This window comes from Benincasa hispida, chromosome 5, assembly GCF_009727055.1.
Source record: "Benincasa hispida cultivar B227 chromosome 5, ASM972705v1, whole genome shotgun sequence".
Classification (NCBI taxonomy): domain Eukaryota; kingdom Viridiplantae; phylum Streptophyta; class Magnoliopsida; order Cucurbitales; family Cucurbitaceae; genus Benincasa; species Benincasa hispida.
In genome coordinates this window covers 61,303,680-61,375,768 of record NC_052353.1, presented here as the reverse complement: position 1 = coordinate 61,375,768, position 72,089 = coordinate 61,303,680, and the positions used below count along the sequence as shown (strand labels likewise).

Here is a 72,089-nt window from a genome sequence, read left to right as displayed (position 1 = left end):
TAATATCACTACTTCTAAAAGCACTCCAATACATGTCCTTAATCTAGCAATAATTGACTTACATTTCTCCTTAAAGTGGAAGGTTTAATTTCTTATTCCACAAATATACTAATGCACATATACATGTATAATATATATGCATCTTACAGACTTGTTTTTAAAGAAAAATTAATATAGCAAATTGTGTTAGAAATTCAATGATTCAATTTGTTTTTCGAAAAATTAAAATGGGTCAAACATCATATAATATAAAGTTCAACAGAATTCAAACCGTAATTAACATAACTTTCTTCTTTAAAAATTGAAGGTTCGATCTTCACCCTAACAATTGTACCAAAAAAAATTGTCTAGCCTAATATTTAACTAGTAACTACAAATAACATTGTGATACAGAAATATATTCAAACACATTGAAAATAATTTTAAATTAGGATTAAGATCTCTACCAAAAACATTAAAATGGCAACCCATGATCCGAGGCACTGTGTAAATATTGGCATCTCATGACCTGAAACAAAGTGGCGACCAATACTTTGGTTGTTTGTAACGTTGGACAAGCATGGAATAATAGTGTCTTGAGTTGAGATCCATCCCAGTATATGGACGCATATTGAATAAAAATTCTTCCAGTAAATTTTCCATGCAGCAAGGTATAGGTATACCGTGGATGCGTAGAAATAAAACACAAGGGAAGAGAGTTTGTTCACTTCACAGTATTATTACTATAAAATTCCACTTTCCCACTCAATAATATAGATGATATACCAAATCCAACAACAAATAAAATGTCTTCACTCGGATGTCAGTCGCTCACCCTTCTTCCCCCTTATATCTTACTTCCCCCCAATGAATTCATTCAACCAGAGGGTATTCAAATCACACCAAGATAAATATTGAATGATCCAAAACCAGTTGCAGTAGCATATCACCTTATCTGACTCAAATCATTCGCCTGATTACTCTGGATTATGCCATTCTCGTTCAGGTATTCAACAAATTCATCGATGAGGTATGGCCAAGCACCTTCGGCATCGTAATTTGATAGTGTAGGCTCCACAGTCTACCAATCGAGACAAGGAAGAGGGAATTAGCAGCATCAACAACAAGCATCACAGTGACAAATTGTCAGTGCCCACTGGTGCTTCACACCTATTTGATAATATGAGATTTCATCTCAAAACCAATTAGCAATAAGAGGAGTAACCCATCTATATTTTATAAGGGGTGAGATCCCTTGGTTTTTTTAAGGTTGGATTCTCAACATACCGCCTCAAGATGATGCCTCTTTTAGATTCATCATTCTTAATCGGATCACAATTTCTTTTTATTGGACTGAAAACACGTTTACGTTTGGGCTATAAAGCCCATCCCCAGGAAAAAAATAATAATAATAGAGATTTGAATTTTTTTTAATAACAATATTTTAAGGCATTTAAACCTTCTGTTTAAATTATCATTCTTACCCTTGCAAACTCCAGAAGTTGAGACCATGTGTCCCTAGAAATAGCTTTATTATGCCGTGCCTGAATCAAGAAAGATCAAAATATAAATAGATCAAATAAATTATTAAGAATGTATCATCATTCATTAGAAAACAGAACAAGCAACTCGAACTTGGAACTTGCAACAGACAATTCAAGTTCTAAAGCCTTTTTCTTGGTTGAGTGGAGAAGTATAGACCTTCCATCTCTACAGCAACAATGTGTAATTTCCCCACATTCCTCAGCAGAAACCAAACAAGAAAACTACTGGCTAACTTTTGTGCAGGAAAGATCCTTCCTGTAACACATTCTACAAAACTGTTCAAGATGGATCGCTACGGGATAAAATATCTAGAGTGTTTTGTCCTTTGCATCCACAAGATAAATAAGCTCCTCGAGTCAAATGCTAGTGTCTAATAAAAAAAATCTTTGTTACAGACATCATACCCCAACAAAGGAAGCTTTGCCCCACACATTACAGAAGTTTGGTCATTTTCAGACAGCAGATTAGGAACATTACCTGCAAGAACTGACACCAGTGGTCGACCAGGAGCCACTGCTTTTCAGCAAATAGTAATTGCCACATTCCAATTGCAGTGTCCAATGCTAAAGATTTTTGCCCCTAAAACACATATACCCACTTTAGAAGTCCATGCCTTAGGCTGACATTATGCTGCTATCCAACACACATGCCATTGAGATGGAAAACAGCTGTAAATAGATCCTCCAGGGAATATTCAAGCCAAGAACAAGTACCTTTTCTTTTGCCCAACCAAATGCGAAGTTGTAAATCTCACGGAACTTTTCTGGAGAGACATAAAATCAACATAACAAATCGAGACAATGTCACACAGCATTCTTGTTGCCAATATAAGCAGGATAACATAAGTTACAACATGATATAGACAACATAAGAATACATACGATCATCTTTCAACTCAGAGCGCATATATGGTATCCTTTCTCGAAACCTCTCCAGAGAATCTATCCTGCCATCATAATTGAACATTAAAATTATGACAAGAATTATTTTGATCCCATGCATGTTATTCTTGTCTGAAAGAATATATGACTGCAAACAATTAGTTACCCTAGTGCTTGTAATCCACCTATAAACTCCTGTTTGGAAAACTCACACATTGTGTTTGCCTTCATATGCCAAGAAACAACCAACTGCAGGTAATTGCGACAATATATTAAAAAAAACACACAAAAGCAAAAACCTCTTAATCAGAAGACACAAAATCAGTATTTAAACTGAGATTCTTGAATTAGGTGAAAATATCAACTACTTCCAAACCTCTCAAATAAATAATCCTATGATTGTTCTACCAAATATACAGTCAGAGTTAATGATAACGTGAAATTGAAATAATCAGCTTCTTTTAACAAGGGTGAAGGAAGCACTTAAAGGGACCCTGAACTTGAGGTTATTTATGTCAATGTCTCTACCTAGCTACTAAATTATAAGATGGAGAATATGAATATTGCTATCCCATCTCAAATATCTTCTCCAAGATGAAGCATGACGAGTAATCTTTTCAGGATGACTCTCTATAGTTTAGCCCCCAATAAAAGGAATGCATGCATGGAATCTAGATAACTCTAGAATGAGAAAGATAGCATAAAGTATTCATTTATTTTATATATGAATGCCCTGCGTAGAAAAATTATTTTTGAAAGGCATACCATAACAATATCTTGAGGATCCACCTGCAACAAAATGTAATTCACGTCAATTCAATAGGTAGACGTAGAAAAATAGAACTGCGTGGTTAAAACTAAGTAGTAAAATTTATAGCCATCAACCATCAAGCACATCAAAAATAGTTGGACACGTAAATCAACTACCTGAAGATCATCGCAAAGGAGTGAGATACCATCAGCCAATATCATATCAACATATGGATCTGCCCATTTTAGATAAGAAACTTTGTTACTTTCATGCTCATAGAAAATCACAAACTTTGTCACCATGGTTTCACTAATCTTTACAAGTTTACAGAAAGAAAAGTACTGATATAATGAATATAAAGCTTGCCTTTATATCTGTTATAAAGCTCTTCCAAATGTCTAGAGTCGGTGAATGCTTTAATTTGGGGTTGACTGTAAAATACATCAAAAGCTCCTTCAAGATGCCAATCACTAGCCTTCAAGGCCTGATGAGCAACCTTTTCACTGCATGATCAATAAAATATCTAAATCCATGAAAATATGAGACAACCAGAATTCATTATTCATGCTTCTTAGCCTTAATATGAAGAAGGCTACAACACGAGATCAATTTATCAGTTCTACTCCCTACTTTTCATCATTGATGCAAAATAAATAAAATAAAAGAAACAAAAAAAACACACATACACACACACAACAACAACAACAAACAACAAACAACCACCACAGCAAAAAAGGAAAAAACCCTAAATCTTTTGAATAAGAAGTAAAGGGGCACCACTAAAATGATGAGCCATGAAAACTCAAAAGAAAACTGAAATAATGAACTCTAATCCAAAGCATACAAGTCAACCATCCTCGTCCTTTTCTCTAGACGTATGAAGAAAAATTTCATCAAGAAAAAACTAAACATTTCCCAAGGTTGTCGATTGTTAAGCGATTGGATATTCGCTCATGAGGCTTTACATGTCATAGATCTTTCTGTACACTCTCCCTCTAACCTATTTCTTCTTCACTCTGGTATTCTTAATTCTTTTCTTAAAATGCTCGAATAGGCTCTTGCCTTTAATAGTTGCAACTTTTTATTTCAAATCAATTTGAGATCATCTTTTGTAGGCAAATGGGAGACGGTTTGGAATAACAAAAAAAAAATTATTTTATATGAGATATACAAGGAGGCAGTTCAAAAAACAAACAGAAAAATAACAACACATAGTATAGGTATACAACGTCGTGTATACTCTATAATGTCTTAATGAGTATCAACTAAGCCCTACAGTGTTTGGTGGTCAAAACATGAAATTGAGATATAATTCAAATCCCAAGAAACTAAAAAGATCAAATTCTCATTCAACGTGAATTTTAATTCTTCTGGAGAGGATGAAAACAAATACTTTATACAAGATTCCGCGTCTACCTCTGCAGCCTCTACATCTTACTTAAGTGCATGTCAGTCGATGTTATTTGATATGACTGATTTATTAGATTATTCTCTTTTCACACATAAGGTTAGTCTTCCTTAGACAAACTGACAAAGTGAAGCAAATGCACACGACCAGTATCTCGATGCCATAAATTTTAGTAATTAGCTTAAAATAAAGTTTAAAAAAATAGTCCAACAACGTACCTTGTACCAGTTATAGCCATAAATTGATGGAGTTTATCTCGGTGTCCTCTGCTTAATTTATGCTGCCGACAAAAAATACAATAAAATTATATTATAGAGTGGTGTTTACATGTCTCGGGTGCATTACGGTATGCACAAAAATCCACACAGATGACTGAGCATGTCAACAAAAAAGTTAATCATACAGCAGTTACTTAAAAACAGTATAGAAGATAGTTACTCCGTACATCAACCCGCAATCGCAACCAGTAAAACAAGCAATCACAAGATAAAATCTTAATCTGAAATTTCATGCAACCAAGGAAATAATAATTCATCAGAATTCCCTGGTTTTACACAAAGATAAAGTGCAGAGTGTTTCGTTTCACAAATAGGATAGCGAAAACAATGCAGTTAACATAAATCCTGCCTCAGAAACAAAAGCGGGAAAAGAATTCAACGACAAAAACCTTGCGCGATGAGAAAAACCAAGGGATGAGGGAAGGGGCATAGTAATTGAATCAACAATAACTGAGAAGAAGAAAACACTGACCATTTTTACAAGCTTAGCGCAGAGAAACGGTAATCGGAGGGTAGACTGAAGGCCGAGGATGGTTTCTCCGAGTCCGGAGAACGTCGAGAGAGAATTCTAGGGTTGTTCCTGGAAGCTCTATTTCTCTCTCTGTGAGAAGATAGTGCAGTGAGTTCGATTCTGTTTTTGTATTACTTTTTAAATTAAAATCCAAAAATTAAAATGCATTTATTTCCAACTGCATAGTTGGGTTGTAAATTAATGTACACCTAGGCAAAATGGTAGATGCCGAATAAGGATTACATTAATCGTGTTTACTAAATATTGGATTGGAATAAAAAAATAAATAAATAACATAAGTGGAGGGGAGAAACGAACCTCTAATTTCATTGTATATAATCCAAATACTATGTCAATTGTATTCAATTGCTAAAGGAACCTATTGCGAATCTATATATTTTTACGAAAAATCTTCTTAGTAGGGAGGCATATTCCATCTCTTAACTAGATTTAAATAACCGTTTAAAGAAATTATTAGCTTTTTAAATAGGTAATTATTGAATGATTAAGTGATGTAATAAATATCCTGACAACTGTTTAGAAATTTATAAATATTAGTTTGATACTACGTACGTTTCATGTGTTGTTTAGAGTTTTAAAAGATAACTTATTAACAAAACTTAATAATATAAGTTTATCTTATGGATAAGAAGTTTTGTTTTTAAATAAGCCATGAAAAAAATTATAAAATATTAGAAGATATGTCATGTGAGAAGAAATAATAATTTGTTTATATTAACTATTATAACAAAACAATATATTAATTATATATAAAAAAAAATAATATATAAACTAAAATATTTTGTGCTATTCTTTTTTGAAAAATTTGTACTAATCACCGATTAGTAAAAAAAAAAATCTATTTTGATTGCGATAATTTGATTATTTTCTTAATTTTAAAGTTTAATCTAAAAAATATTATTTTCTTTAAAAAAAAAAAAAAAAAATTAGTGCATGCTTAGTCAAGAACTTAGTCAAAAGAATGTATTTGTTATTTTGATTTGAAGATTTAGTTAACTTCTTAATTTCAAACTTTAATTTTAACCAAAATATTTCAATCTAAAAATTTTTTTTATTTATTTAGATTGTTTGATTATAAATATATTTGTTTAGATCCATGATAATTCATGATTTATTCTCTTAAATTCAAATTTTAATTTAAATAATAACTATAATAATAATAAATATTGTAACTAAGTTAGAATTTTAATTATTTTGATTTGGATGATTTGGTCCTCCTTTAAATTTCAAACTTTAATTTAAATAAAATAGTGAAAAATTATTATTTTGCAAATTTGCAAAGGTTCTCCCTAATTTCAAACTTTATTTGAAACCAACATATCTTAGAGTTAAAGTCAATAAGCCTACCATTTTGGGAGTTGACTAAATAGGAAGTTGGGAACAGTGGTACTTGAGAAAATAGGTAATTACAAAGGTAAAACGTGAAGGAATTGAGTTTCCAATGCAGAAGCGAGTGATCACTTGTGTCAATGAAATAATGAATTTAATTTTGGAAAACATAAAAGCAGAGAAGTACAAAACAGAGTGATAAACATTATACAACCTTAGCATGCTTTCTAGTAAAATTATAAAGAGGAAATGGAAGGAGAAACACTTACCTTTGAGAACTTTTCTTTGCGTTTTTCCTCTCACATTGATCATGAACACTTCTCCTCCTTTCGAACACGTCAACCACGAATACAACAGGAAAGTTGCAACACTTGGACACCACCACAAAAGTTTTCTCACTATTCTGAAGGTGAGAATCAAAAGTAGAGGAGTGGTGTGAAATAGGTGTCGTTAATTCTATCCTACCCAAAATAAATAAAATTTATAATACTCTAACCACAACTAGAATTAACACATAGTAATAGTAGAGTAAGAGGTCGATCCCAAAAGTGAAGGGAATCGGAATCTGATTTCCATGAGCAGCGGAACAAGACTATTCCAAATTACAATCATGAATGAACATATATTTATAGTCGAATACAAAAACAAGCGGTTATGCAAATCATACAGAGAAATTACAGCATGAATACACTCAAATGAATAGAGATCAAACTCTACACACATATGAAAATGTGTTTCCATGCTCCGTTGCGCACGAACACTCGAACAACAACGACCTCGAATGCCTTGATTCTAATTGACCGCACCATAGCACCGAACACCGCACGAACACTTCGTGTTCGTCCTCAACGATCTTCTCAGTCACGATCTCCCTTGCAAACACGAACGATCTCCACAGCACCACGAACGGCCTCCAGAAAACCTCGACGGTGCCGCAGTTGAGTCTGACACCCACCAACAACGGCGACCTTGGTATTCTCTATAGAGAATCCATGAGGTGGGCTCTGTTCGGACTTGGTATGAGGCAGACGAACGAGGAAACAACGATAAGCATACACGATTGGCAAGTGGAGAGAAGGCGGAGACCTATCGTATAGGTCGATGCCCATCGTTTAGATAAAGCTATGTGATCGTCTAGTAAAAGCTATGCGATCGTTTAGCTCGGTCTGTCGCCTGCGATCGTCTAGCAAAAAAGCTATGCGATCGTTTTAGCTCGATCTGTCGCCTACAAACACTACACGATCTTTTACCTTGGGCCAGCGATCGTCTAGCAAAACTATGCGATCGTTTTTAGCTCGCACCGCACGATCGTTTAGCTCGCCAGCCGTTGTTTAGTAAATTCGTATTTACTTGACGACTTTCGTGAGTTTCTTTGCACAGAGAGAAAAACTCAAAAAAACTTTTTCAAACTTTTGTAAAAAAAACTCTTTTTCAAAATAGAAAACCACTTTTTCTTTTAAACTCACGGTTACCATGATTCAATAACCACCCACTACTTTGGTTATTTAAAAGAAAAAAATTAAGAATTTATCTAATAATTAATATATATAAACATAAATGATAACCAACTTATCATACTATATTTATAACCTATAGTTTTAATATTTCATTTTTATGAAACATATAAACCATAGTTTCTTTTTCTATTCCATGGTACTTAATGTAAATCTCATTAGATCAATCCTCCACTAGATGTTATCTTATACATCATACCGATTATATCATATATAATCAAAATACCTATTGTCAATTTGAATATTTCAAATCAAACACCAAGAACTGGTCCTCAAAAGAATCCAAGCTACCAAAGGGGACCTCATAGACCGGTAGCTCCGAAGCTCCAACGGTTATGTAAATAACTACTAAACTCTTTAGTCACGGGATCACCATCCGTTAACTGCCACTCCACTAAAGACCAACAGCTGAACTCTCCCTACTACAGATGTATTATGTGCCCATCATAACCAATTAGCAGTACGACAACCCTTCACAGATCGCTCGTAAGTGTAGTTGGGCCAATAACTATTATGCCCCTGTAATTACATCTATCTCCTTAAGTACCACTGATCTTCTAATGAACATAAGTCATAGTCCTACTATGATTGAGTCTTCTCTCCAAAAGAGAAGTTGTGGCCACTATGTTCAAGCTTTGGAATCAGCCCTTAAGGGAGTAATCTCTCTACTTATCCCTGCTTCGAGAAAGAAGTGAATTTCATCTTGTGGATTGAGTTCCCAGCTCCCGGATCAAACAAGTCCCCAAAAAGGTAGGAATGTTGAGTTGGCAATTTGGCCACTCTCACCCATACTAATCAAAGGACCGCTCTCAAAGGCAGGAGTTCCCAAAACACTCAAGATTGAGGTCGTGTCACCTATGGTCATTTAGGTGAGATGCAAGTCTCTAGTATCAACAACGTTATATACAGAGTCTAATCATCTCGTGGTCTAGGTCTTATACAAACTCTTTGTATAGGACACCCCCACTCCACGTCTCCACATAAATGGTCAGGATCTACCATCTGTAGTAGTTTACAACACTTGCAAACCTCTATAAAGTGGGTCGTATCCGTAATGTCACCAGGATCAGGTATCCCACCTTAATCCTTATACTACGGACCGATTTAGGTTATCACTTAAGGCATGATCTACTTGTATATCATATGTACATGCTTAAGTTCACATAAGATAACCAAGGAGCTTTGTTTATTGGATATGAGTAAATGCCAAAATTAAATAACATTTATTTTATTCATTGAACAATGTGTATCTTTACAAAACAACGAGACTCTGGGAGAATTAGGACACCAATCCTAACAATCTCCCACTTGTTCTAATTACTTGTGAGACTAATGTACAATATAATATAAAAATGTACAATATACAATAAACTAGGGCATACCCTAGTATCATCTCTCATTTGCCCTAGACAAGATGTCGCATGTCCCGCAGATCCAGACTCTCCAAGTGACCCTCGAACACTTTAGCCGTGAGTGCCTTTGTAAAGGGATTAGCAACGTTGTGCTCCGATACGATATGTTTGACTATCACATCACTGCGACGCACAATCTCCCTGATCAGGTGATATTCTGTTCTATGTGCTTACCTCGACGATGACTCCGAGGCTCCTTCGAATTTGCCACAGCCCCGTTGTTATCACAATAAAGAGTGATAGACAAATCTATATTTTGAACAACTTCCAAATCTATAAGGAACTTCCTCAGCCAAACAACCTCTTTAGTTGCTTCACAAGCCGCTACGTATTCGACATCCATAGGGGAGTCTGCGATGCATCCTTGCTTGATGCTTCGCCAAACTACAGCCCCTTCATTCAGAGTAAACACTGACCCCAATGTCGATTTGCGAGAATCTCAATCAGTTTGAAAGTCAGAGTCTGTGTATCCTGTAAGGATCAGGTCCTTATCTCCATACACAAGCATGTAGTCCCTCGTTCTTCGAAGATACTTGAGAATCGTCTTAATCACCGTTCAGTGATCAAATCCTAGATTGGACTGATACAGACTAACAATCCCTACTGCATAGCAAATGTCGGGTCTAGTACACAACATTGCATACATCAGCTTCCTACAACAGAAGCATAGGGAATCCATCTCATCTCCTCAACCTCTTGAGGTGTCTTAGGACATTGATCCTTAGACAGAACTATTCCATGCCTAAAAGGTAACAAACCCCTCTTAGAATCCTGCATCCTATACCTGATCAACATTTGATCAATGTACAATGCCTGAGATAGGGCCAATCGTTTGTTCTTACGATCCTGAATGATTTGGATCTCGAGAACATACTGTGCGTCACCCAAATATTTCATTTGGAACTGGGCAGCTAGCCAACTCTTAATGTTAGTCAGATATTCTATATCATTCTCAATGAGTAGGATATCATCCACATACAATACCAGGAAAGCTACTGAGTTGTTGATGATCTTCTTGTAAACACAAGGCTCATCAACGTTCTGGTCAAAGCCAAACGACTTGACAACAGTGTCAAATCTGATGTTCCAAGATCGAGATGCTTGTTTCAGCCCATAAATAGACCTATTAAACTTGTAAACTCTTTGCTCTTGATCTAGAACTATGATGGTTGAATCATATAGATGGTCTCCTCAAGATTACCATACAGAAAGGCAGTTTTGACGTCCATTTGCCATATTTCATAATCATAAAATGTGGCTATGAACAGGAGAATCCTGATAGACTTTAGCATGACAATAGGTGAGAAAGTTTCCTCATAATCAACTCCTTTAACCTAGGTATAACCCTTTGTCACGAGTCTAGCCTTAAAGGTACCTTTCTATCTACACCTCTCTTTCGATTATAGATCCACTTACACCCAATAGGTCTCACCCCATCAGGTGGATCAACAAGCTCCCAGACATTATTGAAGTATATAGACTCCATTTCCTGGTTTATGGCCTTAACCCATTGATCTTTGTCAACATCCTCCATGGCTTTCTTAAAAGACAATGGATCCTCGACCTCATCATTCGTAATGACGTGTTGGGCTTCAGTCAAACCCATGTAGCGATCCAGTGGGTTTATAACCCTCCCACTACGACGAGGCAGTCTCAATTCTTGAGCTGGTTGACTAGACGTCCCGACCTCAACAACTCTTGTTGATCTATCGGTCTGTTCAACAACTCTTGTTGAACCCTCAGCAGTCTCAGTCTCACTTGAGATCTCACGTAAAACGAGCTTACTTCGTGGCTTATGATCCCTCATGTGATCTTCTTCTAAGAAGATAGTATTAGTGGAAACAAACACGTTGTTCTCACTTAGATTATAGAAGTATCCTCCTCTCGTTTCCTTGGAATAGCCCACAAAGAGGCAAACCTTCGAACGCGGTTCCAACTTCTTTGGGTTAGTCATTAGCACATGTGCCGGACAGCCCCAAATCCTGACGTGGCGTAAACTACCTTTACGGCCTCTCCATAACTCAAAACATGTTTCAGAAACACTTTTCGAAGGAATGTTGTTTAGGATACAACATGCAGTCTGCACTGCATAACCCCAAAACAAGTCTGGAAGATGAGCATAACTCATCATAGACCGAACCATGTCTAACAAGGTCCTGTTTCTCTTTTCTAATACACCATTCAGCTGGGTTGTACCAGGGGCCGAGAGTTGGGACGCAGTCCCATGTTCTATCATATAGTTCTGGAATTGGAGGTCCATATACTCTCTACCATGATTAGATCATAGTGTTTTTATCTTTTTACCTAACAAGTTTTCAACTTCAGCTTTATACTCCTTGAGTTTGTCAAGGGCTTCAGACTTACGTTGCATTAGGAAGAGATACCCAGACCTTGAATAATCATCTATGAAAGAGATGAAGTATTCATACCCACCTCGATCTCTAACATTCATCGGACCATAGAGGTCTGAATGTACAAGCTCCAAGGCTTCCCTGGCTCTGTAACCTTTTCCAGTAAAAGGTCGTTTGGTCATCTTGCCTTCGAGACATGATTCACATATCGGCAAGGAGTTTTCTTCTAAACTCTTTAGAAGTCCACTTTTCACCAACTTCTCAATCCTATTGAGGTTGATGTGACCTAACCTTAGATGCCAAAGATGGGCGTTTTCCTTTAGAGAAACCTTTGGTCTTTTAGTTGTTGTTGTCATACTGAACATTTCAGTGTTAAACAAGGCTTTTATGACTAACGACCTTAGTACATATAAGTTATTTTCCATTGAACCATAACCAATCTCCATTCCATTCTTGAAAATAAACACTTTATTCTCAGAAAAGGAGACGACATAGACTTGTTCAATGAGACAAGAAACTGATATTAAGTGCCTCTTAATATGAGGAACTACAAAAACATTATCCAGTAATAGATAACGTTTCTTGTCAATAAATAACTTCAGCCTGCCTACAGCAATAGCTGAAACAACCTCACCAGTACCGACTCGAAGAGTCATCTCTCCCTGTGGTAACGTTTGCTAGGAATTGAATCCTTGGTAAGAGAAACTGACATGGTTGGTAGCACCTGAATCAAGGATCTAGGCAGAATTATCATTCTCTACCAGACATGTCTCCAAGACCAATAAATCGTATTTACTGTCTTGTCTCCTCTTTTGGAGAATAGTGGGATGAAGGTCGTTTGCCATGAAATTCGTTTCACCTGATTCTTTCCACTTTAAGTAATTGGTCATTTTTAAAAACTTTAAACGGAAATACTAACGAGTTGCTAAAAAGAAAAACACATTGACCTACGTTAGGTTTTAAGCAAATACCCGTTGTAAAACAAAACAACATCCAATAAGGTTTTAGCAAAACTAACATGAACCCTGTGTGACATCTAGTTTCGCAATGACGCTTCAAAGGTTTAGGACAAAAGTCGCCGAAGAAGGTAAGTTATCCCTCCTTTGAATTGAGAAGATCTCAACCAGTCATTAATACCAGAACAACTCTTGTTCCTATAACGACAAGCCATCATTGATTTGGCCAAAAGATCATTAACTTACTTAACAATCTCCCGTAACTGTGATATGCCATTTTAAGCCCTAGAGGTCCGTCCCAAAAGGCCAATCTGAAGGGAAAAAATACAATTAGGGCAAAACCTATAGTCCCAAAACCTAAACCTAAAGTTACTCTTGGGAAAACCTAAAGTCACCTTGATATTGATCAACTGCACAAAACCCATCCGAAGGGGGCCGCTTCCAGGGCGACACTAGGGCGTATAGAATGATCTCACGGTGTGAACCAATGACAGAGACCTTAGGACGTGTTGACACACACCCTTCACCCACTTACTATAAATACTCTCTTCGTCCACCTTGATATTGACTCATGCAAACACCATCTTAAAGGGGATGCATCCTGGCATCTCGGGGCCAAGCATGAATCTCACGGTGTGAACATACAGGGAGAAACATGAGTGGAATCATAGACATATCTGATATGCCTCTTCCTTCCACTGAGTATTTTATAACCTAGGGTTTAGCTTACTTAGAGAAAACATAGCTAAGGATTTTAACTAAGTGACTTTTAGGTTTTCCCAAGAGTAACTTTTACCTTGGATAGTTGAACCGTTAGCTTTAGGGCTTCAATCAAACAAAGTATTTTGATAATAACAAACTCAATTTTTTTTTTGTACTAACATTTTCAGTGTTTCAGAGTCACTATCTTGTAGAGCTCGGAAAGACGATTCCAACACAATTTGAATTGTTCAAATCGGAGTTCAAACGAGAAAGTTATAAGCAAAAGAAGATTGGAGAGGAAATCCAACATGGCAGTGACACGTGGCACCTTGCTGATGTGGCATCCGACGTGGTGGCTGACGTGGCACACAAACGGGCAATATTGATGACGTGGCAAATGATGTGACGCTCCAACCAGTCATTTTTTGCTGACGTGGCGATGACATGGCACATGATGTGGCAGTGACGTGGCGACCGTGGACGAATGAGATAATGACAAATGGCGGTCACCCAGCTTCACGCGCGCGTGCGCCACACGTGCCTACGATTTCTTCATAGAATGCAGTGCGTGACGCTCAATCTCTTCCCTTGTGCGCGTGGTGCTCATATCATCCGACTATTTTTATTTTCATTTTTATTTTCTTATTTTCCTTTAATTTCCTAATCAAATTTTCTCCAAATTCTCACCAAATTTCAGCCTTTTCAAATTTGATTTCCTTCATAAATTTTCATCCTTCAAATCCTTTTTATTCTCCAAATCTCAATAATTCCAATCTTTCAAAATTCCTTTTCAAATCCTTTTTATTCTCCAAATCTCAATAATTCCAATCTTTCAAAATTCCTTTTCAAATCCCCTTTTTCTATTTTTATTCAATCTCCACCCTTCATTTGTAATCATATCCAATGGCCAAAATTTATTTCCCTCGCCTATAAATTCGACTTGATTTTACTCTTCATTGACACACAAAAAAGCTCTCAAGTCTTAAGCTCTCAATTCTCCCTACTCTCAAATTCTTGTCCTGCTTGCTCCTAAATTGGCCTAAAGTTATTTTTGTGAGTTTTTTTTAGTGCTCAACTTATGTATTTAGCCTTCAAGAGGCAATATTGTGAGGTTTTCTTTTAATTTTTGGGAATTGTATTAAGGTGTGGGTACACCTTGGGTTGTGAGAAAAATAAATTGTTTTGATATTGAACTAGTAAAAAGGATCTTGGATTTCTCTTTAGCCTAGGAAAAAGAGGGTCGTGTGTCGGTTTGGTCCTCACCTGTAAGAGGATCACTTAGTGAAATACCCAAGAAGGAGTCGTGGAGAGTGGAGTAGGCAATTTGTCGAACCACTATAATTCTCGGTGTTTTCTCTTCCTCTCTCTCTCTTTTATTCCTTGTTTTCAAATTTTTTGCTTCTTGTCTTAGTTATTTTTTTAATCTTTCCAAATTGCATGATTTACTTTTTAGTGTGTCATTTAAATTTATCCTTGATTAAATTGTCTTTAAATTTGAAGTTATCATAGCTTGCATGATTTAAGTTTTGTCTTGCATAAATTTTCTTAATCAAATTAGTAGGTTAACTTTATTGAGCATTGTTTGAAGATAAAATTATTTAAAAAAAAAATTGGTAGTCAACCCTATTCACCCCCCTCTAGTGTTGCCTTTAGATCCTACAATTGGTATCAGAGCAGGTAGCTCGGTTTTCTTATTTCAAAAAGGTTTTGTATTTTTTTTTTATTTTACATTATGTTTTTTTTAATCTTATTAAATCTGGAATTTTTCTAATTTTTGCAAAAAGTTTGAAAAATTGAGTTTTAAAAGCTGTTTTCATTTTTTTTTTTTTTGAAAATTGGTTATTAAAACTTTTTTTTTCTCTACTTCTTAATCTTTGAAAAATTGGTTATTAAAACTTTTTTTTTCTCTACTTCTTAATCTTTGAAATCTTTTTTATTAAAATCTAAATTTTGGAAAAGTATTTCTCTTTACAAAATTTTTTTAAAAAAAAAAATTATATTCTCTTCCTCTTTCGAAGAACTTAATTGTTTGAGCGTATGGCAACTAACGGGTATGGTGAAGGTCAATCTACCACTAGGCCACACCTTTGTTTGATGGAAATAATTATGCATAGTGGAGAACTAGGATGAGAATTTATTTGATTTCTATTGACTATAATATATGGGAAATTGTTTTTAATGGTCCTTTAATTCCTACTAAGATAGTTGATAATAAAGATATTCCTAAGGAAGAAAAAGAGTTTAATGATGAAGATAAAAAGAAGTTGTCTATTAATGCGAAAGCCATGAACTGTCTGTTTTGTGCTTTATGTCCTGATGAGTTTAATCGAGTCTCTGCATGTAATTTTGCTAAAGAAATTTGGGATATGCTTGAAGTAACTCATGAAGGAACTAATCAAGTTAAAGAGTCAAAGAGTAGCATGTTAGTTCATAATTATGAATTGTTTAAAATAGATGCAAATGAAACTATATCTGAAATGTTTACTAGGTTCACGAATATTGTTAATGCTTTGAAGGAATTAGGAAAATCTTATACCACCTCTGAAAATGTGAGAAATTTTTTTAAATCATTGCCTAAGAGTTGGGAAGCTAAGGTGACGGCGATCCAAGAAGCAAAAGACCTCTCAAAACTTCCACTGGAGAAGCTTGTTGGATCTCTCATGACACATGAGATAATCATGAAGGCCAATGTGGAAGAAGATGTCAAAAAGAAGAAAAGTCTAGCATTAAAGTCCACTCAAGTTCAAGAGGACTCTGAAACTGAAGCTGTACTAAATGATGAGTTCGCTTACTTGACCAAGAAGTTCAAAAAGCATTTTAGGAAAAGGAACTTCTCAAAGAAAGTCAACAATTAAGAAGGCAAAGGAGAAAAGAGCAACAAAGATACAATCATCTGTTATGAATGCAAAAAGTCCAGACACGTGAAGTGGGACTATCCTCAAAGAAAATCCATTTCAAAGAAGAGCAGGAAGGCCATGAAAGCTACTTGGGACGAAAGCGATGAAAGTGAATCTGAAAGAGAGGAAGAAGTAGCAAATTTGTGCGTTATGGCTTTTGGAGATGACTATGACGATGATGAGGTAAATCCTGAAAACCTTACTTTTGATGAGCTCATTGATGCATATGATGAAGTTAAAATTGAATTTGAAAAACTAGGTTGCAAATATATGTCTCTTAGGAAGAAAAATGTTAAATTAGCTCTTGAAAATAATAATTTATTAATTGAGCTAGATAATCTAAACGAGAAAAATGAGACATTAGGAAAAGATCTAGATTTATCTAAATCAAATTTGCATGCTTTAAAAGAAGAGTATAAATTATTAGAAAAAAAATTAAGATATTTCAGCTACACTTTTAAGGTTTACAAATGGGAAAAAGAATTTAGATATCAAGATGGGTAAGCAACAATGTATATTTGATAAAAGTGGCTTAGGTTATAAACCTCACCAAAAACAAAAGAAATTCACAAACTACTTTGTCAAAGAAGGTTCTATTATTTGTCATGCATGTGGAAAACATAGTCATAAAGCTTATGCATGCAATTTAAGAAAAATCAACATTATGAATGAAAAGAGATGGATTCCTAAATTTTTGTTAGCTAACCCCCAAAGACCCAAACAAATTTGGGTACCTAAGGTTACATCTTGAGAATTAATTCTCTCGGGTATGTTTGAGATCCATAAAGAATAAGTGGTACTTGGATAGTGGATGTTCAAAACATATGACTGGGGACCACACAAAATTCACATACCTAGAATAGAAAGATGGAGGATACGTTACCTTCGGTGACAATAAAAAGGGTTAAGATTGTTGGCAAGGTAATATTAGTAACGATTCGAATTCTTATTGAAAAATGTTTTGGTGATTGATGGTTTAAAGCATGATTTATTAAGTATTAGTCAATTATGTGATTAAAGGATATAGAGTAATTTTTTTAGTGATAAAAAATTGTACAATAAAAAATGCATGTGATGGAAAAGTTCTGTTTTGGTAGGAAATAGAGATAAAAATGCTTATACTATTGATCTATTAGATTGTTCCTATAGTAGAAAATAAATGTTTTATCTATATGCATGAAGATCATATGTTATGGCATAGAAGTTAGGTCATGCTAGCATGCATTTAATTTCAAATATTTTCTTAAGAAATCTCTTGTTAGAGGTCTTCCAAAATTAAACTTTGAAAAAGATAAAGTTTTGTGAATGCTTGTCAAATGGGTGTAAACACAACTAAGTCCTTCTTTACAAACCAAAGTTTCTACGTTCATTAGACCTCATTGCAACATTACATATGGGAACCATTTTGGACCTACTAGAGTCTGCAAGTCTAAGTGGAAAATTTATGCGTTTGTTATTAGTTGATGCATTTTTTTCGAGATTTACTTGGGTTTTATTTTTATCTCATAAGGATGAAGCTTTAAAATCTTTTATTAGCTTTTCAAAAAGAATTCAAAATGAAAAAGGTTTTATGATTTCGAAAATTAGAAGTGATCATGGAGGAGAATTTGAAAATGCTTCTTTTGAAATTTTTTGTGAAGAAAATGGAACTTCTCATGATTTTTCCTCTTCAAAAACACCTCAACAAAATGGTGTTGTAGAAAGAAAAAATCGATCTTTACAAAAATTAGCTACCTTCATGCTTAATGAATATGATTTACTAAAATCTTTTTAGGTTGAAGCTATTAATACTGCATCTTATGTAATGAATCATGTTTTAATAAAACCTGTTTTAGATAAAACTCCTTATGAGCTTTTTAATAATAAAACTCCAAATATCAGCTATTTCAAAGTCTTTGGTTGCAAATGTTTTATTTTGAAAGACAAAGGAAAACTTGGAAAGTTTGAGTAAAAAACAGACATTGGCATATTCTTAGGATATTCTACGTGTAGTAAAGCATATAGAGTTTTTAATAAAAGAACTCATGTACTTGAAGAGTCAATAAATATTGTTTTTGATGAAATACATGTTGCCACTGATAAAGTTTCTGCTAGTGATGAATTAGAAATACTTGAAGATCTTAGTATTAAAGATAGGGAAGCAGTATCAAATGAATCTTAGAAAGAGCCAGAAAAATCCCTCCCTTAAGATTGGATATTCTCCACTAACCATCCTCAAGAGTTAATAATAAGTGATGTATCTCAAGGGGTAAGAACTCGTTCTTCTTTAAATGCTTTAAATAATGTTGCTTTCGTATCTCAAATTGAACCAAAGTCTTTTAAAGATGCTAAATCTGATGAGTTCTAGTTAATTGTTATGCAAGAAGAATTAAATCAATTTGAAAGAAATAATGTGTGGGAACTAGTCCCGCGTCCTAGTGATCATCCTGTTAAATTGCGGTCGCATGAGTTCATCGCATAGGAACAGTTGATTTTTGTATTTTTATGCAGAATATGCGTTGACGCAAGGCGAAAACTACGATCATAGGAAATCATTGGTCGAGCGCAACATTACCGCAAGGCTTTGGGTGATTGTGTTCACAAACATTTGCTCAAGAAGGATTGCCGCAACTTGGTGGGCGCATCTAGGTGAAAGGCATAATTAATCGTGATGGGATAGAAAGTTGATGACGGTCGAATCCAAATTAAGTTGATAGCCGCTAAACGATAACAAGTACATTCAGCTTTTTCGTGGACCAAATATTTGGTGCATCAGTCAAGGAATTAAAGCCATCCCATCTGAGCAATCAATAAAAGAGAAAGCCACCTTCACCCCGAAGTTCTATCTTTAAATACTAAGATCTTCAAAGTATTTCTAATTCCATCACTAGCAGAAACTTTATTAATGGCAACATGTGTTTCACCAAAAACAACATTCATTGACTCTTTAAGTACATGAGTTCTTTTATTAAAAATTCTCTATGCTTTACTCATGTAGAATATTCTAGAAATATGCCAATGTCCGTTTTTTACTCAAACTTTCCAAGTTTTCCTTTGTCTTTCAAAATAAAACATTTGCAACAACAGACTTTTGAAATAGTTAATATTTGGAGTTTTTTTATTAAAAGCTCATAAGGAGTTTTATTATTAAAAAGCTCATAAGGAGTTTTATCTTTGTGGATGGCATTGATGAATGTTTACAAGTTAAATTGTCTCTGTTTAAAGCTTTCTTTTTAATTACAAAGTGTTGATTTATAAGGGCCCCTATGTTTTTAGCATAATTAACATGCTATCGAGTCTGTAATTCAAAGTGTTTGAGTTAGTCGAGTTGTTCATGATGAAGTTTTGAAAGCATCGAGATGCGGTTCTTAGCAAAGAAGAAGTCAAGAGTTGGTCATGTCGTGTAGCCTCAGGTAAACGATCATTGGGATTTATCTAAATGATCGTGTAGATTTTTCTTATACAATCGTGGTAGTATTTACTAAACCATCGTTTAGCTAGGGTAAATCGTTTACTCTATCCCGGGGCGTTGGTTGTCTCGATCGCAAGACGCTGAAGGGTAGCCGATCGTAGTGGGACCATATTGATGCTCATTGTTTTAGTAAAAGGCCGTCGCTCAGCAATCGTTTAGACGATCGTATAAGGCTTGCGTTATGCGGAGCGCACCTGGCACGAATTATCATGCTTCATCGCATAGTAAAAGGTACATGATCGTTGCTAAACGATAATTTAGCTCTGGGACCGTTGGTAAATGATTGAGCAAAGCATTTGTTCTTTTGTGTAGACGAACGCGGGGAAGTTTGGTACACGATCAATGGAAATGTGTTGCTTCACCTGGATGGTTCAAGACCGGTTCGCCTGTTTGAACCGGAGACTCCTTGTTTTTGTAATAGTTAGCTTTTGTTTAGAGGATTTTGAGACAATTTTATCCTGTTCATCAACATTTGTTTATTATACATGAGATGTATGTGGTTTATATGGCAAAGTGTTTGACATATAGATTTAAAACCCACCTTAGGTTGTGCAATTACTCATGCATCATGTATTATAAATGTTATAATATTGAATGAAGAAATTACTTGAAAGCATGTGCATGCATCAAGAAATATAAGAGTTATATTTGTGCATGCAGTGAGCATATTCATGCACCATCCTTTTATTATAAACGTTATAGTATAAGGGTGAATGGAAGCATGTTTTGCTTTATTCGTTGCTTGTTTGTATAAATGTTATATAAAAAGGTAACAATGAATGAACAATGCATGGAGCATGACACTTAGGTTGTTTATAAGCATTATGAATACCTTGTATGTGTTTAGCTTTGTGTTGTGTGGTTTTGGTTGTTTCCGTTATAAGTGTTAAAAAGGAAATTAGAACTAAAGTCGATAAGAAAGAGATATATGCGGACTTAGGGTGAACTAATGTTTTTAAAAGGGTTTTAAAATTAGATTGAGATAGACCTAAGTTCAAAGGTTCTAATGGGATTAGTAATCTAGTTTAATCTTTTTAAATCAATTTAATAGGATTAAATTGATTGGCATAAAAGATTAAAATTGTATTAAATCTATCTATAAGGGACCTTTTGTCTAAGGCGGGTTCTATCTAGGCTGGGGTACTTAAGCTGACGGAAACGGAACACCCCTACCTGGGAACCTACCTGGAAAGGTGAATTAGATAGATTTTCTACAAGCATGCGAAAATTGGTCGAAGACTCTGTTAAAGAGTTTAATGGATGATGATCAAAAGTTGTTTCAACTATCCAAGATAAAAGTTACTATTGGGAAAACCTAAAAAGTCACTTAGTTAAAATTCTTAGCCGTGTTTTTTTTCTAAGTAAACTAAACCCTAGGTTATAAAATACTTAGTGGGAGGAAGAGATGTATATGATATGTCAATGATTCCACTCATGTTTCTCCCTGAATGTTCACGTCGTGAGATTCATGCTTGGCCTTGTGGTGCCTGGGAGTATCCCTCTACAGATGGTGTTTACATGAGTCAATATCAAGGTGGATGGAGAGAGTGTTTATAGTAAGTGGGTGAAGGGTATGTGTCAACATGTCCTACCGTCTCTGTCATTGGTTCACACCGTGAGATAATTTTTTACTCCCTCGTGGCACCTTAGGTGTGTCCCCCTTCGGATGGGTTTTGTGTAGTTGGTCAAGATCAAGGTGAACTCCAGAAATGGATAGGGCCGCTTTAGGTTTTGCCCCAATCGAATTTTTTTCCTTGGGATAGGCTTCTTCAGGCGGATCTCTAGGGCCTAAAATGACGGGTCACACTTACGGGAGGTTGTTAAGTAAGTTAATGATCTCTTGATCAAATCAATTATGGCTAGTCATTATAGAAGCAAAAGTTGTTCTGGTATTAATGACTGGTTGAGAATTTCTCAATTCAGAGGAGGGATAATTAACCTCCCTTCGGCGGATTTTGTCCTAAACCTTTGAAGCATCATTGTGAAACTAGATGTCACACGGGGCTCATGTTAGTTTTGCTAAACCTTATTGGATGTTGTTTGTTTTTTCAACAGGTATTTGCTTAAAACCTAACGTAGGTCAATGTGTTTTTGTTTTTAGTATTGTGTTAGTATTTTCGTTGAATGCCTTTAATTTGACCAATTACATACAATGCAAAGAGTCATGCAAAACGTATTTCGTAGTAAACGACCTCGAATTTGTCATGGTTGAGGAATGTCCTCAAGTCTCGACCCTTGATGCACCACGAAGTGTTCGCAATGTATATGATTTGGGGATGAAGGCTAATTCATTAGCCCGACTTCACATTTTGGCTAACATACCTAATGCTTTGGCCAAAAGGGTTGAAAACTTGGCCATTACACGTGAAATCATAGACTCATTGAAAGATTATTTTGAACATCAGTTCTTACTTTTCGAGCACAAAGGGATGGATGACAAAACCAGTAGTGTTAGATCTAAAGTTAAACTTCAGGAAGAGGAAGCAATTGTTGTGCGTTGCACATGCAAGTTTTTCTAATAAGACCCAAGTATAAGCCTTACTAGGTTTTCTGGTAAGTCCAAGGTCGAACATAGGGACTACTGAGTAAATATGCGATAGTTAATTTGATTCTCTTGCAGTGGTGAAAACAAATAAGTTGAATGGTGTTTTGATAAAGAATGTTTCCTATGCGACGGAGTTCAAACAAAGAGTTGATGGAATCGAGAGTTACAATGAGTATGCGGTGAACGGGTTGAGAAGGGGTTTAGCTAACACTTCCTAAGATTACGTACAAGTTATGCGATCATGCTACCAACAAACAACAGCATGTCATCTCTCAATGCAAATGCTATAATTTCTATTGCTAGGACGCATGCGATGTATACGAAAAAGTTGATAGGACTTATGTCTAAGCCTCTTTTCTTGTTTATGCGATGATGCATGATGCACACATAAAACAAGGTGACCGCATCCTATCATATCCAATTTCTAGGGTGCATGCGATGTGTAAATAACGATAGAACTTATGTCTAAGTCTCTATTTCTTGCTTATGCAATTCTAATCTGACTCTCTCAAGCCTAGATTCTAATCTCTCAAGTCTAGATTCTATCTTTAGACTACTCTCTCAAGTATCTCTAAAAGGTGAATGACGCATACATAAGACAAGATGTTCGCATAAAATGTAAATCCTAGGTCATGCCAGCTAAGTACTTCTCAACCCATTCGGAAATTTAGCTACTCATGCGAAATGTGGAGAGTTTAAACATAGATTGAAATGAGATTTCCATTTTCTATAAATGACGTGTTGAATACAAAAAGACAATGGAATTTAGAGATAAGAAGCCCGGTAAGCAATGTCTTGCTTCCTGTGGCCTTTTACATTGTCTTTTTCACTTCAACTCTGTCCAGATGAATTTTCTTGCTCTCGTAAGTGTTGGCCCTCTCTTCTTATAGCGCTTTCCGACAGTCTCTCGATCTGTCCGCGAATGATCTCTCGGCTTCTTCGTCTCCTAGCTCTTCTCCGTCCTCTAAATCTAAGTATGTACATGAACATACTAACGACTCTCTAACTTGTATATGATATCACTTGTTCACCCCTACAATGGTGGCCTCCGGTATTTATAGAGCTCAAGATGAAGCGGCCTTTCTCTCTAATGATTGCAATGATGGGCGATCATTAAATCTCCTGCTCTGATGCGCCGATTAATGGTCACTAAAAGTTAAGTGTACTTCCTACAGTGTAGCTTTAATGGCTTGTTAACAAAATTCGGATTCGACCATCATAAGCTTTCCATCCCATCATGATATATTATGTTGTCACCTTGATGCGCAGTCTTTATGTGGCCACCTTCTTGAGCAATCTCTCACGATCGCATACGATTGCATGACTTTGCGATCGCAATCTTTCAAGCTCACGAACGCCTAATTCCTTGGATCTCAATTTTACTTACACCAATGCATTTTTCCTACACAAAATAAGTAAATTAGCTACTTTTATGCGATGGTCGCATGCGCCGCGAGCAGAGAACATCAATCTCATCTAATAAATAGAATGATGAACTTTCGCCCGTTATCTCCTCATCTTCCTATTTATAAGCCACAGCTCACTTCGACGTTTCCAATTTCCCATAGAATCTCGGGGGCTTTCCTAGCCACTCTCGTTTTGTTTTTTTATCTTCTTTGTCTGAAAATGGGTTTGATTTGCTTCACCTATGAGAATTTCTACAGATTCTTCTTTTATTCATATTCAATCTTCCTAATCTCCGTCGAGATTACTACCTTAGCCCTGTCCTATCATCTGTATAATGGGGTTCGCGATCGCAATTTCTTCAGTTTGGCGCTTTTGGACATGATATTGTATATTTTTACCATCGCATTCTCACATTGTTTTACTTATTTGCGCTATAATAACGTGTATTTCTACCCGTTATCATACCCCCAAATTTAAAACAATGCTTGTCCTCAAGCATAAACTAAAGATTTTCTTTAAAGATTCAACCGCCTTTACCCTACCTAGATTTCTCAAGGTGCCTTATTCAAATTTCATGAACCAATGCCTTCTTAATTTCTATCCTAATATTTTCTTGAAATATTTTTAATTTTTAAGGACCGCAAGTTTAACCTTAAAAAAAAACTTTACTCGTTTCCAGGACATCGCTTGATTTATTTCAAAACTTTCTCCAACCGGGGTGTTTCTAAATGATTTTTATCCTTGCGCTGTTTAGATATTTTTTTTTGTGATCTTGCGCTGATCCAAGTGCCTGACTTCGTTTTGGCTTGCCCCCACGGGTGTCATGCGAGCATCCAACTACGAGTAAGGTGATCTTTCTCAGTCTAAACTCGTGTCCATTTGGCAGCAGAGTTGCGATCATTTGATTTATGCGTTGATCACGATTCCTACCTTCGTTTTGGCTTGCCCCCACGGGTATCATGCGAACATCCAACTATGAGCGGGATCCGATCTCAACGTTATGATTTTTTTTTTTAGTTGAAATTTCTAAAAGTAGCAAGGTTGAGAACAAATACTAGCACCCCCAAATTTATACACAGCAATGTCCTCATTGCTGATAGACTAAAGTAACTCATGCGATGCTCTCAGGAAATTTCGTAAAACTCATTTTGAAAGAAAGCTAGTGAACTGCTGACTTTTAGAAATGTTTCATGAATTGATTGTCCTAAAATTAAGTTGACTCTAGTACATGCAGTAAGAAATAAAGACATAAATTTCATCATTGAAATCATAATTGGTATGAGGAAGAATGCGGTGACTAAATAAAGTAATCAAAATTTAATGATTGCGTCAAACTAAAGAGGGTGCTATGATAAAATTTAGCAATATTAAAATGAGAAGCGAGAAGTGCAAAATTTGGAATAGAAGAGTCAAAGAAAGATACAACTCCCAAATTTACTCTGTTGCCTACATCATTTGTGATCGCATCCTTCTTTGCGGTGGGTCGATTCCTCGATTGCGATGGGCTAATTGAACTGGTCACAAGTTTTTAGGTTATCACGTAGCTCCACCGCAATCGTTTACTACGATCATTACTAAATATCAAGAGGGTAAAAAAATATGAAAGACAGAGTTGATAATTTTGAAGAGTAGTGGTTGTACAAAAAGGTCAAGTAAGTTCATGAAAGAAAGATATCAAAAGGATACTAAAAAAAAAAAAAGCGTCCCTTATGAGTTTGTGTCACATATCAATGCAAGAACTGCTTGTTTCTTCTTCAATCTGGATTTTTCAAGTCCACGGAGGTTTTCTCTCCTTTTCTTGATCCTCTGGGATGTTGATCGCCTCAATCCTGAGCTTCTTCCCATTGATCCTCATCGTGATCTCTCCTTTGTGCACATAAATTCAAGTACGACCAGTAGATAGAAATAGTCATCCCAATATGATAGGCACATCTTCGTCCACTTCATGATCTAGAATGATGAAGCCTGCCCTTAGAATGAATTTATCAATTGTGACCAAGACATCCTTCAACTCTCCCTCAGGGTGTACTAGGGACCTGTCCGCAAGCTGGAGAGTCTCCGTCGTGGGCGTCAAAATTTCCATAAATTCAATGTTGTTTTGAAGAGTTGAAGAATGGCATTAAAATTTATATCTCGCCCCAAGATAGAGTAAGTGCTTGGTCGATGTAGACCCCTGCCCAATTGAGCAAGGTATCGTGAAGCTTCCTGGGTTGTGCATCTTTGGTGGGATTAAGTGTTTTAGTTTTGTTGCGTTACGACACTGTAAAGCGATCTTTCTTCATCATTATCTTTGCTTTTTTCAATCTTTGCAGGATTGTGGTAGTTGTACGCTTCTCCGTTTCGTGTTCTAATGTGAGGATTGAAGGTGACGCACTTCTGGTTCAATCGCTCAGGCTCTTCTGATTCTTTGTGTCCAACCGGGTTCTTTTGTGATTCCATTTGCATTCGGATTGGTCTCTGCTGGGTCTCTTTCCCTTCTTGCCACTGTCGTCTTTCCGCTCAGCAAGGAGACTGCTAGGCATTACTCCTTTCCTGTGTTTCCCGGGTTGCAAGGGACCTCAGTTGAGCTCGGCAGTGTCCCTTGCGGTCCATTTTTCAACTCTCCCGCAATCTGTTCTATTTGGATCTCTAAATTGCGGAAGGAAGTCGCCTGATTTTGGAGGACCATCTCGTTCTTTTCAATGTATTGCTTTAATAGGCGCTCTAAAGAGGAAGATGGCAGTGCTTGCGAGCTGCTGGCTTGATGTTGCAGTTGACCGTTCGTTCGCTGGAAAAATCCTGGCGGTCCTTCTTTTTGCACCATAGGTTGATAACTCTGTTGTTGATTATTTTTCCAAGCGAATTTGGGGTGGTTTCTCCACCCGGGGTTGTATGTATTAGAGAAAGGGTTGTTCTTTATGAAGTATACTGACTGCGGGTCCTTGGACATTCTTCAATCTTATGCGATTCTCCACAAGTAATACAACTCATGCTCGTCTGTTCAGTTTCGTTGACCTTCCCCCTTTGCGTTCTAGGGTTGTTGATTGCGATGCCCTGTAACAGATTAATCATCGCATTCATTTGATTTTGTAGAGATGCAATGGCCCCATTGTTTGTGTTACCTTTTCGAAGTTTTACTCTTTGATTGCTTTCTTGCCAGCCTTCACGATTCTTTGATATGTGATCAAGAATATTTTTTGCCTTATCATAAGTTTTGTCAAGCAGACCACCAGCTGCTGCCAATTGGCAGCTGTCTGCGATGTAGGGTTCAAACCGTGATAAAATATTTCCATCTGGAGACAATCTGGTAATCCGTTGTGTGGATAATCTCGCACCAATCTCTTAAACCTTGCCCACGCGTCGCTGAACGATTCGTCTATTTCGTGTTCAAAATTTGTGATTAACTTCCTTCTTCTTGCATTCTCTGTAGGAGGGAAGTATTTCTTCATGAACTTCTCTACAACCTGTTCCCACGAAGTTATCTCTCCTGGCTCGAGGGAATTGGCCCATTTCCTTGCTTGATCGCATAATGAAAATGGGAACAGCATTAGTTGAACTTCTTCAGCTGAGATATTTGGGAACACAAAAGTGTTACATATTTCAATAAAACTCCGGAGATGGGTGCGGATCCTCGCCCCATCTTCCACCAAACTGTCCGGCTGTCTGGATCATCTGTAACATAATTGGCTTCATCTCAAACCTCGATCCATTCAGAGCTGGCCTCATGATTCTTGGGGAGAAATCATATAGGTTAGGTGACGCATAGTCCCGGATGGGTCTATTGCGGTCGTTCTCTAGGAGAATGGGGTCTACCATGATGTTGTTTGCGTTTGTGGCTCTTTCTACCGGTTGTTCCGCCATTTTGGAGTTCTTTCTTCTTGTTGTCAGCGGTTGGTTCTCTATCTTCTTTGGAACGTTCTTTCGATCTATGGGTCGTAGTTAGGCTTAGGAACGTGTCCTTTGCTCATGCAACGTCTGCTTCTTCCCTTACCAAAGGAATGGTAGTGCACAGAGGTCAAAAGCTGCAAAGAAAATCAAAAGGTTTACTGTTAGCGCAATATGTACTGTCGTAGTCCCAGGTAACGGCGCCAAAAACTTGATGCGTTGTAAATTGTGATGCGATTATAGTATAAGTTTGCGGTGATGTGTTATGCGTTGCACATGCAAGTTTTTCTAATAAAACCCAAGTATAAGCCTCACTAGGTTTCCTGGTAAGTCCAGGGTCGAACACAGGGACTACTGAGTAAATATGCGATAGTTAGCTTGATTCTCTTGTGGTGGTGAAAAAAAATAAGTTGGATGGTGTTTTGATAAAGAATGCTTCCTATGCGATGGAGTTCGAACAAAGAGTTGATGAAATCGAGAGTTACAATGGGTATGCGGTGAACGGGTTGAGAAGGGGTTTAGCTAACACTTCCTAAGATTAGGTACAAGCTATGCGATCATGCTACCCACAAACAACAGCATGTCATCTCTCAATGCAAATGCCATAATTTCTATTGCTAAGACGTATGCGTTGTATACAAAAAAGTCGATAGGACTTATGTCTAAGCCTCTTTTCTTGTCAATGCGATGATGCATGATGCACACATAAAACAAGGTGACTGCATACTATCATATCCTATTTCTAGTTCCATCCGATGAGTAAATAGCGATAGAACTTATGTCTAATTCTCTATTTCTTGCTTATGCGATTCTAATCTGACTCTCTCAAGTCTAGATTCTATCTTTAGACTACTCTCTCAAGTAATCTCTAAAGGGCGAATGACGCATACATAAGACAAGATGATTGCATAAAATGTAAATCTTAGGTCATGCCAACTAAATACTTCTCAACCCATTCGAAAATTTAGCTACTCATGCGAAATGTGGAGAGATTGAACATAGATTGAAATGAGATTTCTATTTTCTATAAATAAAGTGTTGAATACAAAATGACAATGGAATTTAGAGATAAGAAGCCCGGTAAGCAATGTCTTGCTTCCCGTGGCCTTTTACACTGTCTTTTTCACTCCAACTCTATCCAGATGAATATTCTTGCTCTCGCAAATGTTGGCCCTCTCTCCTTGTAGCGCTTTCCGGTAGTCTCTCGATCTGTTCAGGAATGATCTCCCGGCTTCTTCGTCTCCTAGCTCATCTCCGTCCTCTAAATCTAAGTATGTCTGTGAATAGACTAACGACTCTCTAACTTGTATATGATCTCATTTGTTCACCCCTACAATGGTGGCCTCCGGTATTTATAGAGCTCAAGGTGAAGCAGACTTTCTCTCTAATGATTGCAATGATGGGCGGTCATTAAGTCTCCTGCTCTGATGCGCGGATTAATGGTCACTGAAAGTTAAGTGTACTTGCTACAGTGTGGCTTTAACGGCTTGTCAACTAAATTCGGATTCGACCGTCATCAGCTTTCTGTCCCATCATGATTTATTATGTTGTCACCTTGAGTGCAGTCTTTATGCGGCCACCTTCTTGAGCAACCTCTCACAATCGCATATGATCGCATGACTTTGCGATCTCAATCTTTCAAGCGTGTGGACACTTAATTCCTTGGATCGCAATTTTATTTGCGCCAACGCATTTTTTCTGCACAAAATAAATTAGCTACTTTTATGTGATGGGCGCATGCGATCACAATTTCTTTAGTTTAGAGCTTTTGGACATGATTCTGTATATTTTTACCATCGCATTCTCTCATTGTTTTGCTTTTGCGCTGTAATAACATGTATTTTTACTCGTTGTCATGAACCCACCAGATCGCTACATGGGTTTGACTGAAGCCCAAAACGTCATTTCTAAACATGGGGTCGAGGATCCATGTCTTTTAAGAAAGAAATGGAGGATGTTGACAAGGATGAATGGATTAAAGCCATGAACCAGGAAATGAAGTCTATGTTCTTTAATAACGTCTGGAAGGTTGTTGATCTTCCCAATAGGGTACGACCTACAGGGTGTAAGTGAATCTATAAGCGAAAGAGAGGTGTAGATAGAAAGATGCAAACCTTTAAGGCTAGACTCGTGGCAAAGGGTTATACCCAGGTCAAGGGAGTTGACTATGAGGAAACTTTCTCACCTGTTGTCATGCTAAAGTCCATCAGGATACTTCTGTCTATAGCCACATTTTATGATTATGAGATATGGAAAATGGATGTCAAGACTTCCTTTCTTAATGATAATCTTGACAAGACCATCTATATGACTCAACCAGAGGGGTTCGTAGTTCCAAATCAAGAGCAAAGAGTTTGGAAGCTTAATAGGTCCATTTATGGGTTGAAACAAGCATCTAGATCATGGAACATTAGATTTGATACTGCAGTCAAGTCATTTGGCTTTGATCATAATGTTGATGAGTCTTGTATTTACAAGAAGATAATTAACAGCTCAGTAGCTTTCCTGGTACTGTATGTGGATGATATCCTACTCATTAGGAATGATGTATGGTATCTGACTATCATTAAGAAGTGGCTAGCTGCCCAGTTTCAAATGAAAGATTTGGGTGAGACACAATATGTTCTAGGGATCCAAATTATTCGGGATCGTAAGAACAAGAGGTTAGCCATGTCTCAGGCATCGTACATCGATCAAATGTTGATCAGGTACAGGATGCAGGATTCCAAGAGGGGTTTGTTACCTTTCAGGCATGTATCGCTTTGTCTAAGGATCAATGTCCTAAGACACCTCAAGAGGTTGAAGAGATGAGACGGATTCCCTATGCTTAGTTGTTGGAATCTTAATGTATGCAATGTTGTGTATCAGACCCGACATTTGCTATGCAGTAGGGATTGTCAGTTGGTATCAGTCAAATCTAGGATTTGATCACTGGACGGTGGTCAAGACGATCCTCAAGTATCCTTGGAGAACGATGGACTACAAGCTCGTGTATGAAGATAAGGATTTGATCCTTACAAGATACACAGACTTTGACTTTCAGATTGATAGAGATTATCGAAAATCAACATCGGGGTTAGTGTTCACTCTGAATAGAGGGGTTGTATTGTGACGAAGCATCAAGCAATGATGCATCGTGGACTCCACTATGGAAGCCGAATATGTAGTCACTTGTGAAGCAGCTAAAGAGGCTATTTGTTTGAGGAATTTCCTTATAGATTTAAAAGTATAAGTGGATCATACCTTAAGTAATAACCTAAATAGGTCTGTAGTATAAAGATTAAGAAGGGATACCTGATCCTGGTGACACTACGGATACGGCCCGCTTTGTAGAGGTTTGCAATTGTTGTGAACTACTACAGATGGTAGATCATGACCATTCATGTGGAGACATGTAAGCAGGGGTATCCTATACAATGAGTTTGTATAAGACTGGACTACGAGATGACTAGACTCTGTATATAACGCCGTTGATACTGGAGACTTACATCTTACCTAAATGACCATAGGTGACATCACCTCAATTCTGAGTGTTTTGGGAACTCCTTCCTTTGAGGGCGGTTTTTTTATTAGTATAGGTGAGAGTGGTCATATTGCCAACTCAACATGCTTACCTTTTTGGGGACTTGTCTAATTTGGAAGCTGGGAACTCAGTTACACAAGATGGAATTCACTCCTTCCTCGAAGCAGGGGTAAGTAGATAAATTGCTTACCTTTTTGGGGACTTGTCTAATTTGGAAGCTGGGAACTCAGTTACACAAGATGGAATTCACTCCTTCCTCGAAGCAGGGGTAAGTAGAAATATTGCTTCCTTAAGGGCTGATTCCGGGACTTAAACATAGTGGCCATAACTTCTCTTTGGAAGAGAGAACTCAGTCATAGTAGAACTATGACTTATGTTCATTAGAGTGATCAGTGGTACTTAAGGAGTTAGATGTAACTATAGGGGCATAACGATTATTAGCCGAGCTGTACTTACGAGTGATCTGTGAAGGGTTATCGCACTGTTGATTGGTTAAGATGGATACATATTATATCTGTAGTAAGGAGAGTTCAGCTGTCATTCTTTAGTAAAGTGTCTGGTAGTTAACGGATGGTGGATCCCGTGACTAAAGAGTTTAATCAGTTATTCACATACCATTGGAGCTTCAAGCTATAAGTCCATAAGGTCCCCTTAGTAGCTCAATGGATTCAAGTTGAGGATCAGTTCTTGGTGTTGATTTGAAATGTTCAAATTGTCAAGAGGTAATTCGATTATATATGATATGATCGGTGTGATGTATGAGATACATCAAGTGGAGGGTTAATGTAAATGAGATTTACATTAAGGACCATGGAATAGAAAAAAAGCTATAGTGAGATGAAATATTAAAATTATAGGTTATAAATATAGTATGGTAAGTTGTTTATCATTTATATTTATAATAATATTAATTATTAGATAATTATCTCTTTTTCTCTAATATACTTTCTTAAAACTAAGGACCAAGTTTTTAGGAAGTTTAAAGAATGGAAAGCTATGATAGAAACACAAATATCTAAAATGTTAAAATACTTTAGAACCGACAATGGGCTTGAGTTTTGCAATGAAGACTTTGACAAATACTATAGTGAGAATGGTATAACTAGGCATAGAACTGTGAGATATACACCTCAATAGAATGGGGTTGCTGCAAGGTTAAACAAAACTATAAGGGAAATGGTAAGATGTTTGCTTTCTGATGCTATCTTAAGTGAAAACTATTGGGCAGAAGCTGCAGCCTACACAGTGTATACCTTGAATAGGTGCCCTCACACATCTCTAGAGTTGTTTCCCCCGAAGAAATGGACTAATCATCCTCCTAATCTAGACAACCTTAAGGTTTTTGGATGTGTAGGGTTTGTTCACCAAAATAAGGGAAAGTTGAAAGCCATAACAGTTAAGTGTGTGTTGGTAGGATTTACAGAGGGTGTCAAAGGATATAAAATGTGGCATCCAATAGAGAGAAAGTTCATAATTAGCATAGACATCACCTTTAGAGAAAATGAGATGTTTATGCAAAAGGAGAAAAGACTTGAGGATGAAGCTGAGTCATCTACCACAAGAATTGAGGTGAAGTTACCTACTGAGCAACCAATAGAATCTAACCTACCTAATGACACAGGAGAAGTTGAGGAAGATGTAGGGGAACAAGAGGAGACTGTTAATGAATAGCCTAACTTGAGTCAGTATGTCTTAGCTAGGGATAGAAAAAGGAGAACCATTACCCCTCCAGCTAGATATACTGAAATGAACTATATGAATTTGGTTCTAAATGTTGTTGTGGCCCCTACTAACCAAGAACCAACAACCTTTGAAGAAGCAACAAGTTGTGTTGATGCAAGGGATTGGATAAAAGATATGAATGAGGAAATACATTCACTAAATGTGAATGATACTTGGTATAAACTAGTTGCCTCTAAATGGGTTTTCAAACTTAAGGAAGGTGCATCCTGTGATCAGAAACCTAGGTATCAGGCATGGTTGGTTGCAAAGGGGTCTACATAAAGAGAAGGAATAGACTACTCAAAGATTTTCTCTCCAGTTGTCAAACAAACCTCTATATGACTTCTCTTATCCTTGGTTGCTCAAAATAATTTAGAATTGTATCAACTAGATGTGAAAACTGCCTTCCTTCGTGGACATCTAGAAGAGACAATCTACATGACGCAACCTAAAGGATTTGAAGTTAAAGGAAAAGAAAATATATATTGCTTACTCGATAAGTCAATCTATGGGTTAAAACAGTCACCTAAGTGCTGGTATAAAAGGTTCGATGACTATATTTCTAGCATTGGATTCAAAAGAAGTTCATTTGACATATGTATTTATGTAAATACAGGTTCCTATAAAGACAAGGTTTACCTATTCATATATGTGGATGATCTGTTACTGGCAGGTAGGTCCAAGGAAGATTTAGCCCGTGTTAAAAACCTCTTAAAAAGGGAGTTTGATATGAAGGACTTAGGAGAAGCAAGCAAAGTTCTAGGAATTGAAATCCTAAGGAACATGGAGGAGTCTGTTTTAAGCATCAACCAGTTTAACTATTGTGTGAAGATCCTAAAAAAGTTCAATATGAGTGATGCTAAACTTGTAAACTTTCCTATTGCTCAACACTTCAAGTTATCCTCAGCCAACTCTCCTAAAGATTCTAACCAAGAACATAAGAAACAAATGTCAGTTATACCCTATAGTCAGGCAGTCGGAAGCCTAATGTATTTAATGATTTCTATCGGACCTGATCTCTCTTATTCAGCTAGCCTTGTTAGTAAATATATGTCTAACCCAGGTAAGAGACACTGGAAGGCTACTAAATGAATCCTAAGATACTTATTTGGTCTAAAAACTCAAGATTGGTCTACCAAAAATCAGTTGAACCAAACTCATAACTATATGGATATGTGGATGCTGACTATACTGGTAATTTGGACAAAAGGAGGTCCCTAACAGGCTACCTATTCCTTTATGGTCCTAATCTAATCAACTGGAATGTAACACTACAACCTATAGTAGCTTTATCTACAACAGAAGCTGAGTATATGGCTTTAACAGAAGCAATTAAAGAGGCATTGTGGCTTAAGAGATTGCTAAAAGACTTCGGAATAAATCAAATAGTGGTAGAACTCTACTGTGACAACCAAAGTCCTATCCATTTATCCCGAAATCCACAATACCACACTAGAACTAAATACACTAATATAAAGTATCATTTCATCAGAGACAAAGTAGAGATAAGGGAAATAGAAATCTTAAAGGTTCACACATCAGAGAATGCAACAGACATGTTGACAAAGTCAATGTCAAAACTTAAATTGGTCAAATGTCTAGAACATGTTGGTTTCGAACTTCCAGACACAAGGTAGACAAAATGGTCAGAATCAGGAAGATCAGAAGATTGCAGGCATAAGAGTCAAAGTGGAGAATTTAAAGATACTGTGACTCAAATATCTCAGTTAGTTTAGTTTATAACTAACTTTATCTTGTAATGGTCTGTTGGTATGTGTTATAAATACCACTGATTAGAAAACAAAGAGAGTAGTTCATAATTTCTATTTTTCTGTAAATAAAGCAAGTTGTATGCAATCTTCAAGTGAAAAAGAACGTGAATCTTCCTGTGGACATAGGCATATTGGCCGAACCACATAATCCTATGTGTTTCTTCTTCTTCTTTATCTTCTTCTTTCGTTCAACACCAATCTTTCTGCAATCACAAAAATACAACCTTGTTATCAAATCGTATCGAATTCCAAAGTATCGAGTTGAATCGCACATGGATTTTCTTCTATCGAGTAGCATCGAGTTAGATGTTTTCATCTTCGAGTTTCTTCGAGTAAAGATTGAGGCTCATCGAGTAGAGTCGAGCATCGATCAACACTCATCGTGTTCCATCAAGCAAAGAACAGAAACTCGTCGAGGATAGAAGGATTCCCATCGAGTATCGAGCAGAAACTAATCAAGTATCGAGTGTCTAACATCGAGGATTTGACAGAGCCTTTCTCAGTCATTTCTTCATCATCTCAGTGTTGATCTTGAGTAATTGGGCCTTGAGAAGATTGAATAAACCAACAGTTTTAAATCACCATAGAATTCTTTTGGAAGGATTGAAAAACACATAGATGATGTCTTCTTTGATGATACTATTTTTCTCTGATAGAGATACGATTCCAAGCAGTGTTTTTGATCGATCGATTTGTGAATTGTCCTTAAATAGGAGTTAAGGGTAAAATGGGAATAAATTTAACTATAGATATAGATTTTTTTTGGAAAGAAAATAGATTATGTTTTAAATATGGGGGGGCCATTCGCTATGGGTTAGGGTTTTGGTTTTCTTTTAGGTATCTTCGCCGAAGTGCTATTTAAACGCCCCGAAGGATAGCACCATCTCATTCTCATTCGTCACGTTACTTTGCCATCGGTCATTTTGCACAGCCATTATGCGTTGATCTCAGTCCCGGTGGTTAAACCGCATCATATCTGCGTCCGATGTTTATTTATCTTCGGCATGCCTTGATTGCGTGAATGAGTTCAAGTTTTTTAGATTTGTTGATATTTCTGATCCAACTGTTTACTGTTTCAATACATTTGCCTCATTTGTTAATGGCAGTGATGACGGATTCATATACCATCAAACTATGAAAGCTTTGCCTTCTTTCGAGGGTGAGTTTGTTGATGTCAACATGAATCTTTCTGAGCCTCTCTTCTCGATAAGGATTAGTTCATCTTTTCAATTTTTACGTTTTTACTTGATTGTTTTGTTTTTTTATATTCAATTTCTGAGCGGATCTGCTCATAATGTATCGATATCGAATGCGAAATTGCCAAAGGCAATAAATTAGAGTCTCTGAGGCGCTCTTTTCCGTAGCGTCATCAGCGCTGTACGTTGCCAACAAGGAAGTGGGGCCGAGATTCTGGCACTTTCCTTACCTTCGTAAGGCTTGTGCATTCAGGTGCTCCTACATTTTGAGTATTCAATATTCATCTCTTCAAAATTATTGCCATTTTGATATTCTTGAAGAACAATCTTTTTAGTTCATACTTCATTTAAGTAGACTAGGCTTTGCCGTTCTTATGTTATACCCTTTCCTGAACGAATTGGTGTTCTTAATTTAGTTGCGGAATGACGATATATCATTTTTCGAATGTTCATCCTTTTATTTCTAGTAACTTTGTTTTTGATTTATTTTACTCTCACCTACCCTTTTTTGTGTAGAGTACTTGAATTTTGAGTTAAATTCCAGTTTTGAAATATCTATTAATACGTCGCTAGAGGATTAATTGACATCTTCCTCGGCCTGACAACTTGGTTGGTAAATAATAATTTTTACACGTTTTTTGATTTACAGAAATATCGGCTGACAGTTGTTTATATCTTCAGTAAAGTGGGACTTGGGAAATATGAAACAGGACATTGAAATTGGAGGAAATATGCTGCGGGCAGTGATTAATGTGAAATCAGGACACTGAAATTGGAGGAAATATGGTGATTTCATTCACATCTAAAACTAGTAAAAAGGACTGGAGGAGCAAGCGATTAAGAATTGATGATGGGTTTAACGAATCTGGATTCCTGACCTTTTATAACTAAATAAATTTAATTCTCATACTCTTTAGAATGCTAAAGATCATATGCTCCACCAAGAAAGGTCAATTCAACTCGACCAAAAAAAACAATCCTAATGTAAATCTTGGTATATTGTTTTTTTTAAAAAAAATATAAATTGAGATTGATTGATCGAATGGAGGGTGATCTCATCCTTGATGGATGTATACAAAAAAAAAAATATTTATGAAAATGTGGTAAACATGACTAAAATGTACACACAAGCAGATGATGTTACTGTCTACTAGTTTATCTATGAATGTCTATCAAAATTTGTTATAGTAGTAAATAGATTGACATATTTTTCTATATTTGAAAACTGTCCTAAAAAAAAGTTGCAAATTTTTAGAACAATTTGGGCTGTTTATTGCCTATGCAAAATCAGATGAAACTGGTTAGAATTGTTTTGTGGATATTATCACAAAGTTGGAACAATTTTAATCCAAACTTCGGTTTGTGAATTTTCAAAACTGTAAATTTAACTAATCATGGAACTTTTTTGTATAAAATGTTTTAGTTCTAAAAAATTGTGAACATAAAATTGAAAAGTTTGGAATTTTATTATAGGACAAATTTTAATTTTTATATTGATATCAATTTGATTTTAAAATTATTAAATTTGTCACACAAAATTCATAAAAACTCCAATAGAAACTTTTTTCTTTTCTACACGGGACTGGGGGGGATCAAATCAAAGTCGACAAGCTTTACGTCGAATCATAGCACGTATGTTTTTTTCTTTTTTACATAAAAATCCAGGCAGTCATCATCTCAAACTATCTCAAGGCGTGATGGGTTTCCTCAAACTCCAATACAAACGTAATGTTTTTATGTCAAGATTCCTCAAACCCATCACACTCATGCCTTTCGTTCCTCTTCGATCCTTGAGAAAAACTAATAGAGGGGTCAACATTATTGTGAACTCAAGTATTGAGTTTAAACTCTAGTGCAAAACATCCAATACCAAGTTTCCCAAAACTATATAACTATCATGAATGGTGAAGTCATTCCAGTGCAAAGAACATCGATTCCACCCATGCAGCCAAGATTTCTTGTAAGCCATGGCTTGGTCGCGACCTTTATATGACCAAATCTACAGTTCTACACCCACAAGATTGCTTCCTGTAAGAAAATCAGCAAAAGCGGTACAGACGGAAATGTTAGAACAAGCTTTAGATGAAAGGGGGATAGGATGACGTGAGAAAGTTTACCAAGTAACATCAAATGGATTAATTTACTCGATGAACTAAGGTGAAGAAAAATCAAAGAGGAAGCTTGTCCAGTGGCTTTACGGCCGCAACACCATTAAAATTAGGTTTCATGTACTTCTCATACGTGACTTTCAGCTGTCCCAATTGAGCAGATTGGTGAAATTTCAATATCATCTCAGCACATTCTCTATAAAACAATGACAATTTAGTATTCGAAGGTTATATTACGAGTTGCCACAAATATGAGGAACTACCTTATTTGGGACGCATCGTAGCGTGTATGTTTGTTTAGTAGTGTGGTCCAGCTTGGACTTATTCGCAGCGTACTCCGTGCAACATATAGAGCTGATGCACATAACAACGACGGCCTAAAACTAAGAGCTTCGTATTCAACCAAGGCCAGCTCAATCAAGTAAAATGATAAGTGTTCAAGCTGTAGCAGAATTCAAAGCAGCACACGACTATTAGGATCTCTTCAAGTAAACTATATTGTGATTAGTCTCTAGAGGCTTCCAAACCTGAGTATTAGTAGACTGAGCAGCCTTGAGGAATCTTAACATAAAAACATATGTAGTAGGCACGTTCAAGCGAAACTTCAACTTCTTCAGAATGAGTGCTTCCTGGAGGAAGATCAAAACATATAAATAGAAGTATAAAAACTATAGCAGTAGATCTGATGTTTCCGCATCACTATTATGCTTAAAATCATACAGAACTTTCAAACTTCCCTTAATCGGCTAGTGATTCAGTGGAAATGATTTGTATCTAAGTGATTTTCATATAATCATTTTAATTTACTCTCAAACATGTCCCCAGAAAATACAGTATTTGTAGTATAAAATACTAATACTCTCTATGGCCATAAGTCCGCCACTCCTGGCCAAATTCAAAATAACGTGCAGGAGAGCAAGAGTAACTGATCATGTTGAACCCACGCAGTTTAGTCTGGTCGGCTAATTAGTATTGATTAGTTCAACTCATATAATTTTAGTTGGACTTTAGTCAATTTGTCAGAGGATCTCAGAGCAAGGCATAATTGGTCACACAACAAATTACCGAAACCAACAGTTTTCAGATCGAGCGACCACTGTTACAGTTGAAATGGTGAAGGATAATGGTTTTTCCCCATCCTCAACCAGCCACTGTGAGACCTCCAATTATCCATCAATATAAGAGGAAGGGTAAGAAGGTGATTGAGGGGGAAAGTTAGTTATTTGGGGAGTGCGAAAGTGCTAAGAATGTCGAGTGTGGAGACCAGAGGTGGAAGTGAGCATCTCCGTGAGGTGAGGCTTTACATTGTAGGAGGGAGTTATTTTGTTCGGGTCAGCTTTTGGTTTAGTAGAAACTTCACAGAGAGAAGGGAGTATTGCCTTAGGACTCGTTTCCATTCAATAATATCACATTGTAAGGAGTTCCTTAACAGCCACTTGAAAAGTCGAATATATTTTGAGGAAAGTCAAATCAAACTGCAGAGAATAAATAGACAACTGTACCATTTGTAGCATTTGCTCCCTTGTGTAGGACTCAGCTGAAATGCTAATTAGATCTTTAACCTGTTTACCATGGACACCACAATTTCTGATCAGCCTTACTTTCATCGAGCAATGTCAAAATAGTTAAAAGTCGAATATTGTAATATTTACCCTAGGATGCCAGAAATCTTCATATTTTGAAGCCAATAACAGTGCAGTAAGACCAACCAACTGCATTTCATTCTTCTTGATTTTGACTTGGGAGAGATACCGATCAAACAACGTAACAGAGAGAAATAGTGTTTCAGGCATCAAGTCAAATTTGAATTGTACCTACGAACAAAAAATGTAAGATGGGTACTTGAAAGGTAAGGAAGAAAAATAAAAAATGTAGGAAAACTAGAAAATAGATAGATACTTCAATCAACCAGTTGATCAAAATGGCTCGCATAAGTGGGGTAATTTCTTTTTGTACTGATAAGTAATTCGAAAGCGAAGAACTTTGTGCCTGAAATTAGAAACAAATTTAGTTTGTTAAATACAACAATTGGCAGTCTTAAGTTGAAGATGAACTATAGCAATAGGCATCAAAAAGTTAATAAACATAAATAAATAAACTTTGCAAAATAAATAATTAAACAAGCAGCTGACAAATTCTGCTTGAAAAGAGAAAACCACAGAAAACCTACTCTAGGACACTTTAATATAGAGAATGGAAAGCACAAAAGAAGGTAAAAAGATATTAGAAGCTAAAAACAGCCTATTCTTTTTAGAAAGAATAACCAACATCACCTCTGTAAGCCAATAGTAATGATATATCTCCTCAACGTATTCAGCAACCTCCATTTGGTCGTAGTCATTGTCAATACTAGGTAGGTTAGCCATTTCAGTAACTACAGCACATTTATCCAGCAACTGCAAAATATTGGCAATAAGAATATAAGCTCAAATGAAGTTATACTGGTGGTATGTTATAGGTGCTAATCTCACCTTTGCTCCAGCGACCAACAAGGATGTATATGATCTCCTACGACCAACTTTTTTCCTGAAAGTGAAATCCGTACTTGTACTAGGATTACAAGTAGGTTCAGATGCATCCTTCCCTTGAATGGACACATTAGTTATATTCTCACATAGAGATGATGAGGGTTCCACAATCTTAGATGATGATACAGTACTAGAAATCAATTTGATTGCAACTGGTGCATATTTGGGTTTTGATGCCTCTCGAGTACCAGAAGCCTTCTTCATGATCCTTGTAATGGGCTGGAAGGTGATATTGTAAAAAAGCTTCATAATATACCCTCTAAAAAATGTGCATGCAATGGAACAAGAATACTTACTATTAACACCAATGGAAATAGTGAAGAAAAAAAGTTCTTAAGCAGCAGTCAACAGAATCAAGAATCTACAGAAACAAATTGCGCATAAAACATATTGCTGCAAATGATAGGCAATTACCTTACTAGACTTTTTCAACAGTGCACTTGTGTCCACCTTGGCTTGACCCCTGAAATTCCTTTGCCACGGTCAGAATCTCCAAAATAGAATTCCTACTTACTACTTACATGACATTCAATACATTGAGTTTCACAAGTGCTAACGTTATAATGAAACCATCGCTCGTTCGGTTATTCCATAGCTGACTTCTTTTATTCTTTGCCAGGACTGCTGCATTCTTGCCAGATTTTGCTATAAAAGGAGGAAAAAAAGTTTAGTCCTATCTAGGTCTGGTCTTTCAGCTAAAGCTAAAAAACAATATGAATTACAAAAATCTAAATCCTTACTCCAACATGCTTGAGATCTATTGGTCTTTTCAGGCTTCTCAGTAACTTCCTGAAAGTGGAAAATACGAACTTATTGGAAATACACGCCATTAAAAATAACATGTAAATTGATTCCATTCTACATGAAGCAGATATTTAGGTCAAATATCATCATATCCCGAAGACATGTCATATATCAAAATCAAGTGACCCATAACCTTCAGGTTCGAAGCATTTGTCTGGTTCATCCTCTTTAGCATTGGTAAAGATCTCCTTCAAAACAAGAGAAAAACAACCAATATGAGTGAGTTAGTTGTACGTCTTCTTGATTACAACCAAGAGGGAAAAGACATTTTTCAGTCATCAAAACTTGTTTGCACAAGCGAGATCTTTTTAATTCTCCTGAGAAATAAACAAGAGTTCAACATAAAACTTCGTAAAAGATCTATATCTACAAATATGCACACAAAACGGCACTTCATAAATTCCAATTGGAAGAACAGATTATAATCCGTTTAACTTTAAACTTTCTAATCAAGGTTAGAGTGAAAAATAAAATTTCAAAACCTGGCATTCACAGTATTGGCACAGCAGGGACCATCTGTTTTGTCTCTTTCATTGACCGAACAACCTTTTGAATCTTTAACACGCCCTAATGAGCAAAGCAGGTCAATAATTACATGATTAATTATAAAAACTAGAGGAAAATCATTGTACAGAAACCTTTTTCTGAAGCATGCAAGTTACTAACAGCTTCCCCTGCATTCTTCGTTTTTCCCTATTCAAATACAACAAAAATAAACTGAATAGTTTTTGTTACTGATATAAAAATGATGTCCCATAGAGACCGATAACGAGGCAAAGAGACATTATTTTCACAACTAAAGCTACCAAAAACTTACATACCAATGATTTCCTAAATGAGATATTGATGCCAGCAGTGCTAATTCTAGTCCCAGTTGAAACCCTACACAAACAAGTGACAATCACCATTTCCGTCGGCTTAATTTCTAAGGATAGAGACAGAATGACATAAATGTAAGGGCCAGGGGAGAAAACTTATATATGGCACCTTACAACAATATGCGATTTCCTAATTCCTAGAAGTCAAACCGTATACCAACAAATTTGCTGGAATAGTTTTTTTTAGCAAACTAATTTCTGCTGCCACTCATCACACATTGGAGAGAGAGAGAGAGAGGTGATGTGCATGACTCACTTATGCTTGGAGCTATCTTGGACTGTTTTCCTAGAAGAGTTGCCCCGGACGTTACTCACATCTGCCAATGCTCTTCTTCTCATGCTTTTGGCCCCTGAAGAAGCAGTGTGCATTTCTATTGAAATAAACCCACAACATTATCTAAATTTTCTATTTTAATATACCATCTTTATTTCTTACCAGAGACTTCAAATTTCTCTGTATTCTTCTCTGAGCGTTGCAGGCGTCCCTTAAATTAATAAAACTCAAATGTAAAAGTTAATAAGTGACCACTTCTCCAACGAGACCTTATGTTCTCTTCCTACTGTTAGGATTTTGACCCAAAAGCTTAGAGAAGATGGCCAAATTACCTTTGTTTGAATCGTACAATCTGTTGAAGGCTCCTTTTTTATTGTTACAGGTTTCCTACCACACAGAAAATATCAAACGATTAAATAGCTGAAATAGTTGAATCAATTCAACTACCTACTGGTTAGGGGTTACTTTGATAACAAAAGGAATCTTTATATTGACGATACCTACAGCCTAAAGATGTGATTCAGACGTGTCAAATGTCAGACAAGTTGAGGAAGCTCTTTGTTTACATATAACAAAAGCTTAGAAAAATTCTAATCATTTTAATACCATAAATGGGAACAGAAGAGAAGTAAAACAGAAATAAAACGTGTGGAGAAAAAAGATTAAAGGAACAGAAGTAAAATGACACTTACTTGCAACTGGGATCAGCTTTAATCTTATCTTTCTCCGTATAAACCATAAAACCTCCCATTGCTACTTGTAACCAATTGGGCGGGGGGGATAAGTCAGTTATTAATTATCCACTACAAAGCGTTGGAGAAGATTTTAAGTGCTAAACTACAAATTGAGGATATCTTACCACTTCTTCGGGTTCGATTATCCTTAGTGGGCAGACCCGCATCCAGGCAGACTTTGGCCTAATTTTGAGCAACAGTATCGTTTACAAGTAATCAAGGAACTATGATTTATTCAAGAAATAAGAGAACTAGTGGCATTTCATATACCTTGGTGGTAGCAACCATTTCTGTCTGATCTAGATTTCCAGTTTCTGATCTCTGATCAATTTAGTTTCCTGCTCAAAATCAGTTTACAGACTCAAATTCATAGAATTGAACTTTACACAATATTTCACCAACCCGAGAAGAGAATACAGTATAAAAGCATAAAGTAAAAAGGTCGGGATCTAAGCAAATACTTGCAACCTTAACCAAATTTCATTTCCTCCTAAACCCTAATTCTTCTTCATAAATATACAAGAAATAAGGACATCAGCGTTGAGAGAGAGAGAGAGAATCCAGATCAAGATTCAATAGTAAATATCTATAAAGAAGCTAAGCCCTAAACCCAAAACGATGCGGCAGAATCTAGACTTCGAAAACGTAATTAAAGAAGAGGGAAACTGCATTCAAAAGATAGAAGATGTATCAGTTGAAGTTGAGAGAACCTTAGATGGCGAGAAATTCAGGGATGTTCATCTAAGCAATATCCGCGGTTGTCTGTTCAAAGCTTTGTGTTCTTCAGTTCAAATAACACGAAGAGACAGATGGCACCCTTTTTTGCTGACAGCGGAGGCGGGTAAACGGCCAACGTTAAGGTTTTCAAAATTAAAGTAAGTTTACGTTTCTGTCCCTGCGAGATTTATTAAATGAATAATTTTGAAAAAAATAAATTGGCCCATGCAGGTTTCGAACCTGCGACCTTCGCGTTATTAGCACGACGCTCTAACCAACTGAGCTAATGGGCCAATTTGGTAATGAACTCTAATTGATTAATTATAGAACTAAATAAATAACGTTAGCAATATTATTTTTGATCCCTATACCTTTGGTTTTTATTTATTTTAGTCCATGTACTTTTAAAATGTTCGTTTTAGTCTCTATATTTTCAACTTAGTCATATATTTTTAAAATATTCATTTTAATTATTATACTTTCAACTTTGGTTCATTTTGATCCTTGAACTTTCAAAAAGTGATCATTTTAATCCTTTAAAAATGAAATGAAAATGAAAGGACAAAAAATTATCACTTTTTAAAAATATAAGAACCAAAATGAACCAAAGTTGAAAGTATAAAAATCAAAATTAACATTTTAAAAATATATGGACCATGATGAACCAAAATTGAAAATATAAGAATCAGAATGAACCAAAATTGAAAGTATAGATATCAAAGTAGTATTTAAATCTTTAATTTTTGGAAGTATAACCAAAGTAAATTGATTAATCACTACTCACCCATGTCCGGAATTATTGAATAAGTGGAGTGTCAAATTCCAAAGGGTGGAGTGAATTTGAGGGGAAAATTAAAAGGATATTGTCCTTTTAGAAACTATTTAGGAAAATATTGTTGTTCTCAAACTATTTGTAGAAATATTGTTTTTTTAAAAAAAAAAATAAGTTAAGGGTTCAAAATTCGACCTTCCCTTTTGTAGGTTGAATTTTGAACCCTCGACCTTACCCTTCTTAACATTACCATTTCAGAGACCTTCCTCTATCAAAAGATCGTATTTCTAAATTTTCATAAGATCCCCCTGAAATTCCTTCCAAAGCTTCCAAAGCTTGTTGAATAATTTTTACGAATTCTGTCATCTCAGCAAGTCTGACTAAATAACGAGCTAACGAATCTCCTTCTTTTTGCCACTGAACTTCCCAATCAAATTCGTCATAACACTCGTAATTATTTGATGTGTTAAAAATAATTTTGTATTGGGAGAGAATGAAAGAAGAGGAGTAAGAGAAAGGGCGAGATTATGAGAGAGAGCGAGATTTTGGAAGAGAGCGAAATTTTGGGAGAAAGCGAGAGTTTGAGAGAGCGAGATTTCGAGAGCGAGAGCGAGATAGCGAGATTTTGATAGAGAGCGAGAGTATCCATACAATTTTTTTTCTTTTTTTTCTTTTTTAATTATTACGCATTCTTTCTTTCTTCCTTTATTTTTTTTTTAAAAAAAAATCCATTTTATAAAAACAATTTCTAAATTTTTTTTTTATTATTTTATTTAAACTCTAAAAAAATAAATTAAAAAAAAAAAACAATATCTCATAAAAATTTTAAAAAAAATGTAAATTAAATATCTCATTTATATAAAGATAATTACAAAAATCAATTGTCCCACAAGGCGGACGTCGTCGATTTCGAGCTGGTTGTCGTCGTCGACTTCGAACTTGAGGTTGCTCGGGTTCTTCTTGATGTTGCTCTGGTACCTCTGCAGGCGCTTCATAATATAAATATCATTATGCTCTCCACGACCCCGACATGTCCAATGCACGTATTGAAGACGAGGACAGGCCTCTGCGTCATAATGTCTGAACCAAAATGTTGGCATCATATCATGGAATATAATCAGTTTGACTCTACGTCTGCTCATAATGGGCAACTCTTCCAATTATGTGCAACCTCATCAACTCATCCTCTTCCCGAACAGGTCCTCTACATAGGAGCTGGTGGGGACAATAGGTATATCGTACATATAATGAATTTTCCATATAGCTTTGGTTGTCACTATATAGCAAGACCTGGTTCGGATCATTCGACTCATGTAGTCTACGGTTGTTCGATCTCTGTGATTAAACATTTAGACAATTTTAAAATAAATTTAAATTAAAAATAATTAGATAATATTTCATTAACCAAATGACCGCAGTGCTCCCGGACGAGTGACGTAGCGCTTGTGATATTATTATACGTGATATATATTCTAGAGTGACCATGTGTTAAACTGTTCAAGAGAAACCTCCACTGCAATAAACCTTGCACGATAGTGCCATCGCACTACCAAATGTTGCAACTTTTTCGACCAATCTCCAGTCCTTAGGTCATATCATGCAGTACGGGTTCAGTATTACAAGGCGTGAGGGCATCCTACTGAAAACCGAATTGTCTAATCACTCTGTCAGGAAGTGTCACTCACCAATGTGAAAAACATTTGAGGGACTCATCGTCCATCATCTGTGAGCTCACGAAGTTGTGTTCCTAACCATATTAAACTTAACCTCAATCCTTTATATTGTCGGCAGGTGTGTCGCACTGAGTACAGTTGACAAACTTCTAACAGTCATCGTACATCACTCGGTGACCGGCTCACCGTCAACAGGTAACCCCAACAACACTTCTATGTCTTGTAGAGTGATAGTGCACTCTCCAACAGATATATGGAATGTATGCATCCTGGCCTCCATCTCTTGACCAGGCTGTGATTAGATGTCAGTCAACTGAAAAATCTAATCTGGCAAACCCATAGATCCAAATGTGCGCAATAGCGGTAGTATTCAAGGGTGAAGGGGATAGTGCGCTGGAGAACTGCTCTTCGACGTTGCAAGATATTTCTCTATGTTACGATCTCGCCATACAACAGTGATCGATGAATGGACTGGTCATACAACATCGGATCAAGAGGTCCTGGGTTTAAAGTCATGATTTGAAAAAAAAAAATATTTATTTCTCAATTAAAAAATATTTGTTTCTTATTAGAAAGAATAATGTACACCTTAATTAAAAGAATAATGTACAACTTAATTAGAAGAATAATGTACAACTTAATAAAAAGAATAATGACAACTTAATTAGAAGAATAATGTGCAACTTAATTAGAAGAATAATGTAAACTTAATTAAAGAATAATGTACAAGTTAATTAAAGAATAATGTACATTATAATAAAAAAATTTATACAATAAAATTTATTTACTTTCCACTAAATTATTATATATATATACATGACCAATGAGAAAAAAAACTAATAATCATTAATGAAAAAATAACAACAATAACATAATTTTGAATTGTAAGAGAGAGCGAGATTGTAAGAAAGAGCGAGATTGAGAGAGCGAGATTGTAAGAAAGAGCGAGATTGAGAGAGCGAGATGTTCAGAGAGAGTGAGATTGTGAGAGAGAGCGAGATTGTAGGAGAGAGCGAGATTGTGAGCTAGAGCAAGATGGAGAGAGCGAGATAGTCTTCACTTTATTTACAAACTGTCTTTCTAGTGATACTCACGAGATTCAACCTATATTTCTAGCGAGATTCTCATCACAAAATTAGCGAGATTTCCTTCTAGAGCGAGATCCTCATCACAAAATCAGCTTCACCCACTTATCTTCCTTGTCGAGGGTTGAAGTTTCGACTTATGTAAGTCAAAACTTCCTTGTCGAAGTAAGTCGAAACTTCAACCCTCGACAACCCTAATAATACGTATTGTTTCCAAGTTTTTCTTTGTTTGTCGAGTACTCAACGTTCTACCTCTACATTAATCGAATCCTCAACCCTCGAACTCCCAAAACAACAATATTTCTCAAATAAATTTCAAAACAACAATATTTCTCTAATAAGTTTCGAAGACAACAATATTAATATTAAAGGTCCGAATTTGAGTGGCATTAAAAAAAAAAAAAAAAAAGAGTGGGTGCAACTCTAAGTGAAGCACTAAAAGTCGTTCGGTCGAGTAATGACATGACAAAAAGATGTGAGATTTGTATAATTGGGAAAGTGAAAAGTAATGACATAATATCGACATTTTATGGGATTTGACTTTGGTTAAGTAAGCACAATTGGTGATTCAGCTATGCAATACAAGGCAATTTGCAGTTGCTTAGGCGTCTGCATGTCGACATTTTTTTTCTCTTACCCTTTTTCCCAATACTTAAAGAAAGTGATCTCAAATCACCTTTTAATTAACTTGATTAAATTAATAATCATGCTTTTTGAGAATCCTGAGCGGTACCATCACTTTTCTTTATTGAATTTGCCGCATTCCTTCTACTGCTAATTAATGCTATTGTTATTTTCATTATTAGGGAATGACCAACTTTTGTTGTGAACCGCAGCAAGTTGCCCATGCCGAAGCTTTATGCGAATTGCCATTAGTCTCCTTCCTTACTACGCTACCCAAAATACTAGAAAAATAAAACAGCATATTATGTCCTAATATTGATATTTGGAGAATGGTTTCTACTTCCTTGTTTTAAGGGCATCTAAATACCCCTAATACACAAAGCATCCAAATCTATAGATTCTCTAAAGTCCATTTTCATAAACTATTTAGTATCTCATAGATTTTAAACATTAAATTTATAATCATTATTATTATCCCTCGGTTTTTTAGTTGATCTTTTTACTATTTTCAAAATCTAAGCCAAATTTTGAGCTTTTAAAAAATTATATATTAATTTTTAAAAAGTTTGTGATTCGTTCTTGGAACCTAAATAATTATCATTGAGACTCTTATTGTTTATTGTCCTTATAACAATTTCCGTCTTTCTCACATTTGAATTTTGGATAGATCCCAAAACAAAAATCAAATTTGAAAAACTATATATATGAAAAAGCATTATTCGTAAAATTTGTGCTATCGATCTCGAGGTCATAATTTCTATTCTCCAACAAAATAAAAACTTGTAAATAAAATTAATACTCATAAACTTAAGAGATGTTTGACCTTAAATAACCAATTTCAATAGTAAATACTATTAAAGTTTGCACATTTATCAAGTAATTCTATATTTCTCATTTTTACTATTTTGCACCTTGATCGAAGAGCTCCATCTTACTCCAATATGTAATTCCATAATTCATTACTAACTCAGTGCCCCAAACACATATGAGGCGTTTGGGGTAAAGACTATTTCAAGACTATAATAACCATATCTTACTACAATAAATAGTATTTTGTAGTTCTCAATTAATGTCAACATTATTTCAAAACTCTCGTTTGCTAACGTATTTTCTATTTTTATAGTATTTATAATTTCACATTCAACATTTTTTAATTATTTGCTATAGTGTCTACTATTTCTTTCTCAAACTAAAATAGTTTACAACTCAAATACATATTATTGTAATCCAAACTAAAGTAATCTATCCTCCAAACATAAACTATTACATATTATTGTAATCCAAATTAAAGTAATGTACCCTCCAAACATAAACTATTATAACCTAATAATAATAATCTAAGACTATAATAAGGAATTATAGTTTAGAGTTATCAAAGCAAATCTAAGCCATTCATGTCCAACAAACATGACTTTTTGAATGAAAGACTACAACATAAAATATTATATTCAGATGTAGAAATTATTGTTTTCTTCCGTCTGTGTATGATTGGAATGGATGCCTCTTAACTCTCGTTATCAGCCAGCCAGTGAATTTTAAAAAGAACCAAACACCTTGCCCATTCTTTTTGTTCACTGTAAGAAAAAAAGAAGAAAAAAACTCCATCCATCGCTCAAAACCCCACTACCCAAAAGTACTCTCTTCAGCACCCTCCACTCCACTATTAATTCCTCTTCTCCTCCACCCCACTTTTACTATCTAACAAGGAAGATGTCTAAATTCTTCTTTGTTTTTATTGCCCTCTTCCTCCCTGCTCTAGTCTCCGGCGGGCGGGAGTCATGTAGCTGTGATAATTCCGATGGCGCTGCCACCGAGCACAACGCCGCAAAAGAAGCAATGAAATACAAGGTGGGGTCGATTGCGTCGGTGCTGGTGGCCGGCGCTGCAGGGGTGAGCCTTCCTTTGGTGGGGAAAAAGATCCGGTGTCTGAGACCAGAAAATGACATATTTTTCATGATAAAGGCTTTTGCTGCAGGGGTCATTTTGGGCACTGGGTTCATCCACATACTGCCCGATGCCTTCCAAGATTTGACCTCCCCCTGTCTCGGCCAAAATCCTTGGGGCGATTTTCCATTTGCGGGCTTCATTGCAATGACCGCCTCCATCGCCACCCTGATGGTCGACACATTTGCAACCAGTTTTTACCAGAGACGTCACTTCAGTAAAACCAAGCAGGTAATTGCTGACCAGGAAAGAGCCGATGACCATGCCGGTCACGTGCATGTTCACACGCACGCCACACATGGCCACGCTCACGGATCCGCCGCTGCTCCCACCGGAGAATTGAGTCTTGCTGACCTAATCCGCTACCGGATTATATCTCAGGTATAATTAAATATTTGCTCTGATGCAATTGCAGTCAGAAAAAAATTGGAATATATATATTGATAATGAATTGAATTTTGGATGGATGTTTCAGGTGTTGGAATTGGGAATTGTGGTTCATTCGGTAATAATCGGTATATCTCTTGGTGCATCGCTGAGCCCTGCCACCATTAAGCCACTGCTGGTAGCTCTGTCTTTCCACCAATTTTTTGAGGGCATGGGTCTCGGTGGCTGCATTTCCCAGGTAAATTCAAACTACATCATCATCTGAATGAAAGGGGGGAAAAATACACAAGAAATTAGTATCATGTTATTTAAGAAATTAGTATGATGTTATGCATATAATATTTTGGTGCAATTCAGCTAAATCATCATCATAATGCATTCCTTCAATTCGCTTCAATCATTTAAAGAAAGTTTGTTAGTATAATTATTTTTAATTAGAGGAAATGGATGACATATAATCCCTCCCCGAAAAAAAAAGGGGGGGAAATGGGTGGTGAATACGAATAATCGTATTCCCCTTAAGTGACGTTATGGGTTTTTAAATGTTGAGGAATATCACACATGTCTCGATTTTAATTTATTTAATGTTAAATTATAAAAAATAGGGCTCTTTTCAAATAAACAAAAATGAATTAATTTATTTACAAATATAGCAAAATGTCATTATGATAAATCGCGATAGATATCTATCAGTGGACAATAGACTGCAATAAATATATATAATAGATATCTATTATAGTTTATCGTCCACTGAAGATATCTATCGTGATCTATTTTTAATAAATAGCGACATTTTACTAGATTTAAAAATATTTTAAGCAGTTTTACTATTTAAAATAATTATCCAAAAAACTTCTTTGAATTTTGTACTTTAGTTAAAAAATACACTTTATTATTATTATTATTATTTTGAAAAAAAACACACTTGAACTTTCAAATGTTTCAAAAATATTTTGAACTCTTGAAAATTCTAAAAATACCCTAATCTTGAAAATAATAATAAAAAAAACCCTAACTATTAGTATATGAAAAAAAAAAAATCAATGATATTCCATTGCATCAATATCTCTAAACTTCAAAAGTTGCAAACCTTTAATTAACCTTTCAAAACAAATAAAAATAATGCAATGACCTTTTATTTACACCATATCACCTCCATCTTCTATTTCATCTATCTTGCATTAATCTATGATAAAAAGTACTTAAATGCATATTGAGTTGTGCTTATCTTTGTGCATCCCACTAAATTGTCAAAATTTTGTTGAATGTCGAAATTTTCTTAATTTGTTGAATGTCGAAATTTTCTTACTTATTTTTTAAAAATATTTTAATTCATTGTTTGTGTTTGTATTTGTGAGGAGAGTGAGGTAAGATAGTATATCTTGGGATGTATCATTATTAACTATCCATGACCTAACACTTCTCTATTTCCCCTCTTTTTGTCTCATCTCTTCTTCAATACCCTTTTACTCCCCTCGTCATTTCCCTTTGTTCCTTGATACTCTTATTGTTACCGATTTTGTTGCTTTATGTTAATTGTTTCACCTTTATTTATTTGAAAAAAAATTACCCCATTCAATTAAAGGTATATAAATGATAGAGAATACCGACGTTAAGATTTAATATTTTAACAAAATTGTACGTTAGTGGTCGAGTATGGGTTAATATGCCATTTGAGTTTAATACACAAAAAGAGAGCCACAAAGAAATTTGGATCATAAGTTTGAGCCACTAATAGGAGGAAAAATAAAGAAAACATGTGCATTACCAAATTTATAATGATGAAGATTGATTGATCAAGATGATATTCCTTTAAGGATCTTTTTGTATTCGATCGTTCATCATTTTGCTAAGTTTTAAGAAAATATTTAATTTGGAAGCTTTGTGAGACTTTATGAGATTCTATGTTTTGACTTGAAGTTTTGATTTATGTTTGGTCGTGGAGAAAATTAGGGTAAAAATTCGACAAATGGGAGAAAAATATGAATATCTATATAAGCTTTTGAAATATGTTCCTGTTTGACTCAATATAACTTTAAATTAACTAAAACATTTTTTTTCATAAAAAAAACTTTTTTTCATTGAAAGGTTAGATCAATATCGATGCAACTTTAAAAGTCCATACACATTTTTTTTATCTAGGTATTAATTATTTTCGTCTATATACTAACAATTAGAGCCATAGTCACGTCAATTTTAAGCTCATTTTTCATCCAAAGTTGTAATAGGTTTTTACTCTAGCGGTTGCGAAAGCATTGCAATTTCTCAAAGAATTATTTATAGTTTTGAAACAAATTGACAAATTTCAAGGGGTTTTGTGTTGATGGTACTTTAGCCAAGTATAAAATACATTGTTTAGTCTTTTATTTACTTTTACAAGTTGAGCAAGAATGGAGAATAGGAATAGGCATGCGTTTTGAGGCGTGGGTAAAGGTTAGATTGAGATTCTTCACAAAATTGTTGTTAATTGGGCCGGGTGCATGCAGGCACAATTTAGGTGGCGATCAGCGGCAGCAATGGCGACATTTTTCTCACTGACAGCGCCTGTGGGAATTGCAGTGGGAATTGGAATCTCGGGAGTTTACAGAGACAATAGCCGGACGGCTCTGATGGTGGAAGGAAGCATGAACTCAGCATCCGCAGGGATATTGATATACATGGCCCTTGTGGACCTTCTTGCTGCGGATTTCATGAACCCAAGGATGCAAAACAACTTGGGGCTTCAATTAGGAGCTAATATCTCTTTGCTTCTAGGGGCTGCTTGCATGTCTGTATTGGCTAAATGGGCTTGATCCACTTTTGCACTATTCTTAGCCCAATCCAATCCAAACCTTCTCAATTTTGATAGCCATCAACAAAGAGCAACGCTACCCCCGCTCCCACTTCAGTAACTGCCTTGGCCACCCTTGAGCACACTAGCCATCAAAATCAAACTAATGTTTGATTTTATATTTTTCAATAGAGTTTTCGTATAATAAAAAACCTATTTTAAAGTGATTTTTGAATATGACAAAAATAATTTTAACCATTTCAAATTCACATCAATTTTTTTAGTATTGTATTCAATGGCCTTAAATTATTAAATTGAGATGCACACTTTTGAATTCCTAATTTAAGGTATTTAATATTAATTTTTATCTTACCACCTACATTATTTAGTTTTAGTTTTGAATCCACACTCCATAGAATCATTCTATGCTTTGTCTATGAAATATTAATGCAAAGTAGATGGAAGGACAAAAGGATAAAAAATAAATTAAAAAAAAAGTTAAATATACAAGTCAAAACATGAGTATGGTAAAATCAACGTAAAAACACAAAAACAACCGTCCTGTATTTTTTTTAAATATAAATTGGGATTAGGGGGTGTTTATGTGTTGAATTGGGTTCAAACACTTTTTAGACCCAATTCGATTGTTCGAGTTGGTTCAAATTACTTGAATTATTTATTTAAAATTTTATTATGTAAAAACTTTATTTTATTATTTTCATAGATTAAATCAAGATCAAGAATTCAATCTCAATTTATATTATGAAAAATTTCTTTCTAAAGTGCTTAAAATTATTTTTAGGATATATTAAAGAATAAATTATTCAGAAAAATTATGAAATAAAATAAAATTTAAAATAAATATATGTATATATAATTATATCATAAATAAAAGACATACATTTTTTACAATTAATAATAAGTTCAGTTGGTTCGAGTTAAATTTGGTTGTTTTGGATAAACACACGAATCAACCCATCGCATAAGATTTGTATTTATTTCAATCAAATTCAATCCAAATAAGTTTGTAATCCAACCCAAAAGCCGTACTTAATTGATTGGGTTGATAATATTTTTCGGGTCATCGGATTTTTTAAACACCCTTATTTGGAATGAACTTCCCGAATGGGCCTTTTGTCTTGGTGGTTAGGGAGGAGGACGAGCAATAATTAATGATTGTTAGAGGCATGAATATTTGTTGATGGAGGAAGGGAATCATCATCTTTTTTGTTGATTATACATTTTGTATTATACGCTGCCTAACTTAGAACTTGACAGAGAGAGCAGGAGTAGAAGGTGGAGTAGAGATCAAGCAAGAAACACACACAGAGGGAGAGAGAGAGAGCCAGGTTCCCCTTTGTTCCATTGGTGAAGCAAGCATATATGCCAAATTTCGACATGCAAATATATTTTTTCAGCAACACAAACTTGGTTTAATTATAAACTTATACCATGCCAAGACCAGTCCTCAAAACCCCAACAAAAAAGCACAAGAAAAAGAAGAGAAAACTTCCATCTCTAATCTAAGATGTACCCAGTTGGCCCTTTCCATATCTTCATTTGTACACATAACTAAGCAAAGTGTCTCTTCACAACTAAAAAAACAATCCAAAGAATCCCTCTTTTTCTGCCACTTGTACAACTTTTTATGCACTCCCTCTTCCTTTATTTAATTCCATCCCATTATTTCTCATGCAGCCCCTTGTTTTGCTCTCTTATCTTCTCTTCTCTTCTCTTCTGTTTTTCTACGCACACTGTACTCACCGGCAGCCCCTTGAGTTGATTTAAGTTTGTCCGAGTTTAGGCTGAGGATCATGGATTTTACCAGACTCTGCCTCCTTCTTCTCTTTGTATCCACTTGTACAACCGATTTTTTCCCTCAATGTGGTAAGTTTTCTACTTTTCTGGGTTAATCTCCATCATAAAAAATAAAGATAACTCACAATCCGTATGAGTTAATGTTAATCCTTCCAAAACCTAAGGCAAATTGGCAGGTTTATTGTTATTTATTTTTAGGCGCATTATTGGAAAATGTGTGCGTAGGTCCCTGATGAAGTCACATCATGGCTATTGGCTATCGGCTAGACATCCACTAAGAAAAATAAGTTTAAAGTTAGGAGGTAGGAGCCATGCAATGCAATTGCACTCACTTTTTGAGCCTATGCGTAATCCGGAGCAATTGTAATGCCATGCTTAACAGACAAGTAAACCGGCATTTTTACCCTTTAACAAAAAATAGTTTCGTAGCGAGTGATTGAGTGAGTGAGGCCCGAGGGCATTTAAAAGGGTTAAATTTATTTTTGTCATTTTCAAAATTACTCTATAACATACTTTTAATTATTTAAAATTAATTTCATAATTTAGAAATTACATTTAAAAATATAAAATTAATTATTAAATTAATTTTGAGTGATTAAAATATAATTTTAAAAATATAACAAAAATAATTATAAACGACGTTGAAATAAATTCCCAAACATGTTCTAAGTTTAGTGCATGAATGTGTGTGGATGTAGAATGGGATTTGTGTTTGGCATATATCCCACACCGCAATCATTTTTTTCATCTTGAATCTCAAAATTCTAATAATATTTTTTTTTTTTGTTCATTTAGGTTCATGTACATTTTCAATATGTTTGTTATCTTCATAGTCTTTCAACTTTTGATTAATTTTAATTTCAATATTTTTTAATGTTCATTTTGATCATTTTACTTTAAAAAATATAGGTTGAAAATATTATTATTATTATTGTTTAAATATACATACTAAATGAATATTTTGCATTACATAAATTAAAATAAACAAAGTTGAAGAAAGCATGAACGAAATAAAAAGTAAAATTTGTATTAACAACTATTTACATGTCCCAATAAAGACATAAATTGGAGATATATTCTGTGTACTGTACCAAGTACCAACTACATTGTGGCATCTCACGAATAATTTGGGTTGTATTAGATGGTAGAAGTGTGCATAGAAAGTCGAAGAAACTCCAGCTGGCGAAATACTTAGATGTAATTGGTCAAAAGGTGAGCCACGTGGATGGTGCGACAAATACCCAACCTTACGTGAGCTCCCCATTCACTCTGCCGCCGTTCGATTCACTGCCGGACAACGCGCCACCTTACTGCTCCTATCCCCCAAATACTCCTCAGACACCTTCCTCGCCCTTCACCTACATTTCATCGCCGCCACCGCCGCCCTTTTATTATCTCCCGCCAGTGCTCCCTTCTCAGAGCCCACCTCCGACCCCAACCTACGGTTTTCCTCCCTCTCCACCCAACCTCACCCCGCCTTACTATTACGAGCCCAGCCCTCCAAGCAACGTTCCGAGCCCACCCTCTCCGATGGTGTTCGTGCCGAGCCCACCCGTGTTCCAACCACCGGTCATTTACCCTCCACCGAGCGTGCCGCCCCCTCCCCACTCCGCACCCAATATAGCCCTCTGGTGCGTCGCCAAGCCCTCCGTGCCTGACCCAATCATTCAAGAGGCCATGAACTATGCCTGCGGGACGGTGGCGGATTGCGATTCCATTCTCCCAAACGGCCCCTGCTTTCTGCCTAACACACTCTACGCCCACGCTTCCTACGCCTTCAATAGTTATTGGCAGAGAACCAAGGTGGGCGGCGGCACTTGCGAGTTTGGTGGTATTGCCATGCTTGTCACCGTCGATCCCAGTAAGTTTCTTCTTTTTTTCCTCATCATTATTGATTATGTTTAAATATACTTTTACTTTCAAATTTTAAGTTTTATTGCACTCCCTATATTTTCAAATACTATTTTTTCACTCTCATTTTTTTTTTTCATTTTGGTCATACTCTTAATTAGTGGTCATTCGGTATAATGAAAATAGTTTAATAAAAATGTATAATAGAAAAATATATAGTCGCACCCCATAATTTGAGCAAATTTATCTTATCATTTTTATAAATATTTTAATTGTGTGAATGATAAGAGATGAGGCATAAAGATGGATGCATCTTCAAGGGTGGATCCATAAATTTTGTTGATGATGACTTTATAATTCAGTAAAAATAAATGAGTAGTACTAAAAATTTATAAATTTACTTCGTGCATCACAACTTCTTCATTTAGATTTCAAATTAAATCTACAATAGCGTTGTAACGACAATAAATCAAGATGAAATTGACAACATAACAACAATATCATAATTTAAACAATCTAACAGGCAGGATAGATGTTTACTTAATATTAAAAAATTAATAAAATAAATATATATAAATAAACTAAAACAAAAAATAAAAATGATATGAAATATGAAAGCCAAATGCATATAAATAAAATAACTTAAAAAAAATTACAAAAACCTACCTCACGGACTTACATGTAAAAGATGTAAAATATCACGAATGTTCTCACTACTGATATACACTTGATACTCTTGATACACTACTGATATATACTTGATATACTTGATAATGATGTATTTGATTGATATACTTGTCAATCATGCACTCGTTTATACTGCTGATAAACTTGATGCAATCATTTATATTGTCAATTCACTTGACTGATATATTATTGATAAATTTAATAATGATGCACTTGATATACCATCGACATACTTGATACATACTAATTTATACTATTGATATTTTTTTTTCTGCTTAATACTATTGATATACTTATAACGATACACTTGATAAAAATTATATTAAGTCCAGTTTAAAGATTAAAAAAACAAACAAAAAAACAAATAAAACACCAAAAAGCCTCCTTCTTCGCAAGCAACATACCCCTTTTACTGTCATTGTTGGAGGAGGTTCACCAATGAAAAGAAACACAGATGGCAGAGAAAAGAAAGGAAGAAGATAGGGTTCTTGGACAATTTGGGAATAATAAAAAATCGAAAAATAAGATTTAAAAAAATTGTCACAGGTGCAAAATATAAAAAATAGGTGACATACTTACGATATCATATTGCTAAATTGCCACTCAATGTCATTTCCCTTGATTTTAATATATTTTGGAATTTTGCATTCGTATTTTAGAATTCGTCGTGTTTGTGGAGTTTCTTTTAATTAATATAATTATTTTGGTGGTTGTCTTGTGGATCACAGGTTATGATGGGTGTCATTTCATTTACACATAGGCATTACGATGGAATGGAATTGTTTATCCACTTTTGAAGACACGTGAGAAAGCTGTACAGAGTAGAATTTTAGAACATAAAACCACTCTCCATTTTTCCCTCACTTTTTTTTTTTTTTTTAATAATTTGGTTGGAATAAATTAATAAATAGATATCTGTTTAACAGTTTTTTTTTTTTTTTTTTAAAAAAAAAAAATTATTCACATTATCTTCATTTTGAAACATGTCTTTTTGAAATAAGGTAAAATGAAAAAAGATTGTGGTTAAACAGGAAAAATTTGTATACTAAACACTTCCATAGATGGACTAATATATATGTCATAATTCTTTAATAATAATATAAAGTCTAATGTTATTGAATAATTTTTTTTATTAAAAAAAATCAAATGCAAACATAGAGAGTATGAGGTGGCTACAGAAGGAATGGAATTTCTTGCAAAAGCGTGTGAATGCAATGTAATTTATTATTATTTTTTAAAAACATAAAAATTATTGGGGATTATACCCTAAATCTCGTGGTTTGTAATGTATAAACAAAAATTCATTTATTTAATAAAATAAAGAAGTATTTTATTTGACATTTAGATTTGTATAACTCAATCCAATAAATAAGATCTGAGGTTATTTAATTTAATGTAACTTATACATATATATGGTTAACATATAAGTGGATCATAGTGATAACCTAAATGGTATGTGGTATATGGATAAGATCGGGTGCCTTATCCTAGTGACATTACAGATGCGACCCATTTTGTAATTGTTACAACGGTTGTAAGTGTTACAAACGACTTGATCTTAATCGTTTATGTGGAGACATGTGAGTGAGGGTATCATATACAAAGAGTTTGTATAAGACCGGATCACGAAATTATAAGTCTTTCTTTATAACGTCGTTACTTGAAAAGACTTACATTTCACTAGGATGACCATAGGTAACTTGATATTAATCTGAATGAGTTGTGAACTCCTGCCTATGAGAGTAATACTTTGATCTATATGGGTAAGAGTAACCTTTTGATCTATATGGGTAAGAGTAACCTAGATTCGTCGACTCAATATGCCTACCATTTTGGAGATTTGTCTGAGTGGAGAGTTGAGAACACAGCTATACAAGATGAAATTCACTTCTTCTCGTCTTAAGGAAAAGTAGATGATTTGCTCCCTTAAAGGCTGATTCTGAGTCTTGAACAATGAGACACCTCACCCTCTCATTGGCTAAAGAGGGGTCTAGTTTATAGTTGAACCATAATTAATTATTCATTAGATAGATCAGTGGTACTCAAGGAGTTAAATGTAAATACAGGGGTAAAACGATGATTTGATCAAGCTGTAGTTAAGAACAATTTGTGAAGGGTCAACTTACTGTTGCTTGGTTATAATATGGACAAAAATATATCTACAGTACAAAAAGTGTAGTTCTCGGTCTTTAGTGGAGTAACCGACAGTTAATGAATGTGGGTTAATTAATTAATCTTGTTTTATTAGTGCTTCTAATTTGTTGGTCCATTAGGTCCCTTTGCTGCTAATTAACGATAATACAAAAAATGAATGGTTTTGGAATAATATGAAATGTTCAAATTATTTAAGAGAAATTTTATATTAATATGATTAATATAAAGTATAATGTATATTGATACATTATAATACATAGTTAATTATGAATGTGATTTATAATTAATACTATATATAAGGAGATTAACATAATGTATATTGATACATTATAGTTAATTATAAATATGATTTACAATCAACAAAAGAGATAAATATTGGGCTTCTTGCAAATTTGGCAAAATAAGTTTAAAAAATTAGACTCATAACCCAAATTTATTACTTTTACAATAATAGTAAAAAAAAAAAAAAAAGGTTCAACCCACCTGGTACATTTGATACACTTGATATACACTTGATATATATTTGATACACGTACATTACTGATACATACTTGATACACTTGTTATATTAGATATACGGTTGAAAATGACTAGTTATTTAAGTATTTTTTTAAAAAATCACAAAAACAATTTATATTGAAAAACATATTTTCTTTAGTTAGTCCAAACACAGTCAAATTGTAAAAAATGAGTATACTAAACTAAGTGTTAATGAGTTTTAGGTTGAATCTCTCCGGTCTATTTTACATTTGTTCTTAAAAATGAAATAAACCACATCATTTAAAAAGAAAAAAGAAAAACTACAAAAGGGATAAAAACGATGTAGCAAATACAAAAACTAAAGTGAGTAATAACTCATATTGTTACGACAAAAAATGCAAAAAGTATACAAATCAATGGAAAAAGTACACAAATATTATACTTTAAATATGATGTATTAGTTGATTGACGTACCAAAAAATGTGGGTTTGTCAAAAGGGCAAAATTGGAATATAGAATAAACGAAAATTTTAATTTGAGAATTTTGCTATATCTATAATTTTTCATATGTTAAAGACATGCCCCTAATTATACATTTTGGGTTTGTCACTCATTGGAAATTCTCATAAATATTTGAATGAGATTCAAATTAATATAATATATATTGATACATTATAATATATAGTTAATTATAAATATGATCTATAATTAAAACTATACCATATGAGAGTAATATATTTGAATAAGATTCAAATATTAATTATATGAATGTGATTCATATATAAATACTATAGGTTAAAATTAATATGAATAAGATTCATGTTAAAACTATAGGCTAATTATATATATGATATTTAGATATAGATTAATTAATTGTTAACTAATCTCATTAATTTAATATATATTAAATGAGATTTAACATTAGTATCAAATTAAAATAACTTCCATTGAGAGTTATTAGACATTAAGAGGAGGGAGTTATCAACTTCTCCCTCAATCATCAATCTTAAGAACACTCTTAATGTGTGGTGGTTGAATATTTTTGCTTTTCTGTAAAAAGTTATAGAAAATAAATACAGAGGACTCTCAACATCTCTCTCAATTGCTCTATGCTTTTTTTTTCCTCTTCCAAAACTAAAATAAATCCAACAATTTGTATTCCTTATCTGAGAATAGCAAGTAAATTCTTTTGGTGGTGTCCATTGTTTATGACCAGTGTTGTTCACAGGAAGATTTATACGAGGGAGATCAATTTCAAGGCTATTCATGACTTGGAGAGGAATTTCTTAAAGAAAATCTTCAAGGTAAGTTTCATTTCTCACTTTTCCTTCTTAAAAGCATGCTAAGATAGAATTGTTTATCCTATACGTTTTATATTATTCTCTGTATTTTATATTCTTCAAATTGGAGACTCAATTGCATGGTGTTCACACGTTTCTGCGAGGAATTCGATTCTTTCAAAAATATAAAGAAGGAACATACAATTTTACAAGATAAACAATTAAATTTTATAAGCATGCAATCTACTTGAGGGGATGAGGAATAGAAGAACTTATTCTTATAGAACACTTCACGAAATTTCTCTTCTCAAGATCACGAACCACTCCTTTGCACGATCACATGATTGCCTTAAAAAATATGAACACCAAAAACTAAAACACAGAACACTACCATGCAGTGACCTTGTTATTCTTCAGCAATGAATGAAGTGGTGAGACTTGTTTAGAGTTTTTGGAAAGGGAAAGGAAAATTTTGCAGAAAGAGCTTTTTGAGAGAGAGAGATTTTTCTAGTGAAATCGCGTTCAATTATGAATCCTATTCACATTAAATTTTAATCTATAATATTTATATGAATCTCATTCATATAAATAATATATGAATCTTATTCAAATATTTATCTCAAACATATTTATAATTAACTATATACTATAATGTATCAATGTACATTATACTTTATATTAATCACATGAATATAATTAATACATTTAATTATTTTAAATAATTTAAATAATTCAAATTATTCCAAAAATTTATTAATTGTTTTTATCCTTAGTAAGCTAGCAAGGGGATCTTATGAACTTACGGATTAGAAGTTTCAATTATACGGAATTAATTAATTAAACTTTTTAATTAAATTAATCAACATTTATTAACTGCAGATCACTCCACTAAAGACCCACAACTATACTCTTCGCACTGTAAATATATTTTTGTACCCATGGATATAACCAATCAACAGTAAGTCGATCTTTCACGAATTGCTCGTAACTACGACTGGATCAAATTATCGTTTTACCCCTATAATTACATCTAACTCCTTAAATACCATTGATCTCTTTAATGAACAAACAATTTATAGTCCAACTATAAACTAATCCCTCTTAAGACAGTGAGAGGGTGAGACCTCATTGTTCAAGACCCGGAATCAACTATTAAGTCAACAATTCATCTATTATTTCGCGATTCAGTCTTATACAAACTCTTTGTATAGGATACTCCCACTCATATGTCTCCACATAAATAATTAGGATTGAATCGTTTGTAACACTTTACAACTATTGTAACAATTACAAAGTGGGTCGTATTCGTAGTGTCACTAGGATAAGGTACCAAACCTTATCTACATACTACAGACCATTTAGGTTATTACTTAAACATGATTCACTTGTATGTCAACCACATACACGTTTGAGTTACATAAAATTACTTTGGATCTTAGTTTATTGGATTGAGTTAATGCAAACTAAATGTTGAATAAAATAAGATGTTATTGTATCAAATAAATAGTTTGTGTATAAAGAATTTACAAAGTATGAAACTCACGAGATTTAAGACATCAACCCCAACAATCTCCCAGTTGCTCTAAAGTTAGTGAGGTGTACAATATAAAATATGAATCAAAATACACAATACAATCAACTAGGTTATACAATATATCCAACAATAGGTACTAGATAATATTTGTAAATATTTTTGTGGCTAAATCAATGCAACTAGATGCAAAACTATGTTTCATAAATTTAAATGAAGATGAGAATTAACTTATACGCGTCTATGGTCACCCATACTAATGAATGTATCATGGTACTCTAAAAAATTTCCTTTTGTGCTAAAGAGTCACATACAGATGTGCTAGTGGCAAACGGTTTGTAGTTGGAATCCTTATGGGGCTGCTTGATAGCCTCCATAGAGTTGGGTTAGGTGGGCTTAAAAAGCCCAAGCGCACCTATGTTTGATGGCCGCTTAAAAGAAAACGGTGAGTTTTAAACCCACCATTTTACTTATCATTTTCTTTCCTCGTTTCACACTCCATTTTCAGGCATTTTAATTACTCCCCCCCTTTCTCTCTCTCTTTCTCTCTTCCCGTCATGCGTTTTCATTACTCACATCTCTCTCTTATCTCATCTTCTCTTTTCTTTCCCCGTCCAGTCTGTCTTCTTCATCTCGTCTCTTTGTGCTCCTTCCGACTCGAATGGGTTGTATTCCTCTCAGATTTCATTACATATTTGAATTTTCTTGCTCAACGATGCGTTTCTCTTCTTTGGTTTATTTGTATGTCTATTTTTTTTAGATCGAGTAGATACGAACGATTTCCTAGTAGATCTAACGATATTTCTGTAGATCTAACCATTTTTTGGTAGATCTAACTAGTTTTTTAGTATATATGAACGAATTCATAGTAGATCTATTTTTTTTTTCTATTTAGATCTAATTTTTTTTTCTGTTTAGATCTAATTTTTTTTTCGAATGTTTGATTTCTCACTGAAGATTTGTACGTTGTCGTCTTGATTTTCTCATGTTTTATTTGTCCTTGCATGTTTGATTTTTCGATTGTTGTTGGCTCTGTAGTTTGTCCGATTTTGGACTGTTTCAATTTGGCTTGCATGTTTATGACTAACTAGGGTTTACTCTTATAAATTGTTCTTGGTCTCTTACAGTTTATTTCCACTTTGTTTTCTACTAGCTCGAATGGGTTATATTATTTTTTTATCCATTTATATTGTATTTACTTTATCTCTGTTCTTCCTTCCTCTACTGATATCTGTTTTATTTCCTGACTGTCTTCCATACTTTTTTCTTCTAAATTTCCTCTTGCCGCTTCAATGATAAACTACATGTCCTTCCCTTACCCTTTTTCTTATACTTTTCCATCAAAATTGGACGATGAGTGAATTCTTTATAGGGGATACTGATCATGTTATTAGAGCTTGGTGGGGGGTCAATCCTCCCCAACAATAGGCCTGTTTTCTATCTTTTTTCCCCTTGAAGGTCGATGATGATTTGTTCCGAAAATCTGCAGTCGCATATTTGAGTATGATTTCTGATTTAATTTTATTTCATTTCGATATTTAGATTAAAAAAGGAATGCATCTATGTTTTTCCTTATGTTTTGTGGGTTGCTTAATTTTTTCCTCCATACATATTCAATTTGTTTTGTGTTCTACATCTGATGAATGGATTTTTTTTTTCTTTGTTCCATTGAAATTGTTTTCAGTATTCAACTAAATCAATTTTCATACATTCAAATTTAACTTCAATTTTACAAATGTTGAAACTATTTATTTTCTTTGCTTGGAGTTGGATTTGTTCTAATGAAATAACTATATCAAATCCTGAGGCCTTCTAATCTTTATTATTATGTCCATTCAAGTATGAGATATTATGTTGTATTTATGTCTATTTTCAGCTCAACCATCGAATTAATATTGACCTGATCATTATTTAATTTATTTATTTCTGAGTTGACTCTCTTTATTATGGGTGTATTGTATTACTATTTGAACTTATTGAGGTTAGAGGCACTTAAATATACCTAAGTTTCCTCACAAACCATCCTTATTGTATCCTCTACTTATACTCAAATCCCTTCTCATATTTTTTGAAACTTCTCCACAACCTCCTTTGGTAAACTATGTTGGTATGTCTCTACTCTGACCTTTTTATTTCAACGTTTTCTTAAATTGTTTTACATTCTCATATGTATTGTTTGGCTGTTGCAATATATTTTGTTTCCTTCTTCCGCATCTAACTTCAACTTATTCCATTCATATAACGTATGCTTCCTTCTTTCCTTATAATCAAAGGAAGATTTGTCGTTAACATTTTTATGTTTTTGTTAGGCCCTGAACCAATTTTTCTGCTCCCCTAGTTGTGGACTGTCTCACCTTCATTCACTCCGAACATAATCAAAGGTATGATCTATTATATTTTATTTCTACTTCAATCGTGTTGATATACCCTATGGTCTAACTACACTTCTTTTTCTTCCATGTAAGGCCCAAACTAATCGAACATACATTATTAACTAATTTGAGTTTCGTAAGTTTTATGTTCTGAATGATCTTCGTTACAGTCTATTGTTTATTGAACTTGTTGGGGACTGATTAGTTGTAATGTATTATGGTGTTGTATTTTTCACTTGTATGTTGAACTTGTTGGGAACTATTTAGTTGTGGACTTTGATTTGTTGTAAATATTTTGAGATTTGTTTTAATTTTCAATCTCTAAATTTCAATTTAGAATTCTATTTATAATTTTAATTTGGTGCATTCCATATTCATTTTATTTTATCTGACAATCTTCTGTGAAATTAAAAAGTACACTTCAAATATATATAGAATAAAAAAACTGTTTTTATTTATATAAAGAATAGCTATAAATACATAAATTAATATTCATTAAAATATCTATAAATACAAAAAAATATGAAAGAATGGAGACTAATTCTGAAGGAAAGTTACATGTAATATTTTCTAATATGGCATAAATTCCACGATAAAGAAAGTATAAACATAGAAATAAGCATAGTAACAAAAGTTAGTACTTTTTCAACATAAAAAACATAGGAATTAAATGAAAAAGGTCTTAAAATTGCTCTTTAACAAGTCTTAAAATTGCTTTTAACAATAATCAAAATTTCAAATTTTTAGTCATTAATTTCTAATATGAGAAAATATTTTCTTTTAAAAATAAAATTTTATTATTTTATTATTTATTTTTTAGGTGTGAGATGACAAGGGTCTTACTAGAATTAATTTTAGGTACTTGGTATTTTCGTATATATATTTTTTTCTACTCTATAACTTTTACAAAATTTTAACCCTCAAATTTTGACTAAAACCACATTGTCTAAATTGTTTTATAATATGAAAGAAGTGTCTTGTTTTAATATACATACATACATATATATTAGGTGATAATTTATTATATTAATTACACAGAGTTGTTCTAGATAATGTTATTAAGTAAACCCTAAAACTATCATTACAAACCAACTTTAGATTATGCTTAAATTGTAGGCTAATGTGTTCTCAACTATTATAATAAATTTTAGACAAATCCAAAGATCTCAACTATTATGATACTTATGTAGACTTGTTTCACTATTACGTAGATACACTTCTAATTTGTCAACTAGAATATCTAGTTACACAATTTAGTTTTTTATAGGTAGTAAAGGGCTATGTGAGAACCTTTATACTATAACCATTAAAACCTCTACATCCTAGCTCTCCAAAAAACCATTCACTTTAATGTTGATCACTGGTATTGACTACCCTTGTTTTGAAAATATAGGTAGATGGAAAACACAAATTTTATGTCGTTTTCATTAGTCGTAACCTAAGGGTCTATTTATCCTGGCACGAATGTCGTAGAAAAGTTAATGGGTACGAGGGGGTATTATACAAGTCGTATGAAACATTTGATGAAGCGGAGCACGTGTCTAGGTCTTACAGTACAGCGCACGTTGGGCAAGTTAATAACCAGGATGTAGGATAATGTAATACAATTATTGCAACTATAATAGGCTTCATTTTTGGGATGAACGTAATGTATACTTGGCTCGAGATAATAGGATATGATTGATTTACTCGGTTGTCATGACTTGTCATTTTGTAACTAAACCCAAGTTCAAGTGGATGGAATGAGGAGTTCAAGTGCGTTCAGGTGGATAGAGAGATCTTCGACGTCTAGGTTCGAGTAAGTTTTCTAAAATCATGAACAATGTACACCATACCTATTTTTGTATGATTTCTAATATTGCTTCCATATACCAATGTAGAGTCATCCTAATGCGAAAGGATTGTGGAACAAGTCATTCCCCCATTACGATGAACTATAAAGTGTATTTAGGAAGGACGGGGCAACCAGGCAGTCTTGCGAGCCCCTAGTGGTGATGGCATCAAATTTATTCCAAGAGATGGAGGACGAGATTTAACTAGAATCACAAGAATATCCCAGATAATGAATAAACCCAACTCCCTGTGGATGCAATGGAAGAAGATCACGTAGATATGTCCACGAGGAGAGCAGGTGTACCAAATATTTCCACCGGTAGAGCAAGCGTATCAACGGAGCCATCCAGAGGGAGTAAGAGGAAAAGACTGACATTCTAGAATGAAATGATCGACATCATGAGATCAACCACTGATATGCAGTCAACACACATGGGCAGACTGGAAAAGACTGACATTCTAGAATGAAATGATCGACATCATGAGATCAACCACTGATATGCAGTCAACACACATGGGCAGACTTGTTGCGTGGCAAACCGAGAAATATGAGATGGAATTTGGATGTCAGAAGGAGGTAGTTCAAGCCATATTTGGTATGGAAGGGTTGACTGAAGATGATAGATGCAACCTAATTGATATAATTGGCACGAACATATAAAAGATGGACCTCTTCCTTTCTATATCGGAAGAGAAACGGCCTACTTACTCAGACCCACTATACTAACCACCTAATATTTCAACCCAAAAATATATATTTTGTGAATTTGTTTTTTGGAACGACCACATGTTCAGTTGTTTGATATAATTTTTGTGATGTTCAGAACAATGTAACTGTACTACACTATCACATTTTCACCATTATTATGAGATGGAAGGTAATTATTTGTTGGATTGTATGTCCTAAAACTCGTAGTTTATAAACAGTAATCATGTATGAAGTTTATTCAGACAAATGTTGTTACATGAAAATGAATTGATTGTTCAATAACTCTAAATCCAATAAACTATGAACCTTTGGATATTGCCATGAATACTTGGACTTTATGTAGAGACAAACTGGATCAAGTTCGAGTATAATATCCTAAATAGTCTATAGTACTTGGTAAAGGAAGTCTAAATAGACATCCTTTGAGCGGAAGCGAATCGTTCCAAATCCCATTCAGAATGAATACAAACAATTACAGTCTAAACGGAAACGAACAGATTATGCATAATCAAAAATTACAATATGCTACTTACAAAGGAAGATACAAAGAATAGAGTATGCAAACCCTTGAAGAACTCTTCTTCAAGTACCCCTTGATCAATTTCCAATGTGTCCAAAGAAGCACTCAAATGCAACGAACAGAACACGATCTCAATGAACATCTAAATGAACCTTGATCCCAATCGAGTACAACTCGATCCTCGAAATTAGAACACTGCCACAATTGTTACCTTGGTATTCTCAGTGTGAACGAATGCTCTATATGATCTTGGATTGAGGAAAGCAGGAGGTAGACAATCGAGTAAGTGGGAGATGAAGACTGTCTATCGTATAGACGAAATACTCGATCATTTAGAAGATGAAGCCTATAATATAGACTTTGCTACTCGATCGTTTAGCAACAAGTGAACGAATAACTATTGTATAGTCAGCTTGATTGTGTATGCTCTCTATGCTATCGCTTAGTAAAACTTTTTTACTTGATAGTCTTTTTGTGAGATTATTCCGAATGAATCATCATCATAATTTTGGAAAACCATTTTCCTTTTCATCTCACAGTTACCATAAAACTTCCAATAACCTCCCACTTAATTCGGTTATTAGAGAAAAAGAATAATTAATATGTTATAAATAAATATAATAACCAACTTATCATATTACATTTATAACCTATGGTTTTAATATTTCATCATATGAAACATATAAATCATAGTTCTTTTTCTATTTTATGGTATTTAATAAAATCATATTTATATTAATTCCTCCCATTAATGTATCTAAATACATCAAATCAATTATATCTCATATAATTGAATTTTCTCTTATTAATTTGAACATTTCAAATTAACCCAAAATCTGATTCTCAACTTGAACCCATTGAGCTACCAAGGGGTCCTCATAGACCTGTAGTTTGAAGCTCCAATAGTACGGGAATAACTTATTAAACTCTTTAATCATGAGATCCACCATCCGTTAACTGTTGGTCGCTCCATTAAAGTCTGAAAACTGCACTCTTCGCACCTTCATCTGACCAATCAATAGTACGATGACCCTTCACAAATCGCTCGTAAATACAACTGGGCCAATTTACCGTTTTGCCCGGTGTAGTTACATCTAACTCTTTAAGTACCACTGATTCCTCTAATGAACAATAAGTCATAGTCTTACTATGATTTAGTCCTCTCGGGCTAGGAATGGGTGTGGCCACTCTGTTCAAGACCCGGAATTAGCCCTTAAGGGAGCAATTTATCTACTTACCTATGCTTCAGAGAAGGAGTGAATTCCGTCTTGTGTATCTGAGTTCCCAGCTCCCCAATCAGACAAATTCCCAAAATGGTAGGTTTGTTGAGTTGGCATTCTGGCCACTCTCACCCATACAAATCAAAGGATCACCCTCATAGGCAAGAGTTCCCAACTCACTTAGGATTAAGGTCATGTCATCTATGGTCATTCTAGTGAAATGTAAGTCTCAATTATCAATGATATTATATAAAGAGACTAATCATCTCGTGCTTCGGTCTTATACAAACTCTTTGTGTAGGATACCCCAACTTACATGTCTCCACATGAATGGTTAGGATTGGACCATTTATAGCATTTTATAACATTTGTAACATCTACAAAGCGGGTCATATCCGTAGTATCATCAGGATAAGGTATCCCTTCTTTATCTATCTACTACAAACCATTTAGGTTATTATTTAAGGCATGATCCACTTGTATGTCTCACATACATGCATAAGTTACATGAAATAACCATGGATCTTAGTTTATTGGATTTGAGTAAATGCTAAAATAACATTTATTTTATTAATAACAATATGTGTACAAAAATTTTAGAAACTACGAGACGACCAAGAGAAATAGGACACCAATCCCAACATTTGGATTAGGTTGGGTACCTATTTCTGGAGATACTATTGAATACGACACGCTTTATGATTGTTACGAATTTTGTAAAGTGTCATAAACAATGTGATCAATTTGTTCATGTAGAGACATGTGGGCGGGGGTGTTCTACACGATGAGATTGTGTAAAACTGACCAAGAAATAATCACTATTATGTATTAACATTGTTTACGGTTAACACCGATTAATTTCACTTCTTGATGACCTAGATAACTTGATCTTAATCCTGAACTGTCTATGAGCTCTTGTTTATTTGGGATTGTCTCTTGATTTACATAGGTGCGTGTAAGCTCATCCGCTGCTCAATATGCCTCCCATTTCAGGGATAAGACCGGGTAGATAGTTAGGGACATAGAATTTGCAAGATGGAACTCACTCCTACCCATTTTAGAGATAGTAGAAAGGTTGTTCCCTTAAGGGTTAATCTCGAATCTTAAACAAGGGGCCCTATCCTCTCGCTGGCCTGAGAGGGAATGAATTTAGTGATTAAGATCCTAAATCAATTGTTCATTAGAGGGACAGTGGTACTTAAGGAGAAAAGATGTAACTCGGGGGAAAACGGTAATTGCTCTAGCTGAGGTTACAAACAACTTGTGAAGGATCAACTTCTTGATGACGATTATATTAAATGGACATAAAATATATTCAAAATGAGGGAAGTTCAACTACAGGCTATAGTGAACAGTCCTGTTAGTTAACGAATGTTGATTAACTAGATTAAAGAGTTTGACCGATTAGTCTTAGATGGTTGGAGCCCATGATTTGTAGGTCCATCAGGTCTCCTTACTAGCTCAATATGGACAAAACTGAAGAACCAGGTGAAGTAAGAAATTGAAATGTTCAAATTCGACCTTTAGGGAAAATTGTATTTTATACGAGATATAATTTACATTTATATAATTAATTATTTTTGGAGAGTATGTTTTAAATAAAATATTAGCATGAATTTTTTTTTTAAAATTGATTAATGTGATTGATCAAAATTGGGTGTCAAAGTCAATTTAATATGTGGTATTAAATTATTTATTTTATTTAATTAAATAATTTCTAAAATATGAAAAATGAATTTCATTTTTTGGGTCAAAATTTGGTTTATTATGATTTTATTTTAATAAAAAATTAGTTAGTAGAAAAATCCAATTGTTCGATTTTCCCACTAACTAAGTAGATTATGAAGTGTTTCATGCTAAGAAGAGTCTTTGCATATGTTTTGTTATAAATAGGTTTTGTTTTTCAAAAACTAAAAACTAATACTTTGTTGACTTTTGACCAAAAACTTCCACAAAATCTATTTGACTCTCGAAATCAATTAGTGAAATTCTCTATCTTCACTAATACATCGGTCCCACAACTGTGTCCTTCAATCGGAGAATAACGAGGATTTACTGTAGGAGGTGTCGATTGCTCACGGAGACGAAGATACTTGTGGAAACTATAAAGGTTGTATTTCTAACTCTCTTTGCATGCTTAATCCTTGCTTATTTAATGTAATTAGAGTGTTATTGATCCATTGCTTCCGCTGTGCATGCTTCTATTTATCCATAATATTCTATATGCAATTTCAGTTCCACATATACGATCTATATTTTATAAACATAAACTATTAAATTATCCAGTTATCAACGTTTATGTGTACAAAATGTTAAATAAT

General features: G+C 34.8%; 4 protein-coding genes and 2 non-coding genes across 7 annotated transcripts; 3 read left to right on the top strand and 3 right to left on the bottom strand.

Annotated features, from left to right (window-relative positions):
• Window positions 1-580: 580 nt before the first annotated feature.
• LOC120078508 (DCN1-like protein 2) lies at window positions 581-5,475 on the bottom strand. 2 transcript variants are annotated; one of them, XM_039032778.1, is made up of 11 exons: window positions 5,315-5,475; window positions 4,783-4,844; window positions 3,523-3,659; window positions 3,333-3,391; window positions 3,171-3,194; window positions 2,572-2,654; window positions 2,406-2,470; window positions 2,238-2,287; window positions 2,002-2,103; window positions 1,464-1,523; window positions 581-1,060 (listed from the first exon to the last, which is right to left on the bottom strand). In XM_039032778.1, exons 1-11 carry the CDS (start codon window positions 5,315-5,317, stop codon window positions 926-928), a joined length of 780 nt encoding a protein of 259 aa, XP_038888706.1. In that variant the 5' UTR covers window positions 5,318-5,475; the 3' UTR covers window positions 581-925. The 2 variants fall into 2 exon arrangements, with proteins under 2 accessions (XP_038888706.1, XP_038888708.1); XM_039032780.1 differs by having other exon boundaries at window positions 1,025-1,149.
• A 30,444-nt stretch (window positions 5,476-35,919) lies between these two features.
• On the top strand, window positions 35,920-36,016 carry LOC120078874. The gene has a single exon (XR_005482153.1). It is a non-coding gene; the product is annotated as a small nucleolar RNA snoR116 (small nucleolar RNA).
• A 1,582-nt stretch (window positions 36,017-37,598) lies between these two features.
• LOC120077689 (putative cyclin-B3-1) lies at window positions 37,599-44,191 on the bottom strand. Its single transcript, XM_039031648.1, has 23 exons — window positions 44,052-44,191; window positions 43,612-43,679; window positions 43,467-43,524; window positions 43,300-43,360; window positions 42,940-42,994; window positions 42,770-42,818; window positions 42,590-42,683; window positions 42,277-42,337; window positions 42,094-42,148; window positions 41,938-42,022; window positions 41,589-41,643; window positions 41,392-41,440; window positions 41,209-41,296; window positions 41,066-41,114; window positions 40,595-40,870; window positions 40,397-40,519; window positions 40,023-40,112; window positions 39,776-39,937; window positions 39,626-39,685; window positions 38,651-38,752; window positions 38,387-38,565; window positions 38,133-38,319; window positions 37,599-38,043 (listed from the first exon to the last, which is right to left on the bottom strand). Exons 2-22 carry the CDS (start codon window positions 43,627-43,629, stop codon window positions 38,184-38,186), a joined length of 1,905 nt encoding a protein of 634 aa, XP_038887576.1. The 5' UTR covers window positions 43,630-43,679; window positions 44,052-44,191; the 3' UTR covers window positions 37,599-38,043; window positions 38,133-38,183.
• Window positions 44,192-44,277: 86 nt separating this feature from the next.
• TRNAI-AAU lies at window positions 44,278-44,351 on the bottom strand. Its single transcript has one exon. It is a non-coding gene; the product is annotated as a tRNA-Ile (tRNA).
• Window positions 44,352-49,779: 5,428 nt separating this feature from the next.
• LOC120078817 (zinc transporter 1) lies at window positions 49,780-53,641 on the top strand. The gene is made up of 3 exons (XM_039033142.1): window positions 49,780-50,537; window positions 50,632-50,781; window positions 53,030-53,641. The coding sequence occupies exons 1-3, from the start codon at window positions 49,923-49,925 to the stop codon at window positions 53,333-53,335; spliced, it is 1,071 nt and encodes a 356-aa protein (XP_038889070.1). The 5' UTR covers window positions 49,780-49,922; the 3' UTR covers window positions 53,336-53,641.
• Window positions 53,642-54,136: 495 nt separating this feature from the next.
• On the top strand, window positions 54,137-58,932 carry LOC120078819 (leucine-rich repeat extensin-like protein 3). Its single transcript, XM_039033143.1, has 3 exons — window positions 54,137-55,200; window positions 56,273-56,992; window positions 58,398-58,932. The coding sequence occupies exons 1-3, from the start codon at window positions 55,128-55,130 to the stop codon at window positions 58,427-58,429; spliced, it is 825 nt and encodes a 274-aa protein (XP_038889071.1). The 5' UTR covers window positions 54,137-55,127; the 3' UTR covers window positions 58,430-58,932.
• The last annotated feature ends 13,157 nt before the right edge of the window (window positions 58,933-72,089 follow it).

Bases quoted from the DNA above. Each gene is read 5' to 3' on its own strand.
- LOC120078508 (XM_039032778.1), bottom strand. The intron at 3,392-3,522 runs GCAAGCTTTATA...TAAAATGGGCAG, and splicing joins GCTTTATAACAGATATAAAG to ATCCATATGTTGATATGATA. The intron at 2,288-2,405 runs GTATGTATTCTT...ATGTCTCTCCAG, and splicing joins CTCTGAGTTGAAAGATGATC to AAAAGTTCCGTGAGATTTAC.
- LOC120077689 (XM_039031648.1), bottom strand. The intron at 42,995-43,299 runs GTAAGTGTCATT...TCTGTGTGGTAG, and splicing joins AAAGCTGATCCCAGTTGCAA to GAAACCTGTAACAATAAAAA. The intron at 40,520-40,594 runs GTGAGATTAGCA...AATATTTTGCAG, and splicing joins TGTTGGTCGCTGGAGCAAAG to TTGCTGGATAAATGTGCTGT.
- LOC120078817 (XM_039033142.1), top strand. From the start codon at position 49,923: ATGTCTAAATTCTTCTTTGTTTTTATTGCCCTCTTCCTCCCTGCTCTA. The intron at 50,538-50,631 runs GTATAATTAAAT...TGGATGTTTCAG, and splicing joins GCTACCGGATTATATCTCAG to GTGTTGGAATTGGGAATTGT. The intron at 50,782-53,029 runs GTAAATTCAAAC...GGGTGCATGCAG, and splicing joins TCGGTGGCTGCATTTCCCAG to GCACAATTTAGGTGGCGATC.
- LOC120078819 (XM_039033143.1), top strand. From the start codon at position 55,128: ATGGATTTTACCAGACTCTGCCTCCTTCTTCTCTTTGTATCCACTTGT. The intron at 55,201-56,272 runs GTAAGTTTTCTA...GGGTTGTATTAG, and splicing joins CGATTTTTTCCCTCAATGTG to ATGGTAGAAGTGTGCATAGA. The intron at 56,993-58,397 runs GTAAGTTTCTTC...TGTGGATCACAG, and splicing joins GCTTGTCACCGTCGATCCCA to GTTATGATGGGTGTCATTTC.